General features: G+C 37.3%; 2 protein-coding genes across 4 annotated transcripts in view; one reads left to right on the plus strand and one right to left on the minus strand.

Annotated features, from left to right (window-relative positions):
* Window positions 1-4,245: 4,245 nt before the first annotated feature.
* Window positions 4,246-41,577, minus strand: mrvi1 (murine retrovirus integration site 1 homolog). Of its 3 annotated transcripts, none has more exons than XM_084405564.1 (24): window positions 41,534-41,577; window positions 35,190-35,286; window positions 34,624-34,747; window positions 33,063-33,540; window positions 27,781-27,999; window positions 24,041-24,147; window positions 23,787-23,851; window positions 22,919-23,092; window positions 20,602-20,679; window positions 20,468-20,514; window positions 20,314-20,370; window positions 19,197-19,688; window positions 18,940-19,018; window positions 15,713-15,827; window positions 15,606-15,636; window positions 13,935-14,075; window positions 13,702-13,833; window positions 11,334-11,487; window positions 11,187-11,236; window positions 8,909-9,028; window positions 8,674-8,741; window positions 7,087-7,206; window positions 5,136-5,264; window positions 4,246-5,054 (listed from the first exon to the last, which is right to left on the minus strand). In XM_084405564.1, exons 5-24 carry the CDS (start codon window positions 27,850-27,852, stop codon window positions 4,814-4,816), a joined length of 2,472 nt encoding a protein of 823 aa, XP_084261690.1. In that variant the 5' UTR covers window positions 27,853-27,999; window positions 33,063-33,540; window positions 34,624-34,747; window positions 35,190-35,286; window positions 41,534-41,577; the 3' UTR covers window positions 4,246-4,813. The 3 variants fall into 3 exon arrangements, with proteins under 3 accessions (XP_084261690.1, XP_084261691.1, XP_084261689.1); XM_084405565.1 differs by lacking the exon at window positions 41,534-41,577 and adding an exon at window positions 38,548-38,801; XM_084405563.1 differs by lacking the exon at window positions 41,534-41,577 and adding an exon at window positions 38,548-38,596 and having other exon boundaries at window positions 7,087-7,203.
* Window positions 41,578-62,314: 20,737 nt separating this feature from the next.
* Window positions 62,315-72,089, plus strand: part of ctr9 (CTR9 homolog, Paf1/RNA polymerase II complex component) — a 20,477-nt gene continuing 10,702 nt past the window's right edge. Inside the window, exons 1-13 of the mRNA XM_084403996.1 lie at window positions 62,315-62,506; window positions 63,956-64,054; window positions 64,134-64,373; window positions 64,476-64,593; window positions 65,776-65,865; window positions 66,752-67,008; window positions 67,086-67,193; window positions 68,346-68,582; window positions 68,661-68,750; window positions 68,837-68,965; window positions 71,021-71,204; window positions 71,289-71,377; window positions 71,901-72,086. Coding sequence (XP_084260122.1) covers window positions 62,462-62,506; window positions 63,956-64,054; window positions 64,134-64,373; window positions 64,476-64,593; window positions 65,776-65,865; window positions 66,752-67,008; window positions 67,086-67,193; window positions 68,346-68,582; window positions 68,661-68,750; window positions 68,837-68,965; window positions 71,021-71,204; window positions 71,289-71,377; window positions 71,901-72,086 — 1,872 coding nt within the window. The 5' untranslated portion in view covers window positions 62,315-62,461. The remainder of the gene's footprint in view (window positions 62,507-63,955; window positions 64,055-64,133; window positions 64,374-64,475; window positions 64,594-65,775; window positions 65,866-66,751; window positions 67,009-67,085; window positions 67,194-68,345; window positions 68,583-68,660; window positions 68,751-68,836; window positions 68,966-71,020; window positions 71,205-71,288; window positions 71,378-71,900; window positions 72,087-72,089) is intronic.

Genomic DNA, 72,089 nt, shown 5'->3' on the forward strand with positions numbered 1-72,089 from the left:
TAATTGCTATAAAAGTCATAATTATGATCACCAATGAAGCCTATCTACACACAAGAAAAACATTATGCTTTGGTAAATCATTATGACAAACAAAACTATGAGATCAAAAAGCCATAATTATGAGATAAACAAATTTAAATTATGAGATAAAAATACGTAATTATGTTTTAATGTAAAATAATAAGTCAGAATTCTGACTTTATAAAAGTTTACAATTATGAGTTAAAATTTTTTATTATGACAAAATCTAAATCATGACAAAAAAGTAAAAAACTTTTCAGACTTTTATCTCATAATATGACTTATCTCACAATTTTTACTTTTTATTTTAGAATTATGATTTATCAAAGTATTTTTCTTTTTTTTATGTTGCAGAAATAGGCATTTTGAAATCTCAGATTGTTTGGCATATCATGGCAAAGTGTGAGACATTTCTTCTAAAACACTAGCGATCTATGTGAAATTACTTGGGTAAAAGTCTCCATTTAGCAACCTATGAAGAAAACATGAGATTAAAGAGATGTTACTGTTCATTTGACTATTCATCTGACAGTTCATTTATCTACATGAAAAAAACGTTATCTGTATTCTGTTTTTATTTTTATTGGTGTCACCTAATAGAGACGTGTTCAGTGATAGTGCAACATTTCTTTGAAGTAAAATTTTTAGGTTGAGTGATAAAACTATTTTATAGTCTCTTGTATTTTCAGTGACTCTTAATATGTGTGACATTTATCAATTTGAAGAAGAGCGTAGCAGCTCTGAATTGATTCTCTGTTGTTTATGAAGACGGCTCAGATAGATGATGTGCTTAGATCTCTGTGACCTCTTGAGTTGTTTGTTCGGCTTTGGTCTCTCAAATGGACAATTTCCTCTTGTTCCCTTGTGCTTGCTTATTAACGGGCTGATCCAACTTCCTGTGATATAACGCAGACACAGCTCTATCCCACTTCCGGCAAAACATCTCTCCAACACACACACACTTACAATCATACAACATCATCATCTCACTGCCAGGAAGTGACTTGGAAAAAATGAGCAAATAATTTCTCTGGAAAGAACCTGACAAGAATATTTTGCCCGTATAAACAGAAAATATATATATTTTAAAGAATTTTCAATATTTTGGACAAAGAAAATAACACAATTTTGTTGCACTGTAAAATTTAAATTGTATTTATTGACATATTTAAATTATGTAGATGATATTTAATTACCATTAGTATAATGTGAAAACAAGTCATTTTCATTTCTGAGAAAAGGTATTATTATTATTATTTTTAATAATTATATTATTTAAATATACATACTACATCTCGGTTCCATTTGTTGTACTTATTACAGAAATGAAAATTTTAATTTGCAGGGAAAATGCACTTGAAAGTCATGAAAACAATAGTACAATGCCAAAAAAAAAAAAAAAAATCGTGGGGGTTTTTTGGGGGTGAAATATGACCCGTTTATTTTTAATTCACCTATTTACTGTACTGTGAAACTTTCCCTCCTGGTTTCACAGACAAAGCTTAAGCTGACTAAAATGCATGTTTGAGCTGTTTTAACCGAAAGCAACTTACACTGATATATCATAAAATATAGCCTACAGAATTTCACACAATTATTTGCACCCCTAGAATTTTTTATGAGTAGAAGTATATTCCCATTAATATGAAATTGTTTTAGCACACCAGGGTGACTAGGAGCATGAAGTTGTCTAGCTATGACTTCTTGTTTCACAGGAGTTTAAATATGAGGAAACGCAAAGGCCAAATTCCCTTAAAGGGTTAGTTCACCCAAAAATGAAAATTCTGTCAGTAATTACTCACCCTCATGTTGCTCCAACCCCGTAAGACCTTCGTTCATCTTCGGAACACAAATTAAGATATTTTTGATTAAATCTGAGTGCTGTCTCACTCCTCCATAGGCTTCTAAGACATTATAACTTGCTGGCCCAGAAAATGTATTAAAGACATCGTTAATATAGTCCAAGTGACTCCAGTGGCTCAATCTTAAGTTTATAAAGCGACGAGAATACTTTTTCGTCAAAGACTCTCCAAGGATCACAGATGGAGAATTGCAGAGATTACTTAAGTCCTGGACATTTTGTTCAGATACATGGTGTCATGGGTTCTTTTTTTTGTATTTATTTGTGTTTTGGACCATGTGTGTCCTTAATAAAGCTTTGATTGACTGACTGATTGATTGATTGATTGTAATGGGCCGTGGTTGGATCTTCCATCAGGACAACAATCCAAAACAAACATCAAAATCAACACAAAAATGGGTAACTGAGCACAAAATGAAGCTTCTGCCATGACCGTCCCAGTCCCTGACCTGAACCCTGTAGAAAATGGTGGACTGAAGAGAAGAAGCACCAACATGAACTTTTGAATCTGAAGGATCTGGAGAGATCCTGTATGGAGGAATGTCTATGATATCTTGTCAGTTGTTCTCCAAACTCATCAGGAATTATAGAAGAAAACTCAGAGCTGTTATCTTAGCAAAAGGAGGTTTGAAACAACTCTTTAATAAAATGTGTTTGGGAGAAAAGTATTTATTTCATAATGTGATTTACCCCCCACTTTCAATTCTTTTACTTCAATTAAAGGTTAGATTTTTGTGATTTTTTTTTAATGAAAGATCAAAAGGATAAACAATGCAAATTTATTTTTACAGCCATCTTTGATCATATTTACCAGGGGTGCCAATACTTCTGACCACAACTGTAATTATTTGGTTACACTTTTTTAAGGTGACGTAGTTACATTGTACTTACTCAAATAAGCACTGAATAATATGAATGAACTACATATACTTACAATACAGTTACGGTTAGTAACTTGTAACTGGTACACACACTGTAAACCCGAATAAGTTGGCAAAACTCAAATAATTTGAGGTAATCAGTTACATCACATTTTTTAAGTTAAGAAATTTAAAACATTCAGCATAACAGAAACTCTTTTAAACTAGCATAACAAAACATTAAACACTGTAACACTTTATTTCTATAATCCACTTGAGACATTCTACTAACTATAAGTAATTTTGCAACTACGCGTTAACTAACTCTCATTAGAGTATTAGTAGACTGTCTGCTTAATATCTGCTAACACTTTATTTTGATGGTTCCCAAACAGACATTCTAATGAGAGCTAATTGACATGTAGTTGCAAAGTTACTTATAGTTAGTAGAATGTCTAAAGTGGACTATCGAAATAAAGTGGAACCTTAAACACTAAATCTCCCACTTAACATTAATCTGGCACAAAAAACAAACATTTTATAACACTTAATTTTAGCATTTACTCTCCATTTTAAGTGTCATGGCAAAGCATGCTGGGAAATAGACATCCCAGCCCATGTTTGTCTAAATTAAAAGAAACAAGTTCATAGAAATTAAAACAATGAAACAATTCAACATACTTAAAATGTGTCAGTTTTGTGAACTCAAAAAAAAAGAAAAGAAATTGTACAGTAAATATTTTAAGTTGGCCCTACTCAAACCAATTAATTATTTTGAACGTTAGGGTTTACAGTGGGTGTGCATTAGTTTTCAATTATTCCACTTATACTACGGTTACCACACCTCAAAACAATGTTCAGATGATGTATTTAAAGACATTTTTCTCCTTAAAATAGTCCTGTGTGTAGGACTAATTTCTTATGTATCTCATCCAAAGCATCCATTGCTAATTCCAAAACGTAATTTTAGAGCTAGCAACAGAGGCTTGAGCCACTGATAGCAGACTAATGCAGTGCAGTTATAAAGAGAGAGAGAGAGAGATTAAGCGTATGTGAATTACCTGTGTACCAAAATTAATTTTGTGGCAAAAAACATGGAAATAATTTGTCAGTGTTGTTGTTGGTTTTGGTTCTTTTGCTGTTTTAGGCTGTAAGGACATGTGAAATAACTGAAATAATTTGGCGAAGTGATATGGACATGTAACGCGGTCAAGACCTGCCTGGATCTACTTTAGCCGTGCGTTTCCATGAAAATAATTGCACACCTTAGAATGTTTGTCAACCAATCAGATCCAAGCATTCAGCAGTCCCGTAGTATAAGCATAATTTACCGTTATTACATAGCAACGTGTAACTTCGTCACCTTAAAATAAATTGTTATCAGTAATTTCGTTTTTCTTTTGAAATAGGATCAATAAAATTTGTTTGGTAAAATTCCCCTATTTACTATATTGTGAAAACCTGGAGCAATAAATATCGCATGCACTCCAGAAACAAACAGGCCTGATTTTCAAACACCTTTATTACAAGGTGAAGTGGCACAACAGTAAACACAAGCACACATGTGCAAATATGAATTCTTTCATGCTAGTTAAAAGTGCTCTTCAAAGTTGTGAAAAATTCTGTACTATTAAAATCAGTGCTCTGAAGGCACAAGCCCACACACAACCGTCAACTACCAGCTGCAAAATATTGCACTTCAGGATCTACCTTGGAATGTCAATTCAAATAAACAACATAGACAATTGCAAAGAATTGAAAACATACTGTACCAAATTCTGTATTAAATATTGTAGTTAATATTTCAAATATATATATTTCACAAAACCTGAGAAGTTTAATCATAAGGTTTGAGTGGTATAATCATATATCATCTGTGACATGAGTCGCATAAAACCTTTCTCTGCAGTAACTTTCCCAACCTCAAGTAATATAACTTATCAATGCAAATCTGATTCCTCATCTAAGCACACTTGGTCCCTAAACAATAACAGGTAGTTCTGCTATTCACTAAATGCAGTGTGAAAGACTCGTAGAAACAATATGAGCTGTGTTTGACGAGGGAATAATGTCATTCAGGGGCGGGAGTCTTCGACCCTACATTCAGTCCAAAAAACTTCTTCTTGCCTGGAATGGCGGACTTCTCTGCAGACGTGTCTCCGCTGTCACTGTAGCGGCTACTGAAGAAGTTTATGACGTTGACCAATACGAACGAAGCAAAGAACAGAGTGAGGACAATCCAAAGCACCCGATTCCGTCGGAAGAATTTGGGGCATATCCGGTCAATGACCTCTAATGCCTCCTCAAACCTGCTGAAATAAAGCACAAAGGCAACGTGACTAGAGATTTATTGAAAATGATGTGACAGCCAAACACTCTGAAGTCAGGCTTACCTATTAGACTTCCTGTCTTTATCGGGATTTCCTCTAGTTTCTTCTTCAGACTCCTGCTTCTCTTCTGCTTTCTCTTCCTCCTCGTTCAGCTCCTGAAGTTCTTTAGATCTCTTAAGTCCTTCTTGGTATCTGCAGTGACGATATTTATAATACAGTAGACTAATTAATGTACAGTAGAAGCTTATTTTGATTTGTAAAGCTTAAAAGAATGCGTTTATGCAGTGTGCTGTGCTATTTAGCTTTTATTGAAATCAAAATATCATGCTTTTGTGGTCTATGTAGTCTAATGTCTTTGTTCAATTCTGATATATTGTCACATTTACCCCTTTTAAAACTTCTTTTTTTTTTTTTTTTCATTTAAAAGAATCATAAAAAACAAGTACATTTCTCTAAGTTTTAATTACGGACTTTTAATAAAGAAATTTATAGTTTTATTTAGCAAGGTTTAAAGTATATTAAAATAGAAAACAGTTCTTTTAAATTGTAATCCTATTTCACAAAATGACTGTTTTTACTGTATCAAATAAATGCAGCCTTTACAATACGGTCTCATTTGTTAACATTAGTTAATGTATTAACGAATATGAGCAATTACTAATATTAACAAATACAACATATGATTTGAATAATGAGTACATGTTGAAATTAGCATTAACTTTTTAAGATTAAAAAATGCTGTAGAGGTGCAGTTCATTATTAGTTCATGCTAACTAAAGTAGTTAACTAATGTTAACTAATGAAACCTTACTGTAAAGTGTTATCGTGACTTCTTTTAAAAACATTACAAAATCTGACCAACCCCAAACTTTAGAACGCTAGTGAACAGTATATTTGCCTCATCAAGCTCAATAGTTCAACTGTCATATAGAAAAAATATGGAATTTACTTTCTTTTTTTTTACAGAAAAATGATTATTCTTGGCATAAAGCACAAGAATGACTGTTAATAATGCGATGCGGTGCAATATTTGCTTGCTGTCTAATAAAGCTGACCTTTTTTTGCATCTTCAAATCATACAAATTTTAAGTAGCCTACGGTTTATGAATTCCAAACTTAATGAAACAGGGTTGAAATAATGTAGTGCTACAATAAAGCGCTAACAACATATTTAGGACTAAGGATATGGTTTAAAAAAAAAAAAAACATATTTGTTGACTACTAATCTCATGAGATTTTAATGAGATATTGCCAAACTCACAATTAAATAACATTTTAATTCAGCAACAAAATCTGACATGAACCGTCCCATAAAGGTGGTTTCAGTTGCACTTTATTTTACAGTGTACTTACATTAAAAAGTTCAGGTTGAAGTAAAGTAAATGCATGGGTTAAGGTTAGGTTTAGGGGTTGGTTCAGGGTTAGTACCTAGTTATTGTAATTGCAGGACTGTAAAATAAAGTGCTACCGTTGTTTCATCTGCTAAAATAGCATTACATTTTTTTTTTTTTAGGCTAGACCAGCCAATGCGCATGTGCAGTCCTAAGCACGAGTCTCAGGTTTCTATGTGAACCGGAGCTTCTAAAGGCAGCTGAAGTGATGTAATGACTTTATCAATCAGTGATTGGCTCTTTTACTTAGAAGGCGGGACTTATTCTGCCATATTGTGCGTTGCAGTTTCTACTGTTCATAAGTAATAGGACTGAACAGTCTTTCTATATCTATAGTCTTTTCTAATACTCTAATGAGCGTTAGTTGACATGTAGTTGCAAAGTTACTTATAGTTAGCAGAATGTCTAAATTCGACCATCGAAATAAAGTTTAACCCACGTATTTGTTGACAACCAATCAATATTGAGGAGGAAGCATCCTACTATGGTGGTCCCCAACCTTGGTTTTCAAAAGAAGTGATAAAAATGGCACTGTTTCTAGAGAATGTTTTACAATTATGCAACTGCATGATCTGTAACTAGTCACTGTGCATCCACACAGATTAAAACACCAAGCGCGTTACCCTTTGTTATACGCTTCTTCTTCAATCTTGGCTTTGATCTCTTCCGTAATCTTCTCTGGACTGCAGACAACTTTGGTTGGCGTTGCTTCACTTTCCTGCTCCGTCAGAGGGTTTCCACTGCTTTGTTTCACATAGGAAAGGAAAGATGGGGATGGCGCAATAAAAAAAATTGCCATTACGCAGATGTGTGTGAACAACAGAACTGGCTCTCTCAGTTCATAACCACAGGTAATAACAAAAATAACCTCTGACCTAAAGGAGATTCTTAAATGCCACATGGCACACATACCACTGCAGCTCTGACAAAGGTGTGACATGAAATGTTTAAACGTCCTTTGGGAGGTCTTTAAACATCACTCGGTTTAGAATAGCACGCATCTTACCAGATTGTTATTGTCTTTCTGTCTTTGAGTTAAAACCCGGCATTTGGAGATGACAGTACGGTGACAAGCTCTTTACCTTTTCTTATTAAAACAATATGGTCGGACACTGATGACTGCTTTTTGTCAAACGTTCCTGTCCAAATGTTTAGATTTAATCACAAAATAGGATGTAAAACTGACTGCAGATGGGACTTTTGTGGGACTTCTTGTGTGCTATTTTAAGCACATAGAAAAAAACGAGAAGGTTGGGTAAGTTATAATCTTTCATTTGCTATGCAAATAAAGGTTCTTTATTGGCATCTGTGGTTCCATGGAACATTCTGAAAAATAAAGGTTCCAAAAAGGGGGTTTTCACAGCAATGCCGTTGAACCGGCAAATGTGGTTCTCCAAATAACCTTTCTGTGACCACTTATAACCACTTGTTTCCCTATGTGTGGAGATCTTGAACTTTATCTTGAACTTTAATCTGAAGAACTTTTTTCCACTATAAAGGACCTTTTGTGCAATGGAAAGGTTCTATGGATATTAAAGGTTCTTCATGGAACCACTGATGCTAATAAAGGTTCTTTATAGTGGAAAAAGGTTCTTCAGATTATTAAGTTCTTCACATAAAATTATTCTTTTAAGAACTATTCACTTAAAGGGATAGTTCACCCAAAAAAGAAGATTCTGTCATTAATTACATGTCGTTCCAAACCCGTAAGACTTTGGTTCATCTTCGGAACACAAATTAAGATCTTTTTGATGAAATTGAGAGATTTCTGTCCCTCCATTGACAGCTACGCAACTTCCACTTTGATGCTTCAAAAAGTTCATAAAGAGATCGTAAAACTAATCCATGTTCTGAAGAGACACGATTGCTTTATGTGACGAACAGATTGAATTTAGGCTTTAATTCACATATTCACAAGGTTCTCTGGAGAACCCGAAAACTCCCTTCCCCCCTTAGGAACCTTTATTTTTAAGAGTGTAGGTGAATAAGCTTCTTTAGATGGGCTTCCTATCCAACATGTAACCATGCAACATTTTCCTGACGCGAATACTTTGATAAGGCTCAAACTGAGGCATAGTTTTAAGGAAACTGAGGTTACCTAGGCTGTCTAGGAATACAGTACAGTTCCAAAGCATAACTTGATGAATGCGTGATCATGTGCACAGTTTATGGGGAATGTGACAGCAAAGTCGAGAAAGGCAGTGACTTACGGTCTGTCAGGCACATCTTGTTGTGTAGGGTCTGACGAACTGCCATTCTTAATGGTGTTTGCCTCACACTTAAAACAAAAGTAGAATACAATCAAGTATGAAGTCTCATTTTGATGAATGGCTTTGGCCTCAAATGTTCACCTTGATAATATGCCACATGTAGGGAACTTAAAGATAAGGCATCATTAATAACACGTGTCTGCTGACGAGGCAGTGTGCTTGAGATAGGACTCACCACCACAGGAAGGGCACCGGGTGCAATATTAGGGCCAGAGGGGACCGGCGTCTGTCCCGGGATGTTCAGCAGATTAAACTTGGGAACTACAGCTACACTGACTCTCCGTCTGGGCAAAGCCTTAGAGAGACAATTAGAGAGACAAAGACACACTCTCTGAAACTAAATACTTCACCATATGAACATGTTTACTCACGTTCTCTCCCTCTGTGATCTGATGTTATTGGTACATGATTAAAAATAAAGGATTTTCAATGGTTGTTTGCTGCACACAGAGATTTAAAAAGTGTTATATTACAGGTCCTTCAGATCAGTGTACTTGTTAACAGAAGTAAATCTCCACATTTTCTATGAACCATGGAACTTAAAGATCCCATGAAACCAAAACTGGACTTTTGTTGCTTCCAGGCTTCAAACTTATCTATATGCTAGTGTGCTCCTAAAGTTAACAAAATAACTTTCAGCAAATATACATTACTGTTTAACAGTTTGGGGTTAGCACGAATTTCTTTTTCTTTTTTTTTTATGAAAGAAATGTATTATTTTATTGAGCAAGGATGCATTAAATTGGTCAAAAGTGACAGTATAGACATTTATAATGTTACAAAAGATTTCTATTTCAAATACTGTAAACCATTTCTATTAATCTAAGAATCCTGAAAAAAATGACAAAAAGTATTAAGCAGCACAAGTGTTAGACATTGATGATAATAAGAAATGTTTGAGCAGCAAATTATCATATTAGGATGATTTCTGAAGGATCATGTGACACTGAAGACTGGAGTAATGATGCTGAAAAATTCAGGTTTGCATTACTGGAATAAATTACATTTTAACATATACCGATAAGCCAAAACAGTATGACCACCTGTCTAATATGCTGTTGGTCCTCCGGGTGCTGCCAAAACAGCGCCGACCCACCGAGGCCTGGACTCTACAAGAGCCCTGAAGATGTCCTGTGGTCTCTGACACCGAGACATCAGCAACAGATCCTTCATGTCCTGTATGCTGCGAGATGGATGCAATGTATGCAAACTTGTTGGTCCAGCATTTCCCACAGATGCTCAATTGGATTTAGATTTGGGGAAACTGAAGGCCAGGGCAACACCTTGAACTCTTCATCATGTTCCTCAAACCATTCCTGAACAATGAATGCAGTGTGGCAGGGTGCATTATCCTGCTGAAAGACTTCACTTCCTACAGGGAACATCATTGTCATGATGCAACAATGTTTAGATAGATGGCGTGTCACGTGTCAAATGTACGTCCAAATGAATGGCCGACCCAGGGTTTCCCAGCAGAACATTGACCAGAGCATCACACTCCCTCCACTGGCTTGTTGTCGTCCCACAGTGCATCCTGGTGCATCACTTCCCCAGGTAAACAGCGCACAACTACACAGCCATCCATGTGATGTAAAAGAAAATGGACCTGTAGGTGCTTTCGATGGTGGACAGGGTTTATCACAGGCACTCTGATTGGTCTACGCAGCAGTGTTGTGACACATTCCTGCCATTACCATCATTAAACTTTTGTGTGACTTTTATTTTGTGCCACAGTCGGGATAGCTGCATACCGCATACCGGGAGCAACACACAAGCCTTGTTTCAGAAATACTCTGAGTCTGACCCAGTTGCCTTGCCATAACAAAGTGTCCCTTGTCAAAGTTTCGCAGATCTTTATTCCTGCCCATTTCTCCTGCATCCAACACGTTGATTACGAGAACCGATAGTTTGCTTACCATCTAATCCACCCAGACCTTAATATATAGCCTTGTTAGGAGATGATCAACAATATTCGCTTCACCTGTGACTGGTCATAATGTTTTGGATCAGTGTATATTAAAATTTAGATCAATAAATGCAGACTTGTCGAGTCATCTTTTTAAAAAATTAGCCCAAACTTTTGAATGCCAGTGTACCGATTTAAAATGTAATGCGAGTCCTCCTACATGACTTACAGTCTCACCGTTTGTGTAAAACGGAATAAAACGATTACTATTACTATTACTATAACTAATACTATAATAAAACTATTAACAAGTCATCTTGTACTTTGAGGCATATCCACATTTGTATCAAATAAACGTCCTTTAGAATGAAAATGTTCTTCCTAATACTGTCTTGATCTGACTAGTAAGCACATCTACCGGTAATTGCAAACCAAAAGCTATTGACCATTAAAAAAACTTCCTGTTCAAGTTGGAAGAAACTTAGAAAGAAAAGTTTTCCTACGGCATCAGGCTTTTTGAATTCTTTAGGAACAGACTTCTGCCTACCTTTCCCATTTGCAGTGACATGGATCTTGATGTACGTGGAACACCATCATCTGTACGAAATGCATAAGTGAAATATGAAACATGAACAGGCATGTTTTTTGGGGCAAGACAACTGTGGTTTTGAAGCCCTGGATGATTTCCATTTACCTCCAGTGTCTATTGAACCCCCATAGCAGCGGTTGGAGTTTTGGTTGGCGAGTTTCTTGAACTCCATCAGCTCAGCGTGGTCCTTCTCATACGTCCTCTTCAGATTCTCCACGTACTGCATCATAACCTCAGTGGCCTTGTTCATTCTCTTCTCCTGCCACGGCCAAAGCAAAGGCACATTATCATATGCACAATCGACTGGGTGCTGTGCATCTCCAGAACTCTGGGATTTTTGGTCGAAAAATAAAAAAGGTAACTGTGACTTTATCTCGGAATTCAGATTTTTTTTTTTACAAGACAAACTCGCAAGTTAAAATTGCAAGATTTAAACTCGCAATTGCGAGAAAAAAGTCAGGATTGCGAGATTTAAACTTGCAATTGTAATTTAAAAAAAAAAACCGAATTATGAGGTAAAATGTTACAATTAGCTATTTTAATTTTTATTCTATGGAAGAAACAAGCTTCTATACAAGATGATATTCTTATAATAAAATGATTATCTCCCAAAAAAGGATATAGTAGTTGCTAGGTCTCTGACTAATGTTGTTGCTGGACGAACAAGGATGTTAATTCAGGGTCATGTCTTAAATGACGTTGAGCAAATTTTCAAATATTTAATCCTTGTCACACACTCATTTTCTACTATGTAAATCTACTATACAAAAGTAGACTTCAAATGCATTTGTTACAATAAATGTGACGGTATTTGAGGGTGTTAATAAGATGTTCATTCTATGATCATTCACCCTCAAAAATATTTGTATCATCAGTCACTACAAAGTTACGGGATGTAAGAGCAAGGCATTGTGAGTTGAGGTAATGATACTTGCAGTGAACCCATGCAGGGCATAATAGTGTCACCACTAGCAACGGACATACCGCTGAGCCCTTCTCTGTTAACTTGGTTTACTTTAGCTTGCACATTAACCTAAGGGCAAGCATGACACTTAACTAAATCTATCACAAACATCTCTTATCTGCCAGAAAATAAACATTCCCATCTAGTGCCTCCACCAAGACAAAGGATAGTTTTCTCATGAAAACATGAAGAGCACTTCAGCTGAGAGAGACTCTCAAGGAAAATTTCTCCAAAATCTCTTTTGCATAAAAAGCACAGCTCACACAGAAGTCCAGGCAGCTTTCTGTTGGTCAATGCAGTGAATTTGTGCATCCAACTTGAACATGAACTTTTTTGCCCTCATGCGAAACTCCCAGATGTGCAGATCCCTATTGGAATGAAAGAATTTTATCCACAAAATGTGACCACACCATCACACAATATTCCTGATCACGTAGATTCGGCGCAAAGAGGAGGCCTAAACGTTCCAGCGCAAACGTTCCCTGGTGCTATTTTGCAGGTTTAGAAAACAATTCCGCCACTGACCAGGAAAAACCTAGTCTAAAGTCAGTGGCGTGTTGCCCATGTTATTCAAATGCTATTTTAAGGGCGCAGGCTTGGCCATAATCAATGTAGCGTGTGCACAACGCGCATGCACTTTGATTCTCTCATCTACACAGATGCAGCAGTTTTCATTTTTAGAAAACCATACATTATTACAAGGAAAAATATTACTGTAACACACGAGGGAAATCATTGTTGTGTCCATGAAGATGTGAAAAAATAGGCATAAATCTAGCTTACACATTTACTCAAATTATTATACGCCTGTTTAACCGAAGCTAATTGGGGTGGGTTTCTCCCATCCCATACAATGTCACTTCTCTGTGTTTTACAGCCCTGACGAGAACGTCGGTCTCCTCGGCTGTGAACCGCTCCTGGTGCGCGCCTGGCAAATCCGCCGTTATAATAGCAATCCGCCATGGAACAAGCGCGCCTGCTCTTAAAGGGAATGTGAGATGACGCTCTGATTGGTTTATTTCACGTTACGCCCAAACCACACCTATGAATAATGTAGCTACTTCAGACCAACCCATTTTAGATTTGCGTCGGGCACAAGAGTCATTTATCCCGCCGGTATAATAGCAACAGCACCCAAGACCCACCCACAAAGTTACTTGCGTTTCGCGCTTGATAGTTTCAGATCGTTAAAATAGGGCCCAATATATCTATTTGCTATTGACAAAGGACCTGTTTTTGCATGCACAATTTAGCTAATGTGACCACATCTAAAAAAGTTCCCCACTCAGATTCCACATCGGGTTTAGTTGGTCACGTGAATTCGCTGCTTTGACCAACAAAATGCTGCTTGGCTTCAAAGTGACTTCTGTGTGAGCTGTGCATCATTCATCGCTACACTACTGACAATTGAGCTTTTTTGCCTCCAAAGTTTCACTGAAATTTGGTTCAAGTGACCGCAGCTTTAGAAGTTCACATGAAGTTATGACGCTGGAATGTTGAGCATCTCACCTGCCGCACGGCTCCCACCATTTCAGCCCTGCTGGAGAGGCGGTTTGTCAGGCGATGTAATAAGGCAATCGTTTCTAAGAGTTGCTGGTAAAACTCACGCTGCTCAACATTCTGCCACACTGACACAGTGCTCTGGAATGGCATGCAGACAAAAAAATTATAATAAATCAAGCTATTTTCCTGTTAATTCCCAACATGTGTGTTTATGTGGGCTGTTTGCATTGAGCTCTGACCTTGAGACTGCCTTTAAACTCTTCCAGTTCCTTCTCCGCGTTTTCCTCAGTCAGGTTGCGCTCCCTTTCCGCCTGTTTCAGCCGCGACTCCAGCGTGTAATTGTCATTGCGGAATGCCAGGGAGAGCTGCACAAAGGCGTTCTGCAGGGAGAAGACAGCAAACATGGCCATTAAAAGACAAAATACATCCATTCGCTGTGAAAGTATTTGTCACTGTGAGAACACAACTGATTTCACATGTTTATAAGTCAATAAGCCTCTGGCACAATGGAAAAGATAAATGCAGAAATCATACAGAAAAGTAGTTTACATATGTATCATTCTCAGGAAGTGCTATGTGTCATATATTTTACAGGATATTGACTTTAGTCACATTAATGAACTCATTTGACTGTTCAGTTTGTAATCAGAAGTTTTTACCAGAAGATTTGAATGAACATTTGGTGAGCATTTTTAAAGACAAGTACAGAGAAAAATAATCTGAAATAATATATATTTTTTTTAATTACATTGAAAATGATATTTAAACACCATGTTTCCACTGTCTGTAGCTTTTCTTTAAATGTTAATATGTATGTATAGAATATATTTGTGGTTAATAATAATAATAATAATAAACACAATTCAGGTACAGATCATGACCTGAGAACAGATTATATAAAGAAATATGATCAAAGTTATTGTGAAAAATAAACTACTGTACAGTTTTTTTTGTATGTTTTGGAAAAAGTCTCACCAAGGCTGCATTTATTTGATAAAAAAATACAGTAAAAACAGTAATATTGTGATATATGGTTAAAATTTAAAATAACTATTTTCTATTTGAATATATTTTAAAATGTAATTTATTCCTGTGATGCAAAGCTGAATTTTCAGCATCATTATTCCAGTCTTCAGTGTCACATGATCCTTCATAAATCATTCTAATATGATAATTTGCTGCTAAAGAAACATTTCTGTTAAATTTCAAATTTTTTCATATTTTTGATGAAACTTTTGATTCATTTAATGAGGATTTAATTTAATTGAATGTCCTTCCTGAAAAGAATGATACTTTTCTTTCCTTCCTTCTTTCTTTCAAAAATAATTAAATACTGTACAGACCCTAAACTTTTTACATTTGATTTGTCGATTTAGTAGGATTTAATACACAGACTTCTCTAATACACATGGTAGATGAATAACTTGACTTTACAAGAGGTTGTGCTTTTGCGAACTGGAGCAGGACTAAGGAAAGCATTAATATCATGGGAACTTTACTGTCAGGATCAAAGAGAGCGGCAGGAGTACAGCCAGTATTGTCTGAATATTAGAGAGGAAAGTACGTCCAGCCCTTGACCCTCACTAGCGTCATCCTGGGAGCAGATTGTATTCACAAAGGCATGTTAGTTTCCTCACAGGGGACAGGAACTCACTAAAGCCCATCAAATTGCCATGTCCTAAGCCAGGCTCAGCCATGGCCTTCGCTTACATATCAAAACAGCCGCATTCTGCACAACACTGTACTGAACAAGTGTAGCTGTGATGCAGTTATGACAACATAATGATTCCCGCACCCCTGGACTGTATTTTCTTTTATTATATAGAGAGTCAAAAACTAACAATGGTATAAAAAAAATAAAAAATAATAATCTATATACAATTATATACGAAACTCAAGAATATACACACCTCAACTTCCTTCTCTGAGAGCGGAGGTGCACTGCAACAAAAAAAAAGTGGGATTATTAGTAGGTAATTAATATTTCTATGTTCAAATAATGGATTTATGAGCGTACCAGCCAGGTAAACCTCTGTGCAGTTTGAGCTTGCGCAGCATGACATCTGAAATGTTGGGCATGGCGTCAGGTTTCTCCTCTTCACTGAGAGAGCTTGTGAGTGGAGAGAGTGGACCTGAGAGATGAACCAATCACTAAGATTTAATGCATACATAATGAGTCTATCTTCCAAATCGTGTTTTTGTCTTATCCTGAATCACTACGGTACGCCTATAATAAGTGTTTATATTCTGAATATTTTATCCCTGGCGGGACGACAAACGCTGCAGAAAAGTCTCGACGTGACTCGTCATAGACATAAACAGAGAGAAGTAGCTCCGGCTACAGTGTTCTTCCGCTAAATGAATGCAGTTTTGTTTATTAACCTCTAGTCTGAGTGTCAAAAATTACATAGTGTACCTTTAAGAGAGCTGTAAAAGAAATTATTACAAGCATTACGTGTTGATTGTGACATACATGTGCCACCTAGTGGTTACATTTCAAATGTATTTCAAACAAGTAATATAAATCAGTGTAAAAACAGATCAGTGATACAATAAATCCCATAAAAGTGTGTGACATCTCCGCCCCATGTTCTGGGTTAAAAAAAAAACGTTAAATGGATAGTTCACCCCAAAATAAAAATCATCATTTACTCACCCTCAAGCTGTTCTAAACCTGTATGAGTTTCTTTATTCTGTTGAACACAAAAGAAGATATTTTGAAGAACGTCAGTAACCAAATCTATTGATTCCACAGTATTTGTTTCATAGTATGGAAGTCGGTGGGGTCCAGCTACTGTCTGATTACCATTCTTCAAAATATATTCTTTTGTGTTCAACAGAAACTCATACAGGTCTGGAACAACTTGAGTAACTGATGACAGAATTTTCATTTTTGGGTGAATTATCATTTTAAGCTCTACTGACAATAGCAGAGAAACAAACTGACAACTTGTGAAACAGCATAGAAAATAATGTTGAATAGTCCCTAATAGGCTCAAATGGTATAGTCAAGTGTTCTTCACATGAGACTTTGAGATAAAGGCCTGGCCAGTACTAAACCCTGTAACTTCTGCATGATACATTTGAGATGCCAGAAAGGGACAGTTTACATAGAACTGAATTTTTTGGGGATTAACACATAACCAGAATAATTAATCTGCCTAAAACAGAAGGGATAGTTCATCCAATTTTTTTTTAATTCATGCATGATTTACTCACCCTCATGTCCTTTCAGATATGCATAAGTTACTGGTTTCACTTTATTTTGATGGTCCCTTTAAAACATTCTGTTGACTATAAGTAACATTGCACCTACATGTCATTCTAACTCTCATTAGAGTGTTAGTAGAGTATTAGTAGACTGGTAGGGTTCGGGTTAGACTAACATGTATTTGCAAAGTTACTTATAGTCAGTAGAATGTCTGTTGGAGGATCATCACAATAAAGTGTTAGCAGATATTAAGCAAACAGTCTACTAATACTCTAATGAAAGTTAGTTGACATGTAGCAAAGTTACTTAGTCAACAGAATGTTCAAAAGGGACCATCGTAATAAAGTGTTGCCAAATTACTTTCTTTTGGGGAACACAAAAGATATTCTGAGAAAAAAAGTCTGAGTTTTATTTGTCCATACAATGAAATGTTGTCTGGGCCCCAAAGTTCTTCAAAATATCATATATTGTGTATTGCAAAGAAGAAGCAAGAAAGTCATACAGATCTAGAATGACATGTGGGCAAACATATTTTCATTTTTGGGTGTTCTATCCCTTTAAACCAACAATATATATAAATATAGCTGCAAGCAGCCATTAAGGGGCCAAGCAGAGAAGAAGGCACGATAAGTAATGCCAGAATGGCTTCAACATCAGACCAACTGCAACAATGAGCAGTTAAAGACATATTAAGATGATTTTAAGCAAAATAGCTAAAAAATCATAAATACAGTCACTATTAATATCATTTAATGGATTATCACTTTCAACCAATAGGTGGTGCTGTGACCAAATTGATGTGTTGTGGTCAGAGTGAGGTGACATTGACACATGCAAACTTTGGTGTCAATATGCCAAAGCATTGCAGACATACAACCTCAGAGTGTTTTGGCATTATGCCTCAACTTTGTTGATGCGGTAGACAAATAAGTTTTGTCTATCAACGCGAAATACATAACTTTTTGTCGGCCTGGTCTGAAGATGATACGATTCAATGTTGGTGAAAATCAGACCAACGGTTTAGAAGGAGTTCGAAAAAAGTAGGTTTCAAAATGGCGGACAGGACGTTCGGCCGACTATGGCAAAATTGGTATCTATGTTCTCGTCATGACCCAAGGAATCTATTAAGCTGACTGCACCAAACCTGTGCAGGCACTCTCAGGTCTTGGTTGTCATAACACACACCAAGTTTGGTCAGAATACGCTACTGCGTTGAGGAGTTATAGCCTCAAGTTCAATTTGGCATGCTCTTCCTCAGTTATTCGAGAACAGTACAACGAATCAACTTGAATTTCATAACTTTTTGTCGGCCTGGTCTGAAGATGATACGATTAAATTTTGGTGAAAATCCGACCAACGGTCTAGGAGGAATTCGAAAAAAGTAGGTTTCAAAATGGCGGACAGGACATTCGGCGACTATGGCAAAATTGGTATCTATGTTCTCGTCATGACCCAAGGAATCTATTAAGCTGACTGCACCAAAACTGTGCAGGCACTCTCAGGTCATGGTTGTCATAACACACACCAAGTTTGGTCAGAATACACTACTGCGTTGAGGAGTTATTGCCTCACGTTCATGTTGGCGTGCTCTTCCTCTAATCCGCTCGCAAGTTATTCGAGAACAGTTTAACGAATCAACTTGAATTTCATTACTTTTTGTCGGCATGGTCTAAAGATGATCTGGTTTAATTTTCATCAAAATTGGATTTTCATAACAGAAAATGACGTTATAGGGTGCAATCAGGGGGTCTTGAGCCAAGGAATCAGAGGAAAAAATAATTTCTTGCCCGTACGGTTCAAAAGATAGTAGCATAAAGGTGAGTGAAACTTTGGACAGCTGGTGGCACTAGAGGGATTGAGTTAGAGACTCCAAATTTGGTATGGTGACAGACTGTCCTCTATCTGTTTGCCAAATCTAAATAATAAAAATAGGAACACTAACGATTACAATAGGTGCTTATGAACCTTTGGCACTTGGCTCCTAAAATAAGCTGCAATAAATGTATGCACAGACTGACACAAGATGATCGCACCTCGTTCCTGCTCGGCTGTTTCACTCAGGTCAGGAAGCTTTGAGCTGTAGATGCTCTGGTTACGCACCAGCTTGTGCTCCTAGAAGAGGAATGAAAACCATAAACCAACTTTCAAAAAGTGATTCCACTAAATCAGGGACATAACATTCCCTTTATTCTGCCAACTGGGCTTAAATCTCAGAGAAAGCCATAAAAAGGAACATTAAACTATTGAAAAAGCATGGTTATGGGGTTGGCCAAAGACAACAAAGGATTACCTCACGCAAACTGGACAGTTTTTTAACGGTCCCAGGTGGCACAGGGAAGTCCTTGTACCCAGATGACTTATAAAGAGACTCCCTTGATTTGTCAGGGAAGGACAGACTCTCCTCGCCTTTGGGAGCAGCATTCCTCATGTTCATGGAGCCCACCGTGTCCCAGGAGACGGCTCTCATTAGAGGTGGGAAGGCCCCTATTGTTTTGATTTCGGCCGTGCATGGGGCTTGCTGTGTGGGGGGTCGGGGCACGGGTTTGGCGACCCCTGTGGCTGGAGGTTGACTGACACCACGGCCAGGAGTCTCCTCCTTTTTCTGGGCTGTGTGTTCAGAGTTCGTCCCCTTGTCCATTGCTCCATGATGGTCTGGCTTCTCCTTCTGAACCACGGCGGGATCTCTGGCTGGTATGGTGGTGGCATAACGCGGGGTTAAAGTTCCAGAGGACACCTTTTTTTTCTTGTCGCTAGGCATCCACTCTACTAGCCTCATGAAGGTCTGAAGCAAAAGAACAAAAGAGTGAGTTTAATGATTACGGAAAGAACAAGTGCATGAAGTGCATGCTACAGATGTGTGGGTAATTATGTTGTTTTTCTTTTGTGTTCATGTGCTGAAAAGTGTCTGCAACACGTTTTGCTTTCAGTTTTGAATTTTATTTTGTCATTAAAATTCATGTTAAAGATTAGCTGGTTCCCACTTCTTTCTTCCCCGTACTACCAACTGTTTCAATTACATTCAGATCACACTTAAGCATATTATTTCATAATAAGTTACTCTCGTTAGCATAAAATATGCTAAAGTGTACTTTAATTTCAGTCGAAAAGTCAGTTTGAACTGTTTGTGCAATACATTTCAACTCAATGTAATGCAGATTTTGTGAGTAAATGCAGTAAAACATTGTTGTTACTCATTTCACATGTACTATATTAGACTGCATTAGAAAGGAAAAGGTCATGATGAACTAAATTGGCACTTGACTAACATTATATGTTACAATAAAAGGAAAAAAAGGAGGAAAAGAGGAAAAAATTCAAACATGTTTGCTAATAGTCTTATACCTGAAACACTGAAGGAGGAAGATTAAAGTGAGAAGAGCAGAAGGAATAGCATTAGTTACACAAACCTCCTGCTCCGGCTTACTCGTGTCCTCTTGGTCATGGGTAGATGGTACCTCCAGATGCTGACCAGATACACAAACAAAAACAACGAAACATTTATCATCACCAAGGGGACACAATATCAACGCTATATAGAAGGGGATTAGAAGTGAGTCTCACCTGAATTATGGAGGGACTTGCTGGAGGAGTTGCGAAGACCTCAGGACCTGGTGGAGCAAACGAAACCATTTAGCTTAGATCAACCATGGAAAGGGACTCTGCAGGCAAATGTGAAAGAAAGCACAGCATGGTACCTAGTTGTGAGGGTGCGGAGAGGGAACTGCTTCTGGATAGTCTGGGGGAGGAGCATGGCGTTGGGTTCGGGGAGAGAGCTGTAACCCAAAGACACCGTTAGCCATTTTTGGACAAAGTTTGGATATTACTTCGCTTTATCTCTTATCGACCTGTGAATATGCTCAAGTCGGTATGCTGTGGCTGGTGTGCAGGATAAAGGAGGAATTTTGGCTGGTGCTCAAGACATTTGAGGACATGCGGACATGATGTTAAAGTCTGATAAGCAAGGAAATCACAAAAGCTGAAAATAAACAAGCTGCTTCTGAAATAAACATTTCAAGATTGCAACAAAAACATTCACCACTTGGAAGAAGTGTTCTTCATTTTTACTATCAATGGGAAATGATTTTATATAACCAAGCAATTGTCCAGTTGCTCGGTTGAAAACTTGACAGGCTGTCAGTTACCACAGGAAATAGTGTTTACAGTGCTGCATTTTTCAATGGAAGTCTATGGGACGTGACTGAGATAAAACGATAATATACACAGTTCTCAAGAGATAGAAACAAGACTTAAACATTGTACATGAGACAATCTCTAAATTCCTGTTAAGAAAGACCATGTAAAGCCTAAACATTGTAACTTTTACATGATATGCGCAACTGCCTAGAAAACCACTGCATGACTGAAACTGGAACATTACTGTTGAAGGAAATCTTTCGTTAAAGGTCCACTGAAGTGCCTTGAAACGCACAGCATTATTCAATGTGTTGATGTACAGTAATTTCCACTAAAACATGAAGACAGACATTTTCTAAATAAAGGTGCAGTAAGTGAATTCTGAGTAACACTGTTGAAAGTGGATCGAACTGAGCACCAAAACACACTTGTAGCCAATCAGCAGTAAGGGGCATGTCCACTCATAAGGGGGAGGTGCCTGCATTGCATAGCATGTTTGTGATTTGTGGGCAGGGCTATCAAGATAGGGGTGTGATGCTTTTGGGTAGGAGCGTGTTTGTTTTGGTGATTTTAAATATCAACAGTGTTTCTCAGAAATCTTACTGCACCTTTGCATTGTAACTTTTTTCACGATCAAATTGCTGCAATTAAAACTCGCCAAACCCCATTTTTGGCTCTTTGTCCTTACACTCTTTATTGAAAAGAGTGTGTAATGGCAGTTATATCCACTGTTGGCAATGCTGTTAAAATATATTGTTGTTGCTGAGAAGCTGAAAAAAAAACCCCGGACGTGTATTGACGTGACGCCTCTCTTCAAACACTGGCTGAAATTGAAGCTAAAAGTTGAGACAATTTTTTAAAAGCGGATTTCATGTTCTAGACATACTAACAGTATATTGTCTTGAATGGCAGCAATGTGATTATCCAATTTTTCTATGTGTTACCGCAGAAAAAATGTGTGACCGCTCGGTCGAGTTGCCCAGTTAGGGTAAACTGAACTGGATGCTAGCTAGCTCAGCAACACGACCATAACTAAATACATATACAGCCTTGCAAAGGGGGGACCAACAAATATCAATGTCTATTTATTTAGAATAAATTCCCTTTTGGTAAAATGGTCGGGTGTCTAAATACTTTTGTCCATATAGTGTATGTGTTTGATATTCTATTCTAATTTATTCGTTTGTACATTGAATGTGAAATATAATCCAAACATTAAAATGCATCTATTCTAAGGATGAGAAGTTGTTCCTTTGTTTGAACAACAAAAACCAATGCTTTGTTACCAAAACCATGTCATATCAATAATTTGTTTTATTATATTTCTATTATATACCATTGACTATTTGTCTTTTACCTTAAATTCTATACAGATTGTCACTAGATCTATTATGTTTATTATTTGTAATATAATTTAATAATTATTTATTATCATTATATATTTTGTTTTGTTGTACTTGTTTATTTACTTTAAGATTTTATGAGATTTGTATTATATTACGTTGACTGTTGCACTTTGTGTTATAATAAAAACATGTTTTTTAATAATTGTTTTACTAATTCATGGATAATGTTAAAGTTTTTATATGAAGAAACTTCAACTTCATTTGCACAAATGAAAAATTCCATTAATGCTTAATACTTGTCAGTTCATGCCGAAAATTACCCTAAATGGGCAAGTCAACCGTCTGGTTGACTTATGTGTCCGCTTAGTGAATTAGTCATCTGAAAAGAAAAAAAAAACCTGAAAAGTTGCTAAATGAGGTGTCAAGAACACAATTTTAGCAATAAATAATTTTTTTGCAAAAATGTGACTGTTAAAGGGTTAAATGAAGTTTAAATTTAAAGTCCCTCTAACTGGGGTTGTGATCTTGTTACCTGTGGGGGAGTCAGAAAGGCTACAGGTGGAGCGTCGGCCCCTGCGCTGCAGGAAGCGATCGCTGGCTTTCTTGGCCTGATCGAGCAGCTCCAGATTCTTCTGACGGTCCTCTTCAGACAACTTCAGCTCAGGAAGAGGATCCTTCACCAGGTCTATCACGTGTCCATCATCATCTCAAACACAAATGAGCACACACAACCTAAGCACAGCTGTACAACACACCACCCCGCTAACTCATCTCAGGGGAGAAACAAAGTAAACAGAAATCTAAGTGGAAGCATTTCCGTTATTTTGTACGATTCCTTCTATCACAACCATCCCTGATGTATAATATAAGAATTAATCAAATTTACATAGGGCCAGGTTTACTAACAGCTTGCACCAGCGCAAACCCTTTTTTGCCGTTAAAACTACTGTCAGGATTTACTAAAGACACGCAGTTAAAAATTTGCACTGAAAGGCATGGACACAGTTATTTTTGCAGCTGACCTTATTGCATATGCTTTTGTAGGAATTTCCCTTTCAGATGCAAAATTTATGGGAGGAGAGTATTTAAATGAATCACGCAAAATGATTTACTAAGGTTTGCGTTAGACAATTTACTGGTTTTACTGTCCAAAAAGCATATCTTAAACCAGACGCTAATTTGCACTGCTCTTGGTAGATTGAATTTGCGAGCCGTCAGTAGATCTAGAGCAGAACCTTCCACTTTCATTGGCGCTTTTTGCCCTGTTTAGTAAATCCGGCCCATTGAGTTACTTCACATGACTATTTTTACATTGCATATTGTGCCATATGAAAACATAATTATCTCTAAATACTACAAAATATCTAAAACAGTACGTTTACATGTATAGTTGAACATACCCACTGTGGTGATGGGACACGATGATGCAGAGTTTCGGGAGAGACGAGGCCTAGGGCTGTGTGATCTGACACACACACAGATTAAAATCACATTATACCAACACTGAAGAAGTTCACATTCAGCACAAGTACAAACAGTGACTTATTTTAGCAGCTTTTTACAATGATTGAATTACTAAAACTGCTGTTTAAAGGCTAATAAATCAAAAGAGATTTTTTTTAGGAATCCTGTAATGGGTCTACGACATCAATACCTGGCTTTCTCCAAAGGACAGGAGTCCTGCTGGCTGACTTGACTTGGAAGCACTATAGCTGGTGGAGTCATGGTTACATTTACTATCTTGCTTTCAACTGGAGCGTACTGCAAAAGAAACACAAGGTTGCTTCACAGCATCTCTCGGATATGGTGACAACAATTTCTGTAGCGTTTTGTAGTGGAAAAGGGAAAGAAATCAAGAGCAAAGTGTGATTCAGTCCTGAGGAAGTATGGAAACTATTCCAACTGTACTGTGCAGCTTTACTTTTTTTAGCCTCTGCAAAGAAAATCTCTCACATACCAACTCAAAATACTTAGCTTTATCCCATGGGAAAAACAACATGCTCTGATAACATTCCCTTTGAGAGAGGAAGTAAAATATTAGTCTTTGCAATCATCCAATCACATTGTTTTTCTTTTTTCCAATATTGTGTGATTCTATTGTCTTGATCTACAATTGATCTGTGAAGACTTTTGATCTATTTTTAAAATCCATTTCTGTATTTAAATATACAGTATATATAGTTTATGTAAAAATACTTTCACTGCAGGACTGCAATCTGTTCATAGTTTCATGAAAAAGTTTCATTCTCTGTGTGCAACAAACCCTCTTCAATTAGCATCAGAAGCGTTCACTGACTGAGATTTACAACATCAAGTGCTATCATACTTTCATACACAAGAACTATAATGCAGCGCTTAAGTCCTTGCTGTCGTTCGGTACAGAGTGGAAGCTTTATTTGTTTGGCCTTTATTCTGGGATTAGATAACTGAAGTGTAATATGATTTTAAAGAGTGGTCTTATCTGAGTCCCAACCTTTTAAGACTCACTGCATGAGTGGATTGAACTCACTCAAGAATAACACAATGAAACAACAACCCCTGACAGGCTTTAATGTTCAAACAGTCTGTGGTCTCCAAAAGAAAAACAGAACAGTAAATCCTGCTCGAGTCCTGAAGCTTGTCTTCAGTGGAGCAATAGTTCTTCTCACTCACAGGCCGTGACCGAGACATTTGTAACTGCTTAACGTGACATTAGGATTTCAAATACCCATTCTGGCATTAGGGTACTGATAATATCTGAATCCTAATTGAGAGTGTTGTGTTTGCTTTCAGGAAAAGATTAGTGTTTACAGTACTGCATTTTCAATGGAAGTCTAAAGAAAAGATTACACTCATTTTCTTTCTCCTCTGCTGATCCAGGGATCGTATGTCAGAGGTGAGGTGGTTAGTGCACGTGTTTGAAGGAGGAAAGACAGGGCACATTTTATATGTGGTGTCTTTAACCTCTACGTATTTACATAAAAAAATAATTTGTTTGGTAGATGTGTTCATGTTGTATTGCAAAACACTTTGGTAATACTTTATTTTACAGTGTCCTTGTTGCGTTACATGTACTTACCATAGTAATAACAACTAACAACTAACCCTCAACCAAATCCTAACCCTATAGTAAGTGCATATAGTTAATAGTTAGTTCATATTACTATACTTAACTATATAATTACACTTTTGCTGGATACGGGTAAGGTTAGGGACAGGTTTGGTGTGGGTAGGTTTAAGGGTAAGTTAAGGTGTAAGGGTCGGGACAGTGCAATTATAGATGTACAATGTAAAAAACATGTATGTATGCAATAAGTGCATTGTATCAAATTATTTATTTTAAAGGTTAGTGCATAGTAGTTGAAAGACACTTAATATAAAGTGGGACAAGTCATTTTTGTGGCACAGTATTATATGGTAAGGGGGGGATGGGGAAATAAAATGGCCTCTTTTTTCTTTTTTATTACTGAACAAACTATGGTTCTGATTTAAAAAAAAAAAAAAATCTGTCTATGCAACACACTCTTCGTACTGCAGTTTATGGTGCTGTTGTAAATGGAGGAATAGGTTTAAAGTGCTTTCACTTTTGAATGTTACATATATTTTAGCAAAATGTATATTTTAGTCAGAATTATTGCACTCTGTCTGTTTGACGTGCATGCGTGTGTCGGCGCTCTTTCAGTGAAGTCTGTGAAGTTGGATGAGCCTTTTTGTAAAATGGAAATACTTTCTAACATTTACAGATAAGGTACGGTTTTATGTTCTCATGATCAAAACTTGGATTGTGCGCTTTTCCCGCAGCAGCTCACTGTTCTCCATTATTTTATGTTCATGACATAAAAAAATATTGATATAAATATTATGTCAGCGTTTCAAATTATGTATTATAAGTTCAGCACATGCGGTGGTAAAAACAATGCTGCATTCATTCGGTACGAATGTGAGCAGAACTAAAAGATCCGTACCGTAAATCTTTGGTACAAAAACATGTACCGTTACACCCCATTGAGGTCAGATTGGGTCTGTTATATCTCAACTACTGACATGAGTTTGAGATGGGATTGTTTGACCAACCAGTCAGACATAGGACAAGAAACAATGGGGGATTGAGAGTTGAGAGAATAAAAAATGACCCACAACTTTACTGGAAACTCAGGCTTAAGGCCTGTTCACACCAAGACAAATATTCAGTATGAAAATGTGGTGTGATAAACAACTTATATTGGTCTGTTCAGACCAAAATGAATATTTGCATGCCATAAATCCTAAAAAAATGTTTTACAGAGAGGTGTCCTGATCTTTTTTCATCGCACTGTGAACAAAGCTGGCCAACTAATAAAGGCTGTGGTATATAAATAATGAAATAATGAAAGCTGACTGTGTTGTCGCTTCGCGTCATCTGTGCCTCGACCGGAAAATTGCGCTTGAACAATGCAAAGACTAAAGACAATAGCCAACTAGCAGGAAATAACAGGTGGCAGCAGTCTATATCCGTCATTCAAAAAAGAAAACCGAAACTAGGGCCTTGTTTACACCTGGTATTAAGATGCGTTTGGGTCGATCGGATCACAAGTAGACGAGGAAGACACATTCCCGTTTACACTTGGTGTTTTAATCCGACTCTTTTGTCCACTTTCAACCACTTCTGTCCTGATTTCTTCGAGGGGAGGGTCTATGGACGGGTAAATTAATGTGTTTTTTCAGATCTTTCGATCTAATGGACAAAATAAGCTCACGCAATTTACATATGAACACGCCGGGACGACAGGAAAACATACGGAGGGCATCAGCTTTCATTTCTGCTCTGACAGCCGCGAGACCGAGCCAAACGTGGTTAGTGCATGTTAGAAATCAGGAATGGTGAAAGAACAACACACCACAAAAACTGATCTGACAGATGCTAAAGAAAGGCCAGACTATGGCCGGCTTGGTGTGTCATGGCCTTAAGATTGACACTTGCCCAGAGACACAGCTGTTATATAAAACTACGACTTGGTGGCATTAACGATTTTGCTAAGCTACAGTGAATAGCACAGGAAGTATCTGGTACCAGCTTTCTTGTCTCTTGATCAACATAGCAAGTGCAAAAATCTGAACACCTGTCTGAAACACATGCAAATACTGTTTGACTTCCTTTCTTCTCCATGACAAGTGGATGTCAGAAAGTTGTAAACCGCTGCCCAGCTGGTTTTCCCGCATTGATCTGAATAGACTGAATGTTGGTGTGAAGATACCTTTTAAATGGAAGCAACATAATGTGCCCACACAATATATCAGAACCCATGCATCTATCCTCCCAGAAGTGCCATTACTACATATCTTTAGACTTGAAACTACATTGAAAAGCCTGATCTGGATCTGAGATGAAATGAAAAGGCGTCACGGCTGTGATGTGAAAAATATAGTTAGACTCACTGTGGAGGGCGAGCTGGATGTACTGTCGAGCTCCTCTGGGGAGTCTTCCTCTTCCTCGGGCAGGGTGGGCATGGCAGGGGTGAGAGGGGGTCGAGAGCGTGTGTGGGGGAAGATAAAAGGGGTGGCAGACTCTGTCCCGAAACTATGAGCTCTCTTTAGTGGAGTTTGCTCACCCTGTGAGCGTGTGAACTGACATACAGCAGATGGGTCCTCTTGGTCCTGTACAGACACACAACATAACACATAAAAAAAAACTATCTTATACAGTCTCTTACAAAACAGAACTGTTTGTGGCAGTGCCGTGGTACATTGATGGTAATCTGCTACTGAATGATTGCCATATTCGGTAGCACTTTATTTTACAGTCCTGTTGCCCATGTGCATACTATGTACTCATTATAGTAATTGCAATAACTGGGTTATAACTAGGTATTAACCCTGAACCTACACCTAAACCTAACCTTACCCCATGTAGTTACCTTATATTACTAGTACTTTCTTAGGTAAGTACACTGTAAGTACAAGTAAGTGCACATACTGTAAAATAAAGTGCAACCTGATATTCATATATACACTACTAAACTCCAAGGTACCTCAATGAAAACAATCACATAGCAAAAGGCAGCTTAGCCTGATTAAACGAATGACGCTTTTTTAATGGAAAAGTTCCTATTTCTGTTGAATTTTTGATGTGATAACTGTATTAAAAAACACAGAAAATGAGTGTTCATTTCATGCCTCTCATTTGCTGTGTTTAAAATGTATTATGTATATTTTGGCATTATATACTATCGGCCAACATGCTCACTAAATCAGTGGTTCTCAGAAGGGCTGACAAACTTCAACGGGGTCTTAAAATTAATTAAAAAAAGACAAAACAAGCATTAAAGGTGCCCTTGCGCCATGGATTATTTTATTATTTTAGAATGTTTCCTGGGGTGCCCTTATAATGTTAGTATGTTTTTTAGATCAAAATTTGTTATAATTTAGAAATAAAAGGCATATTTCCTAGCCTGATTTTTGAACACTCTGGCTGAAGGGGCGTGTCTGTTGTGAGGCTTCAGTAAACGCCCACTGCTGTGATTGGCTGCTGTGAGACTTTAGTGTAAGCTCGTTGATCAAGTGAATGAAGATCTTATCATTGCAATGCAGTTTCTGCACTCTCACTAATGATTTCACCAATGCAAACATGATGTACGTACAGTAAGAGCTTCGTTGTGCAGTGTAACAGCGTCATTGATTTCATAACGAGTTTTGGCAAGTGTCCAGATAAACTCGCGCTGTGTGATTGACAGCTTGGGCGACTGGAAAGGGATTGTTCTTTGATCGCTATCTGTATATTAATCACAGTTTAAGTGCGATTATTTTCATCCTACTAAGAGAAACGACGTGAAGTTGATTGTTTAGTCACAGGCTTGATTTACTGATGCATAAACAGTATTGAACGACTTTGAGAGAAAGATTATCTGTCTGAACTTGAACAATTACACATCAGACATTCACATAACCCACTGGTTCTTCAGAGGCTCGGATGAAGGAACTAAAAAAATACTTTTGTGTTCATTTGTACATCCAAACACTGAGCAACTGCCATGCTTCGCTCGTTTGCAAGCCATGATGTCTCTCGAAGAAAAATTATTCGGACGATGATTCGGCTGGCATATGCAAATTTTTGGAGGCGTACATATTAATGATCCCGACTGTTGCGTCACACACAATCGGTGTTATGTGGAGATTCGCCTATTTTTCAGGGTTTTTTTTCAAAAACGAGATTTAAATAAGGAGAAAACAATGCTGTTTGAGACTCACTGTATGTCAAGTCCATGTACTGAACTCTTGTTATTTAACTATGCCAAGATAAATTCAATTTCAAATTCTAGGGCACCTTTAAAAAAAATCCTTCTTATTTTAATTCCACCCCTTCAACAACTCATATTGGTGAATACCTGTGACACCAAGAGAACACCAAATAATAACAGTAGTATAACTACATCAATGTGTTTTTGTTTTTTTTACATTATAAAAATAATATATTTGGTTATTTGTAAAGGAACCTCTTCATGGCAAAATGTATGCATGTTTCCCCCTCTGTCTGGCATTTGTCCTATCACAAAGCCCAATCTTTTGTTCCTGCCTCCCTAATAGGTTCAAGAGGAAATGTTTCCCTTAAGCAAAGTAACAGTTACTGATGGCATCTTATACAGAGTACAAAACTACTCCTACAGTGATTAGGACTAGTGCCAAAAGGGTCAACATCAAGGGACGAAGAAAATCTTCTTTGCAGAATAAATGTGTGACCAACATCAACAGTGAAGCACTTGCCTATTTTACCTCTAACATCTTATCTCTACCATAAACACACGTCTAAAAATATCCATGAGTCATTAATGCAGCAAATCACAATGGGGCTTGCAGTTTCAATTGTGTAAAGCCATTTGTCTCTCGAGTTGTTGTATAAACACAGCTTGGTCACAAGATACAGATCGAGGAGAAAGGAGACTCCTTCATTCTCCCAAAGGAATGCATTCCATATTCGTTTAAATCCATTCTCATCTCATCTAAACGCTACCAAAGCTATCTTTGGCTTCCTGTACACCCAAACAAAATAGGAGACAATTTCAGAGACAAATGCTATTTTAGTGAATGTCTTATAAGGGAAGAGAAACTGTACAGTGTTTACATGTTGTGAAAGGCAGAGAGGACTCCTTAATAAGCACAAATAAAACCTGCATCACTCATCCCACACATCTCCATAACATTGAAATCCTATTAATGACTAATGAAATGGTGTTTTGAGTAAGTTGATGTGTTGTTGCTATGATGTTGGTTACTTTCTGGATCAAGTCGAGTCGAAATGGACAGGTTTCCACCAAGTTTGTGCATTTTATTTATAGGAACAATTAGAATTCTGAAAAAGCCATTTCTGATAAAACAGTGTTTCCATCCAGTGGGTTGAAGAGAACAACACAGTCATTTCTAGAGAGATTGATGCAGAATATAAAGGCAAATGGAAGTAAAAGATTCTGTGGCTTATTTGTTCAATATAATAAACTATTTGCAGCTTGGAGTTTGCACAGAAAAAGTTCCCATGAACCTTCTGTTTGTTCGCAAGCAATCTGCAGTATCTCCATACTCTTTGAATACTCCAAGGTCTTTGAATTGAGAAACAACCAGAGGAATATTTCAGATGCCATGCAAAGATGTTGGTCAGTTTCATTAGCCGCTTTCACACATACAGACTTTACTGGTAAATTACCGTTAAGAGATCATGTGTGAACAGGACCTTTTCAAAAATACCAGTATCGGTTCTGGCAATTTACCGGTATGAGAAGTTGTAATATTACCAATAAATTACAGGCAAGATGGTGTGTGTGTGTGAAACTAAGGCGCTTCTCCTCATGCGGGTGAATGAAGACTTATAACAGCGCAGCGTTTAAAGATCATTTCCGATGACTGACATCACAGAATTTACCACTATTTTGGTGATGATGTGGGAATGGGTCTCTTAACGTAAAAAAAAAAAAGTCAAAACGCCGTTGCTTATGTGAACAGCATCTTTTTTTTATTGACCGGTAAAATCATTATGGTAATTTTACGGTAATTTACTGGGATTACTGTGTGAAAGGGGCTAACCTTCTCTAAACACATGAAGGTTTGGTTCTGCATTAAGGAATTTATTCCATAAATGTGCTTCCATCCTAGGTTCTGCATGTCTTATTACCGAAATAGTTTTTTATCTGCCTCAACTGAGCGTGTGCTTTTATTAAATTGCATCTAGCTGTGTTCATTCAGCATTTTCTGTGCAATATCCCAAAACACGCATTAAAATGGCGATAGAAATGGCTGATTCTGGTCTTTGAAAATAGTTTAGGGTCTTTTTTCAATTGTTGTCGAATGTTTAATTGCCTGCCAGGTGATCGTAAGTCAGGACTCTCAAAATGGGATCAATGGGAGAGCAAGGCAGATTGAGATGTTTCTTTAGGGATATCCCTTTGGTGAAGCCTTTAATCCGGGCGCACAGTGCGATTTTTGCTGTCATATGAGCTCACAAGTTTTTTTTTTTTTTTTTTGTATTGTCGCGGTTTGCAGTGTGTGAGAGAAATTACGTTACAAGCACCTCCCGACCTATGGATAATTTTTAAACATGTTTTTATTTTCACCAGTGAACAGGCTGTCCTCTATTCCCAAATCCTACACAACCAAGTCACATTGGCTAGATCTATGAATATTATTAAGCTATAGCCCAGAGGCTGCAACAACCACAGCATGTGCATACACTGACACTCTCTCGCTCTCTCTCTCTCTAATTTGCACATTTGAGAACCTGGACCACAAAACGAGTCACATGGGTCAATTTTTCGAAATTGAGATTATACATCACATGGAAATTTATACATCACATCTGAGGATACAAAAAAAATTTAAACATTGAGAAAATGGCCTTTAAAGTTGTCCATTTCTGTTCGCGATTGTGCCGCATTCACTCACAAAAATAAATGTTTTATATATTTACAGTAGGAAATTTACAAAATATCTTCATGGAACATGATCTTTACTTAATAGCCTAATGATTTTTGGCATAAAAGATAAAGCGATAATTTTGACCCATACAATGTATTGTTGGCTATTGCCACAAATATACCCGTGCGACTTGTGACTGGTTTTGTGATCCAGGGTCACATTTATCTTTTTTTTTTCTATCTTTCTTTTTTCTATCCGAAGCTATAGCAGCAACATTGAAAGCTTCGGTCTCCGTGTTTAGCGTGAAAGATGTTTTGCAATTGCCTCCCGAGTGTCTGAACTCACACAGTGTACGCCCGCCTTTACTGGCACTTGTTCCTAGATTACAGGTGTCTAATCCTGCTCCTGGAGGGCCAATGTCCTGCAAAGTTTAGCTCCAACCCTCCCTAACACACCTGCTAAACTCTGCAGGAAGGTGGCCCTCCAGGAACAGGATTGGACACCCCTGTCTTAGATCATACAAAAACACTCACACCCCTCTCTTAATTAGCAGAATATGAGAACCAAAACACTGGAAAGGATGCATTCCTTAAATGGGAAAAACATTCTTGAGTTCAGGTTAAAAGCAGGAAGGAGAATCACAAGTTTTTGCCAATTGATTCCAAAGGTGTAATGGACATTAAATGAAGGAATTTTCAGTAAACAATGTGTTTTTATCCGTAAATATATCCAAGGTGCACAGCTCTTTGTGGACACTGAATCAGTACCAGATAAAATGATATGGTTCAACAATGTGTTTGATAATAATGGATATAACTCACCCCTGGAGTGTCAGTGAGATCAGCAGATTGGACACTCTTAGATGTGTCTGAGTCACTTGTTTTGGGTTCCTCTTGAGTCTCACTGTTCCCTGTCCTTGCTTGACTCTTTCCACTATACTCAGATTCCTCTTGACTCCTCCCAATGCAATCTGACTCCTCAGCTTCCTCTTGACACCTCCCGGGATCCTCTACTTGGTTCTCCCCTGGTGAACTGAATCCTTGGTTATCCCAACCGTCCGCTGACTTGGAAGACTGTCCTTGTCTCAAAAGTTTTAAGGCCTCTGTTCTACCACTACAGTCTGATTTTTGGCACCTCCCAGAACTCTCTGTTTGTCCTCTGCTGTTTTGTAGCTCAGGTCCTTGACATCCAGCCTCTTCTTTATCCGGACTCCTGCACTTTTCCTTGTTTGAGGCTGAGGTGCTCCCACTGGCCTCTGACTCTGGGAAGAAGCTGTCACTGCTTGCTGGCCGGTCTAAACTATAGGAAAACAATAAAGAAAAGTCACTAGTCACTATATGACCTATTCAATCCAGAACAACACAACATCATAATATACTACTTATGAATGAAAATGTGAGTGGTATCTGCCCATACCAAACCCAGGCGTTTGCAGGACGTTGCCAGGGTGTTGCTATGCAGTTGTTTTGGGGTACTGTGAGATGCTTGTTAACTAGGATGTTTAGTGGTTACTAGGGTGTCCTATTGGTTGCTTGTTAGTTATTATGTTGTCCTGAGAGGTTGCTTGGTGGTGTTTTAAAGTCTGCAAAATGAGCATTGAGGGGTTCTGGTGACAATGCTGGGTAGTAACTAATTATATGTAATTTGGATTACGTAATCAGATAAAAAAAAAAAAAAAAATGCTTTTAATCATATTAAATTACATTTTAAAATACTCAAAATCAGACTACAGTTACATTTTTATTGATTCATATTCACAAAATGATTTTTTTTCTTCTTTTAAATTTTCCTTTCTAAAACTAAAACTTCTTATTGCTCATGTAAGTTCGTAAAGGATATAATTACATGGAAAAGTGAGAGGCCACAAAACATTACTAAATAAAATATTTAATCATATACTTAAAATATTTAATTAATTAAAGTTTTATTTTCTTATAAAATAATTTTTTTAAATAAATACAAAACTATTTATTGTAGTTCCTCCACCAAAACCCTGACGTAATGTAATGTTTAATGCACTTCATGTTGTTGCCATAATTTTTTCAACATATTTTTTTCTTCTTTTTCTTTGTAGTTTTATACCAACATGGTGCAAGATTAACTTATTCATATACTGTCCATTTATTCTGGTCCCTAAATATTTGTGCATATACAGCAAAATAATAGTGGATGGAGACATTTCCTATCGCATTACCCAAGAAGAGTGTGTCCTTGGGGTTTTTGGTCAACGCTAAAAGTAATTTATTGGGGCCACTGTGGGTGACAGTATAAACTCTGGTTCCTGCACAGTCTCACCTCACCCTGGATCATCTTTGTGTGAGGATTTTACATAAACACACACAAGCCTTGTCCTGTAAGAGGTAGAGGAATGTAAACACTGACCCAGCTACATTCTCCTGTCTGTTGTGTGGCGTGGGCTCTTCACAAGCTGACGGTTCCGGCAAGGAGCTCTTAGTACAGAGTAAAGCAGGACTCTTCAGGCTTATCGCTCCCACAGATGGAAGACCTGACGGAGAGGAACCAGTGAGACAGAGATGTCTCAAATACCTCAATTACCCCCATTACACTTATTTTTCCTAGAGAGCAATCAAATTGAATTGAGACTCTTGCAATCTTCTCTACTGTGAAGAAGATATGTGTTGCCTCTAGAATTTACAAGAAATATCCGCTACGTCTCAAACTGTGGTAAAATTTGCAAAGACACCAAATTCTGCAATCAAAAGTCAGATATTTCAATATGAACTCAAACATCAGATTCTTCCAGACCAAAGAGCTCTCTACTCTTAATGTATGCCAATAGTTACGTTCATTATTTTAGATAAAACATCTGAGGCAAAATTACTTCTTTGAGTCATAACTGAGAACACCTGAGCCATGAAAGAGCAACCTCTGTGCAACACAGCCAAACACAGTTAGGACAGAACATTGTAATGGCTTTCAGATATTACCTGTAGACACGGGCTCAGAAGAAACACTGACAGTGCGTTTCAGCCAAAGCTCAGATGGTGAACCAGAGTCCTGAACTAGTCCTGGGTTTTTGCTGACCTTAACAAAAAACAAACAATATACACATATTCAATGATGATTTTATGCCAGATGAAGTTCAAGAATCTTTCCTCTGTTCTGCTGTACTCTGTGTTTTATTATCTTATCAGAAAAGGCCATTCAAAATATCATTGACATTTGAAAAGTGATGAAATCAAAAAGGATTTCCTTAACACTTTGACTAAAATTAGAGAATGTTCCTTCGTTCTGAGAGGAAGAGATAGCGGTTTTAAATGCACACTATAAGAACAATCTTTTCCACAATCTACACAGGACTGATGATTTATATTGGCTTGATTTTTATGGGAATGAATCGTGTTTTGCGATGAAACTTGACAAGAGAGTTTCACAGTTTCAAAAGCACACAGTCATCTTTTCCTATTCACAGGAAAAGAGAAATCCCAAATGAGGTCTCAAATGTTTCTTTAAGATAGCAGTGAGATTGAATGGAGACTTTTTCTTAAATTCCGGCTCTTGAGTTTTTTTTTCTCCTGAAAAAATATATCCCAGTAATCTTACATGTGTCTCCTGTAGCGTTTCAGCAAAGATCTCAATAATGCCTCAAACGTGCTCAGATTTGCCAATATTTCTAAGTCTGCAACAAAAACTCAATGATTTAAATGTAAACTGATACATTTCCAATAAATTCTTGAGCCATTCACAATCATCAAGTCTATACCCTTACTGCAAAAATGTACGAATTACCCGTACTGCTAACACATAGGAAAATAAAAAAACTACATTATGTCTCCTTCTATGAAATAGCAAACTCTGAGCAATAAAATCAGACCCAGACAGCAACATAGTGTCGGCCCAGATGGAATCCACGTGTACCAGATGTGGGCCGGATCTGGGCCGACGTTATGTTGCTGTCTGGGGCATCATTCTCCAGACATGTTGAGCTCTGGTGGTCATGTGGATTATGAAGGTTCAAGTCCAGCCTGCAACAACTACTTTTCACTCTCCACTATCTATTTTTACCCAACCATTCAAAAGTTTGGGGTCAGTATGATGATTGAAAGAAAGAAATTAATACTTTTATTCAGCAAAGATGCATTACATTGATCAAAAGTTACAGCAAAGACATGCATTGTTAAAAAAAAAAAACGTAACTTCTCTATCCATCAATGAATCCTAAAGAATATTTATCACGGTTTCCACAAAAATTTTGCAGCACCACAACATTGATAATAAGAAATGTGTATGAAGGATCACGTGACACTGAAGACTGGACTAATGGCTGCTGCAAATTCAGCTTTGCATCACAGGCATAAAAATTACATTTTAAAATGTTAGTTTAAATTGTAAAAATATTTCACAATATTACTGTTTGATCAAATATATGCAGCCTTGGTGAGCATTAGAGGCTTCTTTTAAAAACACCCCAAACTTTTCAGGGTCAGGTTCAATGTCAGCCTTGCTTTCACCTCTTTAACAATATCATAATAACCAAGACTATCACAAGAATATGGTAAATCTGAGATGGCAGGGCACTCTAAATGATTTCAGCGATCATCAGTCGTACAGGGAGGCCAGACAGCAGGAGTCCAGGAGCCGTTCCCCTGCCGAGCATGACACGCAGATTAATATTGCAGTGTAATCGAATCACCCTGATTATTTCCTGCTGGCCATGAGTCTATTTGTGAGCTTTCTCTCTCTCTCTGTGGTCAGTGAAGGCTCTCTTCTCACTGACCGGTTCTATTTTTAAATGACCTTTGACTGTCACCGCTAAGAGCTCAACTCTTATACATTTTGGGGAGGATGGAAGGCCATCTCGGTGGCAAGTCTCTCCAGGGCCCTGATGACCTCGGCGTTACCTCACGGCAAAAGCTCTGACGCGGCTGCATGAGAAAAGTGCATGTTCTGCCCCGCTCCCTTCACCGGTTATGTAACACAGAGACAGTGAGCCAGATTTGCTGAAAGTTTGGTTGCGTGAAAGAGGAAGTGGTTGCTATACAGTCACTGTAAAAGATTTGAGAAAGAGGCAATTCTGGTGAGCATCACCAAAACCCTGCCAAGAACAGCAACGACCTGGGGAAACTGGATTTCGTAATTCTTTTGGTGCACAAAAGAAAAGCGTGGACTGATAAAGGCCATTTTCTGAATTTCACCTTTACAACATCTTTTGAGAGAGATGGTGAAGAATTCAATGGGGCGAAAAGTATGGGACCACTAGTGGAAATGCATTTTGGATTAAGTTTTTTAATTGAATATACACTTTCAGCATAACAATTTAAGTAAAAAGTTGAATCAGAAAATTGTCACGAATTCTAGAATATTGTACACTGAGGAGAATATTGAATAAAAACCAATATTTTACATCAAAGAATGAACCTAAGGGGGTGATATGACACTATTTTCAACTAAAAAAGGTAAACTTTTTATGCGTTTTAGCCATTAATTTACACGACAACGGCTTTTTGGGGGCATGAAAATGCAAAGCGTAAGTTTTTTGAAAACTATACTGTTATCGTCTCCGTGTAAACTAAAAAACTTTTGTAAATTGTAAAAACGGTGACGTCATGCGCATGTGTATTATGTGTTAAGTCTATAGGTGTGTAGTGTTTCTTTACACAACGACAATAGTGTCGTCAGTATGAACGAAGGAAATACTTTTACATTTTTTTTAGTACATCGTTGTCTTGTAAACGTACCCTAAATACACCGGGTTAAATCAACAAAACTAAATGTAATGGTTAGATCAGGAATAAATTAAGGTTAACACTTTTTCAGTGTACTATTTGGTTTATTTTTTAGCTTTAAGCATGCAATATGACATAAAGTTTGTGTAAAATCTGATGATCATGTTGTCCAGCATGATTTAAGCATCATCCAAAGAGCAGCTTGAGCTTCAGTGGAAACAAGAACATCTGACCGTCTGGAGTCACATGATCAATGTCACAAATACACAAATATGCATATTTAATCAGTGACCTAGAAATTGTGCAGAATCTAAAACTTAGTTTATGTCCATGTTTAAATTAAGTCAAGTCAAGTATTAGACTTAGATGATGATTGAATGGCAGATTTTAAATGTGGTCTCAGACTTTTGTATACATGACAAAAATGTGTCAATTTGTACATCATAAAAGTGCATTTCAGGCCATCAGATTCCACATTTTAATACACAAAATATTGTCACACCTCCCAGGAAACCATGTTGTGTACTTTAAAGTGCTTCTCTCTGGAAGTGTCCGCCGCAAGCTCTTGTCTCAAGAGAACAAATCAATCCATGCAAAGAAAAACTTGCTGAAACTCTACCTGATTGGCCAACAGTGATGAAAGATGCTCTCTCAACAGCACACTATTTCCTTCAAAGCCCTCTTTGTATTTGTGCTGTTGATATTTTTCCTCAAAGCTCCACAATCGTCAGCGTCCTCTCTCTTTTCCTCTCCCTGACTTTTTTCCCTGCACCAGCCTTCCTGTGACTCCTGGGAGCTTTGACCATTTAAGGAGAAGCCTTCTCATGCTTCTCCGGGCTGCTACTGCAGTGTGTATGTGTATGTGTGTGTGTGTGTGCGCCGGTTCGCCTGATGCTCCAATGAGCTGCAGCTGAAGAATGAGCCTGTCCTTCTCAGCCTGTGTGTTTTGGACGTCTGCCTCTTTCTGATTTAGATTTATTTCCTTAAATTTTATGAGGATGAGTAGGAAACTGCTTTGTCTTCGGCACCGTTAATTACAGTAATCTACATTCTTTCCACTAATGAACACACACACAAGTTTAACAAGAAGCATCTGAACTTTAGCAAAAACATGACACTTCAGAGGAAGTGAATATGCAAATATCGTGTGACATCTACCTGCATTAAACCAGCTGCTTTACAGAACATAGACTCAGCTACAGAAAATATGAATAAATTATAAAGTAAAGGTAAAGTCTTCAAACGTTCAACATTTTTACGCTTTCTAAAGAAAACGTGGGATTGGCGTCATGCTGTAATGTTGTGGATGACTGCCTGTGTGTTGTTATGTGGTTGCTAAAATACTCATGCTGGTTTAGAGGGTGTTCGAGTGGTTTCTAAGTGGTTGCTTATCGGCCCAAGGCACAAATCTTCATATTCCGGTCCCTAGATACGACTCAGGTTCCTCCTTCAATGCAAGTCTTGAATTTTATCTACCAGAGAATTAATATTAGAGTCCTACTTTTATTAGTCCATGATTATAAGACAGAAAATTCACATTAGTAACAAGAAAAGATGAACTATTTACTTTTTTATGAAGCCAGTTTGCTAAAAGGAGCCGGGACCAACTAGGGGGTCTCAGAAAAGATCCAAGGTGGCATCAAGATCACTTTAAATCATGTTTTGTCTCATTTTAAATGAATTAATGGCACAGTATGTAAGTTTCGCCACTAGAGGTATCTTATTCAAACCAATAACACAGGTGCAGCTTGATGATGCAGTGAATGAGCGTGGAATCATGGGAGTTGTTGTCTTCACCTCCACAGCCGACGGGAGTCATGGGCAGAAATCATGTTCATGGATGAGCTCATATATTAAAGTTTTATTAACATTACTGTGGTATGAAGCAGGGTGGGGCCGAGAGCCGTGGGACATTTTACGTTTTATTATGCTTGTATGCCGCATTCGGCTGCTGCCGATCCTTTCGTTTCATTAAACGTTGCTTGTTCATTTAACGATTAAAGTTATGTATAATCTCCACCTCCTTCTTCCCTGAACTTTGTTACAGTTACGTTTAATCACTTAAATGCACATCATTTTATTTCATTCTAATGAAACAGCCACGAGTGCTGAAGTAATACTCATACATGTTACTTTATTTGACAAATAAAAATTGCTAAATGTCAAGCAATTAATTTTAAAATATACTGTATGGCCCCTTGAGAGCCACCAGAGGGCACTCTATTGTCATTCCCTCACAAACTACATCTCCCATAATTATCTGCCTGGACTCATTAGCACTCATTGTTTTCACCTGTGTCTCATCTTCTTGTTTGCTCACCCTATATAAGCCTGTTTCTTTCTGTCATTCCCTGCGAAGTCTTGTTTAGAGTTACACTGCAATTCCATGCATTCTCCTGGTTTTCTTTATCTTGGTTTTTGATCTTCTGTCCGGTTTTCTTGGTTTCCTCTGTTTTCGTCTGTGCCCCTTTGACCCTGTTATTGTTTGGACTGATTACCCGGTGTTTATGGCCTTTGCTACTTTGTTCTCGGGGTAAATCAAGAAAACAAGAGATTCAAACAATAAGACTAATGTGTTGAGCTATATAACAATTAGTTTTCTGTCGATAAAGGTATTCAAACAGTTGCTCACCTGCCTAATAAAACAAATAATATTTCAAATCAGTGTTTCCATAGTAAAACCGGAATCGAGGCTAACGTGACGTCATTGACATGCAACGCAATGACATGGGCCGCTACACTGGTTAAATAGCTGATTTCTCTGGATTTAAACATTGTTGGACACAAGTCAACAAAATATATAACATTGTTTCAGTGGTTTTTGGATGTTTTAATAATAATAAACAAAAAAAACTTACATATTGTGCCTTTAAAACAAACTAAAACAGCTATCTGGCATCATATTTATTATTTTAACTTGTTCCTTCAAAAACTGACATTTTTATTTGTTTTGTATTTTATTTGATTTATATCAGGGGTTCTACAATTTTGGAAAACCTATGCAGGAATTTTAAAAGTGTGGTTTCTAGACCTGGAAAAGTCATTGTGGATGAATATACATGTTTCTAGTTATTCTCAAGCTATTTTTATTTTAAAAATTCCCCATAATTCCCAAAAAAAACTAAAATTCAAGTGAACAAGTGATTCAATGGCGATAAAAGTTTAAACCGTAAAGAACATTCAGTCATTCACAGCAATGCTTTAAGGTTACTATGGATTTCTGGGTGTTTGCTAATTGGTCGAAATCGGTCAAAATAGGCCTGCATTATATTTTGGTCTCTAGTCTAGATATGGCTCGGACACTTCGTTCAATATCTCTGGGTGGCAAAAAAATTATAATAAAAATCTATCTTCAATGATCAGCATGATTTTAGGTATCATTTTGGTATCACTTATCCATAGTTTAACAAACAACCCCTGAACCAGTACGTATTCCCCATGGTAACAGTGAGGTTTGCCTTAGCAAGCACAACAAAAGACACAAAAACACAAGTAATCTGCTGTGGAGATACTTGAAGATTTAGCGTAAAACACCACAGTCAAAACTGAAAAGACAATAATGAAAAACATTATAATAAAAATAAAGAGCTTTTTTTTCCTTTTACCTCGTCGCTGTGGTCCTCTGCTCGCGTGTATAGGAGCCATCCACCTGTTTGAAGAGATCCAGGCTTATTTGCAAGTCACGGGTCTGTCATGCAAATGCACAAGTGTTAAAATGCACATTCAATAGTCGTCCATCTGACAGCATGACGCACTAAAGGAGGCGTAGCGCTTGATTGACAGCAGAGTTTTCAATACTTCTTTCAGCCTCCCTCGCTCCCTCCCTCCCTGCCTCCATATCTAAGGGCAACAATATCCTGGCAACCATTTACAAGAGGAGCTTGATCCTCTGACTGAAAGCACTTGGCAAGGCACAGACTCATTGTTTCACTTCCTTTAGACGCGTGCATCAGTTGGACAGCAGTCTTGCAGTCGTAAACGGTTCAGTGATGCTCTAGAAATAACAATCATTTATGCTCACAAACGAGTTTTTCAGCTTAAAACATCTAATCAGTCAATGAAATAACCGAGTGTATAATGCATTGCCTGGGTTAAAACGAGCCCCTCCACTTCCATTCAGCAATTATCACGGAAATCTCCACTTTTAGTGCTTCAGGAGAAGAAAACAAGCTGAAGGACTTCCAGCAGCTGTTATTTATTCAGAGTGGTGTTGTGAGGAGAGGATGATGAATACTGAATACATCAATGTGCAATTCTTTAATACCTGACCAAGAAACTAAAACTAAAAAGAGGAACTTCATTAAAGATCACAGAACTTTTTTAACCATACCACAACAGCTAAACACCAAATGCAAATGTCCTCTCCCAGAGGAACAGGCTTTTCTGTACGGTGAAATAATCTAGTAAATGCTTTGCATTGCGCCGCTCAGCTATAAACTTCTCTAGAATAGTCTTCAGTTCTGTGTACGTGCTTTATAGCATGCTGAAACATTTGCAAGTTATAAAACCAAACAAACATCCTATGATTACCTTTAATAGATAATCAAGCATTTACTTACCCTCATGTTGTTCCAAACCTGTTTTACTTTGTACAAAATGACTTATCTAGAAACATTTCTAGTCACACAGGTTTATTGAGATTCCATGCATGGGTCGGTCTGAGGTGACTACAGTTAAAAAAACAAAACAAAAATCTGCATTAAATTGACCAGAAATGACAGCAAAAACCTTTATATTGTTACAAAACATTTCTATTACAAATAAATGCTGTTCTTATGAATCTTCACTAAAGAATACAGGAAACCTGTATTACGGTTTTCAACATTATTTAATAATAAGAAATGTTTCTTGATACATAAGAATGATTTCTGAAGGATCATGTGACACTGAAGACTGGAGTGATTCTGAAAATTCAGCTTTGCATAACCGGAATAAATTACATTTTAAAAAACAGGTTTGTTTCAAATTGTAATGATATTTCACAATATTATTGCTTTTACTGTATTTTTGATCAAACCACTGCAGAAGAGACCAACCAACCCCAAAACCTTTGGAACGGTAGTGTATATTTTTAATGTCGAACCACTGTTTACAATAACTCTTGTCTTTAAAGTTAGGTTTATCGAAACAATTTTATGCAGAAGATTTTATGTAATTGTGCTCTTCTGCTGAGAGAGTGTGATTGTTTTTGAAACACACTGGCATGCAATGTTATCTCCGTGAAACAGTCGACATCAGCCATAAAACACAAAGCATATGCGAGACGGTCAGCCGTATTATATCGTGCATATTTCACTTCACTTCGCACTACTCATTTGATAAGCAAATGCAACACTTTTCATCATCCAGAGGGAAAAGGCTTGTGAAGACAGTGTTTGTCTCAGATATACACACACTTACACAGACATCTGCTTTTGTTTAGTGAGCAAACAAGCACAGCAACTTGCCATTCAACAAACAGTCTACACTTATCGCATGTGTGAACTGAGAATCTGTATTTCCTTCAACTCGAAACAGCATCTGCACTTGGGCCAAAGCCACAGAGCTCCCTACAGACACAGCAGGAAGGAGGTTACACCATGAGAGAACACACACACAAATACCGCACATAAAGAAAAACTCATTGAGTTATGGTAAAAAAGCAGATGCCATAGTGTACATAGTGTAGGGTTTATGATTTATTTCTGTTGATCTGTTGTGTTGCTTGTTCTCTGTTTTTAGACACTCCATCTCATTTTTCCAAGGAAAACATGGGATTAATAATTCATAAAGCACTTGAAGAGGTGATAATGGTGTCACTTCTATGTGAGAATCCTTTCTGTTTTAAAAAAAAGATATATATATATATATATTTTAGTTTTATTTTTGTATGAATATTTTTCATTTTAGTTTATGCTTTAGTAATTCTATGTGCTTGTCAACTTTATTAGTTTTTATTTTTCTATTTAGCTAATAATTATATTTTATTTCACCTTTATTTCAGTGATTTTATTTTTAGTTGACAACAACGTTTCCAAACAATGGATAACAAGATTGCGTTATCATCATTATCATTATTCTAGCACTTCCGTTTGCTGCCAGTCAGTGTTCATCATGAATCGAATAATCTGTGATACTGCTTTTATTCAGCAGTTAAATAAAAAACTTGATATTGAGCAGCTTAAATTTTAAACACAATCTTGCCAGTTACTGTATGTATTTTTGCTATGTCAACTATTTGGAAAAATATTTCCAAAGAAAGACTCTAAACAACATACAGAAGAGGCTGAATCAATAAACTCGGTTGAGTGAAAGATTCAACGACTCACTCATAAAAAACGTGTTAATTCCTGAATGAATTAGTGTTTTTAAAAGATATGAGTGATTAAATAATTCAGTGTTTCACTCATAAGGACCATTTTTCGCAACTGGCATCATGATGTAACCAGCAGAGTCCTACTGAAAAATCCTTTTACACAGGCTGAATTAAAAGTGGAACACAACTAATATAAATATATGTGTAAAAGTAGTGCATTTGCTTACATTTTTTGTTAAATTTGTGGTTAAGACAAAAAAAGCTTAGTGTTAAGCCATTTTGGGCTTGTCCCATTTTTTATGCCCTTGAGTGTCCAGTTTACTTTCTGTGTTTAACAGTTCTATCTAATATCATATTACATAGGACTGTTAAACATTAGAAACTAATGAAGACGGAGAATGGGAGCACTGTGTGCTCAGGCTCTGGCGTTCTCAGTGCCGTCAAAATAAAAGTCCCTCACAACAACCAGAGCGGCAGGACGTAAGTGACCAGAAAAATGGCCCTAGGGGGGACATTTTGTTCTCAGGGGACGGCCCGGGTTGCTAGTCCCTACAACTGCCCATGTGAAAATCTAAAATCCTAAAATCGTTCCCAGTTCCTGCGGTGCGAACACACCACAAAGCGGGTACTTCTGCCAATAGTTACAGGAACTGTGAAAATGTTCCTCCGGTGCGAAAGCCCCTTTAGAAATTGTTTCTATTTCTGCAATGTCACAACTGGAACAACAACATACAAAGTATGACAAGGATATCTTCAGAGTCAATACCGTTTTTGGATGAAAATGGAGTGAGGGCGCTTTCCTGAGTGAGAGGCTGTGGTGCGGAAAAGGATGGGATGTCAGCTGAGCTACAATCCAGGACGCCAGTAGCCACAGATTGAGACATACATAACGACTAGAACAAAACAAAGAACATGTTAGATCAATTATAGCCATAGTATGCAAACTTCATATAAATCACCATTCAAAAGTTTGGAATATCTCTTCTGCTCACCGAGGCTGCATTTATTTGATCAAAAATACAGTAAAAACTTTAATATTGTGAAATATTATTACAATTAAAAATAACTGTTTTCTGTTTGAACGTATTTTATAATGTAATTTATTCCTGTGATGCAAAGCTGAATTTTCAGCATCATTACTCCAGTCTTCAGTGTCACATGATCCTTCAGAAATCATTCTAATATGCTGATCTGATGCTCATTAAAGATGTCTTATGATCAATGTTTTTGCTGACTAATATTTTTGTGTAAACTGTCATACATTAAAAGTTTGGGGGTAAGAAAGATTGAATGTGTGTGTGTGCATATATATACAGTGAGGAAAATAAGTATTTGAACACCCTGGTATTTTGCAAGTTCTCCCACTTAGAAATCATGGAGGGGTCTGAAATTGTCATCGTAGGTGCATGTCCACTGTGAGAGACATAATCTAAAAAAAAAAAATCCAGAAATCACAATGTATGATTTTTTAACTATTTATAAGTATGATACAGCTGCAAATAAGTATTTGAACACCTGAGAAAATCAATGTTAATATTTGGTACAGTAGCCTTTGTTTGCAATTACAGAGGTCAAACGTTTCCTTTAGTTTTTCACCAGGTTTGCACACACTGCAGGAGGGATTTTGGCCCACTCCTCCACACAGATCTTCTCTAGATCAGTCAGGTTTCTGGGCTGTCGCTGAGAAACACGGAGTTTGAGCTCCCTCCAAAGATTCTCTATTGGGTTTAGGTCTGGAGACTGGCTAGGCCACGCCAGAACCTTGATATGCTTAGAGCCACTCCTTGGTTATCCTGGCTGTGTGCTTCGGGTCATTGTCATGTTGGAAGACCCAGCCTCGACCCATCTTCAATGCTCTAACTGAGGGAAGGAGGTTGTTCCCCAAAATCTCACAATACATGGCCCCGGTCATCCTCTCCTTAATACAGTGCAGTCGCCCTGTCCCATGTGCAGAAAAACACCCCCAAAGCATGATGCTACCACCCCCATGCTTCACAGTAGGGATGGTGTTCTTGGGATGGTACTCATCATTCTTCTTCCTCCAAACACGTTTAGTGGAATTATGACCAAAAAGTTCTATTTTGGTCTCATCTGACCACATGACTTTCTCCCATGACTCCTCTGGATCATCCAAATGGTCATTGGCAAACTTAAGACAGGCCTTGACATGCGCTGGTTTAAGCAGGGGAACCTTCCGTGCCATGCATGATTTCAAACCATGACGTCTTAGTGTATTACCAACAGTAACCTTGGAAACGGTGGTCCCAGCTCTTTTCAGGTCATTGACCAGCTCCTCCCGTGTAGTTCTGGGCTGATTTCTCACCTTTCTTAGGATCATTGAGACCCCACGAGGTGAGATCTTGCATGGAGCCCCAGTCCGAGGGAGATTGACAGTCATGTTTAGCTTCTTCCATTTTCTAATGATTGCTCCAACAGTGGACCTTTTTTCACCAAGCTGCTTGGCAATTTCCCCGTAGCCCTTTCCAGCCTTGTGGAGGTGTACAATTTTGTCTCTAGCATCTTTGGACAGCTCTTTGGTCTTGGCCATGTTAGTAGTTGGATTATTACTGATTGTATGGGGTGGACAGGTGTCTTTATGCAGCTAACGACCTCAAACAGGTGCATCTAATTTAGGATAATAAATGGAGTGGAGGTGGACATTTTAAAGGCAGACTAACAGGTCTTTGAGGGTCAGAATTCTAGCTGATAGACAGGTGTTCAAATACTTATTTGCAGCTGTATCATACAAATAAATAGTTAAAAAATCATACATTGTGATTTCTGGATTTTTTTTTTAGATTATGTCTCTCACAGTGGACATGCACCTATGATGACAATTTCAGACCCCTCCATGATTTCCAAGTGGGAGAACTTGCAAAAAAGCAGGGTGTTCAAATACTTATTTTCCTCACTGTATATACACACACACACACACTATTATTCAGCAACATTAATCTGATCAAAGGTGGCAGTAAAGACATTTATATGTATGATGCAAAAGATTTCTATTTCAAATAAATGCTGTTTTTCTATATTCATCAAAGAATCCTGAAAAATGTATGAAAGTTTCCACAAAAACATTAAGCGGTAAAAGGAAATTCAACATTGATAATAATACGATTTTTTCTTAATAATGAAGCACCAAAAATAACCAAATCAGCACATGATTTCCGAAGGATCATGTGACACTGAAGACTGGAGTAATGATGCGGAAAATATAGCTTTGCATCACAGGAATTAATAACATTTTAAAAAATATTAAAACAGAAAACAGGTACTTTAAATAATATTTCAGAATATTACTATTTTTACTGTAATTTCAATCAAATAAATGCAGCCTTTTCAAAAATCTGAATTATTCTAAACTTTTGCCAGGCAGTGTAAATGCATTTGGTAATTCCAGTAATTGTGTCAGCCCACACCTGTGTGTTCGCAGAGACCTGTGTGTCCTCCAGGGCATTGAGCTGACTCTCAGTGGTTTCAGCTCTGCTTAACGCTCTCTCCACCCTCATGCTGACGGCCTCTATCCTCTCCTTCATCCTCTTCTCACTGCCCATGTGCTTCACCGTGTCCTTCACTTTCCTCAGGGACTTCAGCAGGTCTTCTTCCACTGATGAATCCGTGATCACAGCCACATCTCTGAACTGAATCTGAGCATCTTCCCGTGTGCTGGTTCCCTGGTCTTTGAGAAGCTCCCTCACGCCACGCTTCGTCTCTTCCACCTGGGCTTTCGTGCGATCAACCTCCAGGCTTTGGATCTGTTTCTGCATGTGTGCCACAGCCTCTTGTGGATCTCGGGCAGTCTGACCCCTCCACCAGGTGATGGCAGCCGCTATGTGAGCCTCCTGTGTCTGACGCTTGGCCTTGTGCTGTCCTCGCGCTGCCAGCGGAGCTTCAAGAAGCTCCAGCTCTTTTAGACTGGAAAGCATGATGGACAACATGTTCATCAATGTCATGCAACATTAAAAGATGCCAGAGGATAATGGAAATGATGTATTACAGTGTCACCAGCTGATGCCTAGAACTTCCATGCTGTTGTTGGTCCTGCAGAGAGAGTCTCTGTAACTTCTCACTCGCACTGTTGCCAACTTTGTCCTGAAGAGCAGAAAATACAAAGAAAGAAAGTACTGCATGTTTGGAACAACAGTTCATTTTAAGGGTCATTACAGTGTTCTTCTAGTATTTTTGAGATAACATTGTAGGTTTTATTAATATTATTACTTTTTTTTCAGTCATTTGGTTGTGTGTAGGCTATATGTCGTTTTATTCGGGGGGTTTTTATGGCTATTATTTTCATATATTATTATTATTATTTTTTTTTTTTTAGTTTTAGCTATTTTAATACATTAAGTTAAATTAAATAAAAAAGAGAAATGTTTCCTTGGTAACTGGGTGAAATAAAATAAGTAATTTCTTTGGTGTATTTTATTTTATTTCATTTCAAGAAACAATTTTTTTATGGTTTTAGTTTTAGTTAAAGTCCCTGTAAAGGCAATTCTGAAAAGAAAAATCTAAACACATTATAAATGTTAGAAATGTATTGCTAAAACACATTACAAAGACTGTGAACTGTTAAGTACTGAATTGTGGAGTTAGACCGTTAAACAGTTTTTCACCATTGCTCTGTTCAGGATGTTTTGGGGCGGGGCTAAAACGGGGGCTCGATGACGCACTGGAGCCCCTGAGCTCCTGGCCCCGCCCCTACTGTCGATGACGCACTGGAGCCCCTGAGCTCCTGGCCCCGCCCCTACTGTCGATGACGCACTGAAGCCACTGAGCTCCTGGCCCCGCCCCTACTGTCGATGACGCACTGGAGCCCCTGAGCTCCTGGCCCCGCCCCTACTGTCGATGACGCACTGGAGCCCCTGAGCTCCTGGCCCCGCCCTGAGCTCCTGGCCCCGCCCCTACTGTCGATGACGCCCCTGAGCTCCTGGCCCCGCCCCTACTGTCGATGACGCACTGAAGCCACTGAGCTCCTGGCCCCGCCCCTACTGTCGATGACGCACTGGAGCCCCTGAGCTCCTGGCCCCGCCCCTACTGTCGATGACGCCCCTGAGCTCCTGGCCCCGCCCCTACTGTCGATGACGCACTGAAGCCACTGAGCTCCTGGCCCCGCCCCTACTGTTGATGACGCACTGGAGCCCCTGAGCTCCTGGCCCCGCCCCTACTGTCGATGACGCCCCTGAGCTCCTGGCCCCGCCCCTACTGTCGATGACGCACTGAAGCCACTGAGCTCCTGGCTCCGCCCCTACTGTCGATGACGCACTGGAGCCCCTGAGCTCCTGGCCCCGCCCCTACTGTCGATGACGCACTGGAGCCCCTGAGCTCCTGGCCCCGCCCCTACTGTCGATGACGCCCCTGAGCTCCTGGACATGTCCCTACCTGATGACGCACTGGAGCCACTGAGCTGCCCCCTCCCCTATCAGTTCGCCGCTCAATCGCGAGTTACTGTCAGTATTATTTATTACGGCCTACAGTTTGCTAGCTAGCTATGCCTTCGTCACGGAAATGCGTATTACCTGGATGCGATCACTTACAAAACAGATCGGTTTCCGATCATATCAAGAAGAGGTGCATTCATTTTGTGAAGAGCCACCTTGATGGAGAGCTGAGGATCACCACCAACACCCTGTAGTGATCATTTTACACAGGATAGTTTTATAAACTTTCGTCGGAGACAGCTGGGATTCACTGATAATCCGCTGTTACTGGTGAATGGGGCCGAGCCGACTATCTCCCGCCTCGGCCTTCATCTTCCTCTCATCCCGCCGACAACTGGTGCCATCATCGGCAGTGCGTGCCCGCGAGTCAACTTTCCCGTGAGTGGGCGTGGTTTCAGCGCAGCCAGCGGACACGCCCCCAGCGTTCATTTTTTCAAGATTTTGAGAGCTTATTTTATTTACTTGATGGCTTTTATTTTTTTCATTCAAATTTGGCTAGGTGGCTAATAACACATTTTTCTGTGGTGTGACAAACTCAGAAAAAATACTAAATATTGACTTTACAGGGACTTTAACACATATATTGTCAATCACGTTTGTTTGGACTCTTGTGTTTCATCATCGTCTGCCTTAATCATACATTTGTCATCACAGTCACAGACACTTATTATGTTCAGCTGTGCACTCATCAATCACCATCACCATCACACATGTATGTGTGTTCGGTTCTCTATCCGTTTAGTGTCGTCTTTAGTGGATGTGTTGTATGTTGCTCTGTTCCTGTTTGGATTACTCATTGAATTGATTAAATCTTGCCTATTTGCCATCATCTTCGTGTGTGTTTACACAACCACCCCCGTGACATACTGTATATATACACACATAATTCAGTCCCTCCAGGATTTTGCAATCACAAAATTAGCACAAAATCAAGCAAACTCTGCATTATTCATAGAGCTTGTATTTTTGTCATTTTTCCACAATTTTTTTTAACATTGACCACCTCCTTTATATTTATATGTAAAGCATGTGGGATGAAATTAAAGCTTCTAGAGGTTTAATGATACTATCTATCTATCTATCTATCTATATATACTAATATACATGATATTCAGTATTTTTTATATATATATATATATATATATATATATAATATTGAATATCATGTAGCCTATATTAGTCCTCATAATGCCTGATTTCACCAGTAGATTATATTAAAAAATATATATTTTACTGTGTGTGCACTTTTTAATATATCAAATAAATGCAATCACTGATAATACTATTGTAAAAATAATATTCAATTTAAAATAAATGCAAAAATAATATTACAAGAATGGACAATTATATAATTTTGAAAATGACAATTATAATTAATAAATTGTAAAAGCATATTTAAAATGTAAAGTATAACCAGTGTCACAGATTATATTCTGTACAGGATCACAATTTCAGTAATTATGCACAAAAATGACAGGTGATTATACTCTTAATGTGACTAACTGACTGTACTGACGCTGTTGTATGAGAACTGAACTGAGCTGGACGATGACTTTATATTTTTGCAGGACTGTTTTATGGCTGAAACCATAAAATGTATTACCTAACCGTAATTTAATAATTGATGATCTTTACAACAGATCTGAATCAACACTGAACTGACTTCAGCTGAACAACAGCCGAAAACACACTATTTTATCACCTGTTATCACTGTTAAGCAGCTTTGAAACAATCTTTATTATATAAAGTGCTATAAATAAAGGTGACTTGACTTGACTTGACCAACAAGTCCCAAAATAAGAAAAAGTCAAATTCTGGTATGATTGAATAACAATATTAATAAACTGTACAATATCTTTCATTCTCTGTTATTACTCTAGTAATTTGAGAGAAAACCCCAGCAGTATATGATGTCGGTGTTGGTGTTGGTGTGTGTGTGTGTGTGTGTGTGTGTGTGTGCGTGTGTGTGCGTGTGTGTGTGTGTGTGTGTGTGTGTGTGTTTCTCACAGTCTCTGAGAGTTGTGCGTGCAGGATACGGGACATCTCTACAGGCTTGATCTTTTGGAGGTTCTGAATGTCTCCTCTCTCGGGGACGGTGGGTAAGATCTGGCTGAGAGAACCGCAAATCAACTCCATGGCCACATTCTGGGACTGAAAGAAAAGTAGAAGGGGACATAAACAGCTAGCACATCCATTTTACTTCCACATGTAAAACTGTTTAAAACCAAATGGCTTTTTTTTTTTTTACAGATTCTGCATGGAAACCACCATGGACGATTCTGTTTGAAAGTTCAATATGTCCGACTAGATAATCAGACCAACACCACGATTATGGGTGTGATATATATCGGAGCAATGGCACTGTGGGCAGACCCGAGTTCGAATCCCGCTCCAAGGTCAGGGCTTTCTCAAGCCAACATCAAAGTTTGTCTGAGACAGTCGTGGCCTAATGGTTAGAGAGTCAGACTGGTAACCTGAAGTTTGCAGGTTTGATTCTCAATACCTGCAGGAAATGACTGAGGTCTAACCACCAATCACTCCTCGGGCGCCACAGCAAAAATGGCTTCCCACTGCTCCAGGGGAGTGTGTCCACGGTTTGCTGTGTGTGTGTGTGTTCACTACTCACTACTCCTAATGTATGTGCACTAACTTGGATGGGTTAAATGCAGAGTATGGTTACCATACTTCACGTCACATTTCACTTATATTGCTTTTAAACAACAGTTCAATACACAATAAGTCAAGTATCTTACATTTTAAAGACATATTCCTAGTTCCTTCTATTTCTGGTCTATTTTTGGGCCACCAACAAGAACCGTTCGAAGCTGAGACAAAGCAGAATCTATTCAGTTGCTTCGTTTCTGAATGGATTAGTCCCTTTTGAACAGATTATATAACAGGGGGTATGATCATAAAGGCAGTCACATATCGCCACCTACTGGCAAAAATATGTAACGCAGATAGAGAGACAAGCAGATTGAAACTCATTGCAGCCTTCCCTTGTGAAAAAGAAGTACACTTTAATATAGGTTACTTTTTAAAAGAGTAATTATTAGATCAACAATATACTTTACAAGAATACTTATGTGTGAACAATGTAATGTTTCACTAAATTGCAAAGTAATTATAGGTAATTATAAGTTATATTAATTAGCTGAAAACATTTGGCCCACTCAAGTACATCTTTATTTGTAATTTTCATAATTACTTAAGTGTACATAAGTGTGTTAAGAAATATTAATGCAAGTGTAGGCTACTCTCTCTTTACATTGCCTTTTATTTCATTATTAATTACATTATTATTATATTATTTGCAAGTACATGTAGTTAAAAAAAAAAATATATATATATATATATATATATATTCTTGAGATTTCAAGTAGCCTATATGCACCTTTTAAGCACACTTATTTTTCACAAGGGTTTCTTCTTCAGTCTTTTAAACAGCTCAACAACTAACAGAATCTGGAAAATCATAGTATGTTATTTAAAATATTTTAAAACAATTGTTGTACTTTAGTTGTGTTAGAGATACTTTATAATATATAACGATAAATGCAAGTTGTCCACTAGAGTGAACAGATGAGTTACTTTAAAGATACATCATTTAAAAGAGGAATGTAATAATTCATGCATCAGAGGGTTAACGTACTGTAAGCAGTTTACTGTATGTGAATGAACTAATGTATTACTATTAATGTAACTAATGTATATATGTATTACCGGTTGAGCATCCTGGATCTCACGGTGAAGAGACTGATGGTTCGTCACACCTGTCCTCTGTCGACCACCAGAGCTGAAGTGGTATTTATTTAACCTGCCAAAAATTATTAACATTTAAACAAAGCCATGAAACAAAACTATGTATACACATGTTATGTAAGAGGATTTTGTTAATTTTTTATCACACAATTAAATGTTCAATACTCTATTGACTATTATCACAGGGAAAAATGACTAGTAAAATTATGTAAAAATATGGAGGCTTCCAGGGGGTACTGTAACATGCGGTTTGGGATTAATGTATTAATTTATTAATAAATAAATGTATTCATTTGTTTATTTATTTCATTTTTATTTATTCTAATCCAATTGAATCTACTTAATATGTGACTTTTAATTTTAATCACATATTATATTTATTTTGTTTATTTTTAATCTTATTATTTTTTTACAGTTTTTCTCTAGACTTTTCCAGACACCAGTTTGAAAACCCCTGATTTAGAGCACAAACAATGGTTAATTTTTGCTGCTTTTCACAAGTACCAACTGCATTTTCCTGCAAATGAAACAACAGACCGACGAAGAGCTGCGTCCCTGGAGTTTACCTGAAGAGTGCTTGCTGCGAGTGCTCTTGTAGCCTCATCAACTCTGACTGCAGGCCCTTCAGATGCATTAGCAGACAACAGAACGCCATCACTGAATAGTCAAACCATTATTTCACATGTTCAAAATGGACTCGACATTGGAATACCTCGATCATTTTGTGACTTTCATAGTGAGTGTCCTTCAGCTTTTCCAGCAGGATGTTTTTCTATGTGAAATAAACAACAAATGCCATAAAGAAAGACACAAATGTACTCAACACTAAAATCAATCGTCACCAAGTTTAATATCACCTTTGTAAGGTCCCTGTTTTTCGCAGCCAGTTCCATATGAGATTCCTCTAATTTTCCCTGTAAACATCATCAGACAGTGTTAATATTGCTCCCCCTGTGGCCAGTAAAGCAACTGCACACTTGAGGATTCTCTCACCCTTAAGTCAGAGTTTTCTCTTCTGAGTTTGTTCACTCGATCTTCAGCAAGGTTCTTCTCAAGGGTTAATTTTTCACTCTGTGGAAGTTATTGCGACTAAATAAATAACAGAACTATTCGTGAATGAATCTCTTATATAGCCCATTTCCACCTCATCAGAAATCATCATTTTAGTTGAAAAGTCCAAATGATGACATAGTTAGTCATATTTAAGAGATGAAAAGTCAAAATGATGACATAGTTAGTCATATTTAAGAGATGAAAAGTCAAAATTATGACTTAAAAAGTAAAAACTATGACATAAAAAGTAATCTCAAGTCATATCATAATTTAGATTTTTTTAGCTCATAATTTCAACTTTTTATATCATAATTTGACTTAATATGTCATACTTATGACTTTGTGAATTTCGCCTTTTATCTCATATTTTCACAATCTTAATTGTGACTTTTTTTTAGACATTACAACTTTTTATCATAATGTTATGACTTAATAATTTCCTAATTTGTTATTACATTTTTTCAGAACTTTTTATGCCATTAAGATTTACCAAAGTACGATTTTTTCTCCCTTATGTGGCGGAAATGGGTTTCCATACACACTTTTTTTAACCTAATCGTTAAATAAACGTGTTTGCAAAAAGTTTTCAGTTTGATTAATTCGGACCGTTTCGTATGCAACTATTTCTCAAACTGGGTAAAGGGATATTTTATAAGAAAGAAAACCAAAATAGTGCAGGATGAGGTAAAAAAAAAAAAAAACAGTTTCACCAGTACTGGTGAAATAGAAACGTTTATCAAAGACAAAGTCAATACCTTTTCTTCAGTTATTTGGATTAGAGCTTTCAAGCGTTCACTTCCCTTTATCTAAAAGACAAATGTCAAGTTATTGCGTAAGTCATTGCATAATAGTCATTTATAAAACCAAAATCATTATTATTAAGTTCATGAGCATGAATGATTCATACTAATACACAGTTGCTGGCCTGTGCTCTTGCGGCCTCGTCCTGGCTCTCCCTCAGCGCACACTGGGTTTCATCAAGCTCCTCTGAAAGGGACCGTGCTCGCGCCACATACAGCTGCGCACTGGTGACATTAACCAAGACAAAAGAATACATTTTTATTATATTATATTGATGACATTGTTTACTATTGATTGATTGAGTACAATGTAGACTATGTTGACTATATATATATATATGTGTGTGTGTGTGTGTGTGTGTGTGTGTGTGTGTGTGTGTGTGTGTGTGTGTGTGTGTGTGTGTGTGTGTGTGACCCTGGACCACAAAAAACAGTTGCACGGGTATATTTGTGGCAATAGCCAACAATACATTGTATGGGTCAAAATGATCAATTTTTCTTTATGTCAAAAATCATTAGGACATTAGTCTAAGTAAAGATCATGTTCCATGAAGATATTTTTTTTAAATTCTTATCGTAAATATATAAAAAATGTATTTTTGTGAGTAGATGCAGCAAAATCGCGAACACAAATGGAGAACTTTAAAGGCGATTTTCTCAAAGTTTAGATTTTTTTTGCACCCTCAGATTCCAGATGTTCAAATAGTTGTATCTCAGCCATAAATCCATTTCCATTGACGTATGGTTTGTTATGATAGGACAATATTTGGCCGAGATACAACTATTGAAATCTGGAAATCTGGAATCTGAGGGTGCAAAAATCGCGATTTTGCTGCATTCACTCACAAAAATAAATGTTTTATATATTTACGGTAGGAAATTTACAAAATATCTTCATGGGACATGATCTTTATAGCCTAATGATTTTTGGCATAAAAGAAAAATCGATAATTTTGACCCATACAATGTATTGTTGGCTATTGCCACAAATATACCCGTGCCACTTATGACTGGTTTCGTGATCCAGGGTCACATATATCTAACATGCATATGCTGAGATCTAGTGGTCTCTGCTTTGTGGTGCATGTTGGAGTGAATATACCTGGCCAGTTTGGTGTGCAGCTCTGACACCTCGAGACTGAGCTGTAGGATGGTGTCCTCACACTGAGAAACACTCCTCAGCAGACTGAAGTTCTGCTCACTCAACCTGTGCTGTGTGTGTGTGAGCTCAGACACTAAAGCTGACAGATCTCCAGACTCACTGAAATCAGACAGAATCAGAGACTGGTGATGAAATGGCAGATGCTCGTGAAGACCCAATCAAATCAAAATGTGGTAAAAGACAGATGCAATGAAAGGACTGAACTAACCAATGACATTCAGCTCCATCTGTGAACGTGGCCTCGTTTAAAGGAAGATGATAGTCAGTCCCTGAGGAACAGTATGAGTTTAAAATGTCAGTTACAAATGTTACATATTAACACATCAGTAAAGACATCTATAATATCACAAAAGATTTCAATTTTTTAATAAATGCTGTTCTTTCGAACCTTCTATTCAGCAAAGAAAAGTTTCCACAAGCATGTTTTCAACATTTTCAGGATTCTTTGCTGAAAAGAAAGTTCAAAAGAACATTATTTATTCAAAATAGTATCTTTTGCAATAATATAGGTGTCCTTACTGTCAATTAACAAATCAATTGAATGCTTGCTCAATAAAAGTATTTATTTCTTTAAAGGGGTGGTTGATTATGATTTTTACTTTTGTAACTTAAGTTAGTGTGTAATGTTTCTGTTTGAGCATAAACAACATCTGAAAAGTTACAACGCTCAAAGTTCAAAGCAAAGGGAGATATTTTCTTTTAAAGAAATCGCTTTTTAAGGACTACAACAAACGGCTGGTAGAGACTACACGACATTCCTCCGAGGTTAGTGACATCACCAACCCTAAAATTTACATAAACCCCGCCCCCGGAACGTGATTTATAGATTATCATGACAGAATATGCTAATCAATGACTAGAAGATAACGACACATAAGCTACATAAATTCATCAACTAACCATTCAGAAATGTCCTGTTGCATTCTACATGTTGTCACTTCTTCTTGAGTCTCTCCATCATTGTCTGACTCTTTGTCTGATTTGTTTGAACATAAAAGGCTAAAAGTTTTTGAAATTTTCAGTGCATGTCCGTGTGAGGTAAAAGGACATGAGCTGTTGTGGCTCCGCCCCCTGTGCCGGGAGCAGCAGCTCATTTGCATTTAAAGGGACAGACACAAAAACGGTGCGTTTTTGCTCACCCTCAAAAAGTGACAATTTTAACATGCTGTATAAAAATATCTGTGGGGTATTTTGAGCTAAAACGTCACATACACACTCTGGGGACATCGGAGATTTATTTTACATCTTGTGAAAAGGGCATTATACCACCCCTTTAAACAAAAATCTATTGAATGCAGTGTATCATGGGTACCACAAAAATATCAAGCAGCAAAAACTGCAAAAATATTTCAACAAGTTGTTTCTGAAGGATCGTGTGACACTGAAGACTGGAGTAATGATGCTGAATATTCAGCTTTGCATCACAGGAATAAATTACATTTTAAAATATATTCAAACAGAAAACAGTTCTTTAAAAATGTCATAATATTTTACAATATTACTGTTTTTAGTGATCAAATAAACGCAGCACATAATAAGACTTCACATAAAAAAAAAGAATATATATATATTTTTTAATGGTAGTTATTCACTTACTAGATAATTTTCTTAAGGCTGATCCTGTTGCCTGGTTTTTATCCTCAGGAGTTCTGTACATGAAATTCAATGTTTATACACTTAAAGTTAGCAATGTCACATTATATATAGTCACAACCCTGGCATCGTGTTTGCCCGTAACCCTCACAGACACCGTGATTTTGCCAAGTAAGACATATTTTGTTGATCCTGCAATAACATTCCTGTCCCAAAATGTAGTCCTTACCCTATCCCATAACTTTTCCCAGAGGGAAATGACAGGTGAATAACACTGATGTCGAAGCACCTCACCCTGGTTCTAAGCCTAAACTTGACATAAACTGTAAACTTGTCCCTCAGATCTGATTGGTTGATTGCAGAGTTGTTCCAGGATCAACAAAGATGTTGATCCAGGAACATGTGGTACTTGGTGAGATCACGTTCACCCATCTCTCACCCGTCTCGGCAGCACTGGCTGATCCACTCTCTCATGGTGGCATGAAACACATCTCTGCTAACAGGCTGGTCCTGGCTCTCTGGGTCCAACATATGTCGTAAATGGGTCAGCTTGTCCTGACCGGAGCTTTGGAGAGTCATGGCCTGGAGATACTGCACCACGGTGGAGGCCTGAACCTCTCCTGTAGGCAACAGAGAATAACTGTTTAAAATTTGTTTATGTATTCCTGTGACCAAAGCTGTATTTTCAGCATCATTACTCCAGTCTTCAGTGTCACATGATCCTAATCACCCTAATCAATCTAATATGCGGATTTACTGCTCAAGAAACATTTCTTATTAGTATTGTTGAAAACAATATTTTTGTGTAAATCATGATACTTTTTTTCAGGAATATTTGATTTATAGAAAGTTCAAAAGAAAAGCATTTATTTAAAACATTATGTAAATGTCTTTCCTTTCACTTTGTCAGTGTTGGGGAAAATTACTTAAAAAATCATGTAATTTCAGTAAGTAATTTGTTACAATATTTCATTACTCGCTAAAAGGTAACTAATTACATGACCTAATTACTTTTAATGGAAAGTAATGTGACACGATACTTTTGTGTTACTTTGAATAAAAACAGTTAAATGCAAGCTCGGAATATTACACAAACCTGCAATAGGCTACTTAAATATGTTAAATAACGCAAATATACTTTATGTATTTAATCTCACTTTATCAACCACAGTCTTTGCAGCTGACCTTTGATGATGCAATTCAGCCATACAAATGAGAAAATTTTGTTTAATTCTTTTCATTTTTATTGCTGAAGTATTAGTGTTGAACTTTCTTCCCCTGCGACCCAGAATGACGACAGCACAGAGCCGCGCCCTCTACTGGACTTCTTCTTCTTTTAGTTTTATGGTGGATTGCATCCATGACTTATCAGGTGCATACCGCCACCTACTGTACCGGAGCATGCAATAAGGGTAACGATTCAATGATCTACTTATACAAAAAAAAATAACAAATACAAAAAAAAAAAACACCTTTCCTATATAACCATTTTCTTATTAAATATATATGTAAATCCCTAGATCTTATAATATACCCCTGTACTCTAGATATCCCACACCATCATTCTGTGTATCCTCTACCCCTTCTCCTGTTGTTCCCAATACACCCTCAATATTCCATTTTCTTCCTGCCTCTGACTTATCTTTTGTTTTAATTTAATCATCTCTTCTCTATATGTCATTAAATGTGTTTTAGCTGCTGCTATACACAAAGCATTCATAATCTATTGTTGACCTCATCAGAGCCCTATAAACATTAGTGATTGTTTCCCACACTGTACAGGTGTGAATTTGCTTCTTCTGCAGTCTGAGGCTTATTCATTTCACTTTTGTTGTAAAATGGCCTTTACATTTGCCAACAATAGAACTTTTTTTGTTTTTGTTTTGTTTTTTGTTATTAATGCATTACTTTCCATAAAAAGTAACTAAGTAATGCAATTAGTAGTGAAATAGTGTAACTCATTACTTTTAAAAGTATTTTTCCTCATACACTGCTTTTGATCAATGCGCCCTTGCCAAATAAAAAAATATATATTTTTAAGTAACACCGAGCCCAAACTTTTGAACAGTAGTGTATACGATTTTGTAGTGTAACAAGCTAGACTATAGCACTGCTGAAAGAGAAGGTCTCACCTTTGCCAGTAGTGTCACATGCTTCAAAAGTAATGTTCAGGAGTTCTTCCTCTGAAAAGCCATTTGTTTCAGCACAATCACACAGAGCGCTCTCTGATGGAAAGTAATGAGAAGTCACAGGTAAGATGACTGTAGTTATCGCTGCACACTAAGAAAAGACTTAACGAAATGCTAGTAAAGCATCAGATCACCTTCACAGCTCTCGAGCATATGGCAGCGCTCCAGTGAGTATGTCCCGGAGTCAACGGAAAGGCTTGGGACGCTGGATGCATGACTCTGTGACACGGGCCTGAAAGAGGAGAGACGGGACACGTCTTCTTCTAAAGACCCCTGTTGTCCATTCGGCTTCTCCGAGGCCATAGCCTCTGACAACCAGAGAAAAGACACTCTTCTGATACTGTTACACAAATCATATCTGCAATACCAAGACACATGCATTTTCCAGAACTAGTCAATATTAACTCATGCGTTCTTCCATAGTTCTACTGAAATATATACAGACAACAACTGAGACATCAGAAATAACAGAATGATGAATATCATATAATGCACTGGAAAATGACATACCTTTTTAGCTGAACGTAATCCTTTTAGAACACACAAGAATGACATTTTCAAAACAGCATGGCTGATCTGTGTACAGTCAAACATACAGTAACACTGCTGTGTGTGTGTGAAACATCCGTGTTGCTTGTAAATCTCAAAGCAACAGCTGATCTTTAGAGAGCCTTGGCCTCTTTTCATCATAGACACACACTGACACACATCAAAACCAGATGACATGCTATACCTCCCCCAAACACCCTCCATTCACCGCCCGTGCGCCTCTAGCAGGACTGAACAATGTTGTAGTGGACCATTTCATTAACATTCGGCAGTTTTCCATATCAAATGATTCAAGGCCAGCACTCATCACTATCAGCACCACCCACTCATTGTCCTGGTCCATTTCTTCAAACATATATTCACAGTATTATTTAGGGTATAAGGTAATACCTAAATGTTTATGCTGCTGTATTCTTGGTTGTATTTATTGATGATGTTGGTTTTGTCTGTGGTTTGTTATCTGTTTAATCCTGCTATCTGACCCTGTCTTGACTAGGTCTCACTTGTAAAAGAGGTTTTAACCTCAATGTGACTTTCCTAGTTAAATAAAGGTTAAAAAAAAATAAAATAAAAAAAATAAAAAAAAATATCCAACCTCCAACGCATCTCTCAGTCAGAAAATATAATTTCTAAATATAATACTAATAACAACAACAACATTATTGTTTATCTATATAATATTATATTTTTAGATATCACTATTATCATATTTATGTATATTATCATTATTAGTAGCAGTAGTACTACTAGTAATATTACAATTTTAGATATAATTATATGATTATAATATTGTATATTTTGTTGTGGTTATTATTTTATCTATATAATATATTAATATTTATATGTACATTATCTTTTCAATGTATATTTGTTTGATTTATTTATCTATTTCATATTATATAATAATTTTAGATATAAGAATTTAATTGTATATTTATTATTAGTTTAGTAGCAGCAGCAGCAGTAATACTACTAGTAATATTATATATAATATTATAATTTTAGATATTATTATACTATTATATATTTTGTTTAATTTTTCTATATAAAATTATAATACAATTTATATATAATTATACATTATCATTTCATTGTATATTATTATTATTATTATTAGCAGTATGTCTACTAGTCATATTATATATATAATTATAATTTTAGATATAATATTTTGTTGTGGTTATTATTATTTATTTATCTATATAATATTATATAATAATTTAAGATGTAATTATATTATTATCACATCGCTGTATATTTGTTATTAGTATTATTATCATTATTATTATTATCTGTGTAGCATGCTATACTCAACTCAACTATTTTAAAAACTATTTTGAACAGCATTTACTTCCTTAACTTTGACTTTAATAATTTTTCACAGAGCAGGATGACAAAAAAAAGAAAAGAAAAAGAACTAGTAAAGACAGAAAAGTCACTAAAATGTTCAGTTTTTGTCGATTTAAAGATGGACGAGTCGAGCGCATGTATGAGGACTTTCTGAGGACTTTTAATTTGAAGCGTCTGACCGCTAACCCGGAAGTGTAGTGCATTTTGTTGTTCAGGTTCAGTTGGTGTGTGTGTGTGTGTGTGTGAGAGAGGTTGCTGTTGCATCTCTGATCACTGTTGGATACGAACAAGTACAAACCGAAACCTGCAATATTGGGTTTTAGACTCGAGTCGCAACTATGTCTCGGGGGTCTATTGAAATCCCTCTGCGGGACACAGATGAGGTTTGGACTCGTTTTATTACTGTGTGGTGCTGAGTGTATTTATATTACAGATCTATGAATAGCTATCATCTGCTAACATGCTATCATTTACGCGCTTTTGATAAGTTTACATAAATTAACAAAGGCGAATGACAGAAGTACTTCCGCGAGACTTGGGCTACTCAGTCATAATTATGCAATACTTATGCAATGATGTAAAATACTTTAGTTTATGGTTCTGCCAACAAACATTATCCAATCATATTTTAAGCCTTTACTATTGAAGTTTATGTCTATATGATATATTTTGTGCTATTTAATTTGTATTTATTTAGAACTAAGCAATATATATATATATATATATATATATATATATATATATATATATATATATATATATATATAGTACATATAATATAATCAAATATGCCAGGGGTATTTACAATAACAACAACAACATTTGTAATTGTACAACTGAACAACATAGTTCGTAAGTTGTTATGTTTATACACTGTTTCCAAATGCGTTTTAATGTAAAATTTAAAATCGTTCAAACATTGACATTTTTTTCCATTCCATTTGACTATAATAACGCACAATTATAATAATTAAATCAAATATAAATACTAGATTTACAATCTACATTACAATCTTCACTTCTTTTTGTAAATAAATGTTTTAATTCTCTCTAAAAAATTGTTCAATAGTAATAAGTAAGTGACTAATAGGCATTTTTACAAAAAAAATAATATATATTTATTATATTTTTATATGATCATTTAAGATAATAATTATATTATTGTCATATCATTGTATATTTGTCATCATTATTATTATTAATTTGTCATGCCGTGTAACATGTCTCAGGGGAATTTTTTTTTAACCAAAAACCATGATATTATTATATCATTTTTATTTATTTATTATTGTATTAGTTATTGCAGATATTTGAGCTCTATTGTCCGTTTCAGCCAAACTCACTGGTGGAATTTGATCCTATTTTCCCCAGTAACGGCTCGCACATAGGGATGCACTGAAATGAACATTTTGGCCGATACTGATAATTCTCTATATTTGAAAGCCAATAACCGATATATTGGCTGATAAATCCAAATTTTTATATCATTTTTGAGAGCCTGATTACAAAAACAAAAGTCTCACCATTAAAAGCAATGCCCTAAGCACACAATAATAATGTTCTCATTATAATTTTAAGTAGCTTATATGACGGACTCGTGCTGCACATGTTGCACTTAACTGTATTTTTCTTTTTTGAAATGATTTCAATCATATTTCAAGCAATTCAAAACCATTATGGCGAACAGTGCGCATCTGAAGGAAATAATCCAATATTTATCGGCTCTAATATATCGGCCAAATTTTCTTATCAGGCCGATAACATTAAAAATGAACGGCTGATGCCGATATGGTGGCCGATATATGAGTTCATATTTGTTTTTTCTTTCTCAGGTCATCGAGCTTGACTTCGACCAGCTTCCAGAAGGAGATGAAGTCATCAGTATCCTCAAACAGGAGCACACACAGCTCCACATATGGATTGCACTCGCTGTAAGTGACAAGCTTGTGTATGATGACTTCATTAGGGTTTTCTGGTGCGCAGAAGTCTCACGACTATTGCTTTTTTCAGTTGGAGTACTACAAACAAGGCAAGACGGAGGATTTTGTCAAGCTTCTGGAGGCGGCGCGCATTGATGGAAACCTCGATTACAGAGACCACGAGAAGGACCAGATGACGTGTTTGGACACACTCGCTGCTTATTATGTCCAACAGGCTCGAAAGGAGAAGAACAAGGATGCGAAGAAGGACCTCATCAACCAGTCCACTCTTCTGTACACCATGGCAGACAAGATCATCATGTACGATCAGGTAAATCAGGGTTCCAGTGTTCATAGTCATCTTGTAGAAATCGCTGTTATTTTTTTATTACTGTAAGGACGTTTAGCCTTATGATATTTCTCATTTCCACAGAGCCATCTGCTGGGAAGAGCTTGCTTTTGTCTCCTGGAAGGAGATAAGATGGATCAAGCAGACGCTCAGTTCCAGTTTGTTCTTAACCAGTCGACAAACAACATCCCTGCACTCCTGGGTAAAAGTCACATGATCATTACATACTTTAAAAGTCTGATTTAAAGCCAACATGACATCAAAATCCACCCTGCTTACCTTTAATATTTCTTAATTCCAGTTTGATTTGATTTAACGTTATAAATGATCATTTTAAGAGGTCTTAGATTATATGTTAAATGTGGGGACAATAAAATATGATATTAAACTTTATACTATATGAGCTCATTGAATTAAATAAATGTCAAAAAGTCAAAACACAGTGCTCTTGTAATAATAATTATTAAGTAATTGTGATAATTAAGATTTTTTGTAATGTATTTGAAAGAAGTCTCTTCTGCTCACCAAGGCTGCATTTTTTTAAATCAAAAATACAGTAAAAACAGTAATATTGTGAAATATCATTACAACTTAAAACAGAGACCTTAAGAAACATTTCTGCTTATTAATATTGAAAACATTTGGGCTGCTTAATGTGATTCATTTTTCTGGATACTTTGATGAATAGAAAGTTCAAAAGAAAGCCATTTATTTGAAATATATATTTTTTTGTAACATAAATGTCTTTACTGTCCCTTTTGATGAATTTGATGCAGCTTCGCTGAATAAAACTATCTTTTTATTTAATTAAATTTTTTTACTTACCCTAAAGTTTTAAATGAGGGTTTCCACAAAACTCTTACACAGCAAAAACTCTTTTAAACACTGATAATTATAAGAAATCAAATCAACATATTAGAATGATTTCTGAAGGATCATGTGACACTGAAGACTGGAGTAATGATGCTGAAAATACAGCTTTGCTTCACATTTCAAAATATATTAAAATGGAGAATAGTTATGTTAAATTGTAATACTATTTCACAATATTACAGTTTTTACTGTACTTTTGATTAAATATATGCAGTTTTGGTGAGAATAAGAGACCCAAACTTTTGACCGATAGTGTACATGATTTATTTTGAGATATTTTTAGGTTTGTTTTGTACAGATATACTGTATTAATTTGATTTGTGAAGGTCTTAAAACGTATGATATCCTGTAATACATGTTCCTGGTCTTTATGTGCAGTTATCAGTCCACATTAGTCACATTATTATGTAAGCGTAATAGGGAAGTTAAATTGGATGTGAATGCTGTTTCATGGTTATTGATAGATATTGTCTTGTTATGAATGATCATTTATGTTTATGTCCTTCAACAGGTAAGGCGTGTATCTCCTTCAACAAAAAGGATTACAGGGGAGCTCTAGCCTACTACAAGAAAGCTCTTCGCACTAACCCTGGCTGTCCAGGTGAGTCAGTAGCATGATCATGTTCTGTGATGCTAGCCAATGTGAGGAGACATAAGCTTAAAGGGTTATTTCACCCAAAAATGAAAATTCTGTCAGTGATCACTCTCCCTCATGTTGTTCCAACCCCGTAAGCCTTTTGTTCATCTTCGAAACACAAATTAAGATATTTTTGATGAAATCTGAGAGCTGGATCACTCCTCCATAGGCTTCTCTGTAATTGAAACTTGCCGGCCCAGAAAGATAGTAAAGACAATGTTTAAAATAGTCCAAGTGGTAGACTACAGTGGCTCAACCTTAAGTTTATCAAGCGACGAGAATACTTTTTGTGTGGGAAAAACAAACAAAAATAACGACTTTATTCAACTCTTCATTTTCTTCTGAGTGAGTTCACGTAGTGTAACAGCGCAGCGCTTCTGGGTTGTACGTCAGAACGTAGGCTCACTATCGGCCAGCATCACACACATGACCAGCATCAGCCAATAGTGAGCCTACGTCCTATGGTTGAGCCGGTGTAGTCACTTGGACTGTTTTAAACATTGTCTTTACAAACTTTCTGGGCCGGCAAGGTTCGATCCTATAGAAGCCTATGGAGTGAGACTGCTCTCAGATTTAATCAAAAATATCTTAATTTGTGTTCCGAAGATGAATGAAAGTCTTTCGGGGTTGGAATAACATGAGGGTAAGTAATTACTGACAGAATTTTCATTTTTGGGTGAACTAACCCTATAACTATTCAAATAATTTTTATTTTTGACAGCTCTATTAGCGACCGCACTATCGTATGTTTGTTTAAAAGTCTGTGTTCCAAAGTGCCGGTCAACGGGTTGACCTTTTATCTGGTCAAGACTGACAGAGAGCTCATTTGTGTGTGATTGTCTTATTGCAGCTGAGGTGAGACTAGGCATGGGCCACTGCTTTGTCAAGCTCAGCAAACTAGAGAAAGCTCGCTTGGCTTTTGGGCGAGCTCTGGAGCTCAACTCCAAATGTGTGGGAGCATTGGTGGGTTTGGCTGTGCTGGAGCTCAACAATAAAGAGGCCGACTCCATCAAGAACGGCGTGCAGCTGCTTTCCAGAGCCTACACCATTGACCCCAGCAACCCTATGGTGCTCAATCACCTCGCCAATCATTTCTTCTTCAAAAAGGTAAAGCTAGGTCCCTCTTGAGATCTACAGTGTAGGAGTGGAGATCTTGTACTTTATATGTTCTTTGTGGTTTTCAGGACTACAGCAAAGTGCAGCATCTGGCTCTTCATGCGTTTCACAACACAGAGGTGGAGGCTATGCAAGCTGAGAGCTGCTATCAGTTAGCTCGCTCCTTCCATGTCCAGGTAAGAAAGGGACTTATTTCATTTGAGAAATTGTAAATAACCAGTATGGGTATATATTTCGTATATGAAATATAACTAGTGGTCGACCGATATTGGTTTTTTGATGGCCGATATCTTAGAGAGCAGGGCAAAACAAATCTTTAAAATAAACATGCTGATACTTTAGATGGCAACTTCTTGAATCTGCAATCCTATTACAGTATTTTTCACAAATAAAGTAATTGTTAAAAAATATATGAATATGTTAATAAAAAGGAAGTAAACACTAACAGGGCACTCAGTAATCTGGTAATTTTGTGCAGACTGGTAATCATATTTTTTCAAATAAAGACAAGGTAAGGCTAATTTTACATACAGCGCTGTCAAAATAAAAGTCCCGCTTCCAACACATTGGCCAATCAGAAAAACTGATCGGCCGATGCCGAGATTTAAAAAATGGCGAATATTGCCCGATGTATCGGCCTTGGCGATATATCAGTCGACCACTAAATACAACGCATATTTTGAATTTGACTTTTTTTTTATTATAGTTTTAGTAATTTTGTTAATTGCTTTTGTTGATTTTATAAGGGTTTTATAGCTTTTAATTAATTTTTATCTCAATTGTAGTAATAGCAATACTTAAATTAATATTTGTCAAAGCAACATTTCTATTCAATTTTAATGCTTACATTTTTCATCTAATATTTCTATTTAATCTTATTTTATTTCAGCTCAATTTCAGTTTCCAAAACAGATTTGTAGTAGTTTGTTTTAGTTAACAATAACAACGCTGATGCCAAAAGGATGATCAGGAGTGTTGAGGTCTGGGATCACTTGTATTGAACGGTCATTATTTTGCACTATTAACTAACTGTATATTATCTCACCTATAACATGGCTATATAGCAAATAAATAGGCATGAAACGATAGATAGATAGATAGATAGATAGATAGATAGATAGATAGATAGATAGATAGATAAAGTTTTAGACAAACTTAAGTATCAAGTGTAATATTAATTTAAAATTTACTTTCAAATATTTGAAGACTGATAATGTGGACCGAGGCCAAACATGAATTGACCTGGGCTGCGTTTCCCAAAAGCATCGTAAGCCTAAGTTAATCATAGAGACCATTGGTAATAAACTTACACACATCTTTGCTTTTAGGAGGACTACGACCAAGCCTTCCAGTACTACTATCAGGCCACTCAGTTTGCTTCATCCACTTTTGTACTGCCCTTCTTTGGCCTGGGCCAGATGTATGTGTATCGCAGAGACAAGGAGAACGCTGCGCAGTGCTTTGAAAAGGTCCTGAAGGCGTATCCCAACAATTATGAAACCATGAAAATCCTTGGGTCACTATATGCCACATCGGATGACCAGGAGAAGAGAGACATTGCTAAAGTATGACATTACATATCAAAAACTGAATTACAAAAAAAATGCTTTTCTCAGAGATTATAAGTCTGTTTTTACTTGCAGGAACATCTGAAAAAAGTCACAGTACAATATTCCGATGATGTGGAAGCCTGGATTGAGCTCGCCCAAATTTTGGAACAAACAGACATTCAGGTCACAGTGCTATTTCTATATGCGCCTGTGTTTTGACTCGTGTAACATACACCTCTCTCACTGTGAATCGCCCATCTTTCCTGCAGGGTGCTCTATCCGCATATGGCACTGCCACTCGCATCCTTCAGGAGAAGGTCCAGGCTGATGTTCCCCCTGAGATCCTCAATAATTTGGGGGCTTTACACTTCAGATTGGGAAACCTCGGCGAGGCCAAGGTAAAAATACATTTTTGGCTCAAATTAAAGGTGAAGTATGTTGTGTCTGTGACACTAGTGGCACTTAGCAGAGTTACAAAAATAAAACACATTTTCCAGCAACCTTGCAAACCCCCCTTTCATGTGTCACGCCTCTCCATACTCAAAACATCACAAATAGCTTTTACTGGGTTTGTGAAGACATGTCTCAACAGGTAAAAGTAGGCTACTTTTAATGAACTGTCCAACACATAAAGGGCCCTATCTTACACCCGGCGCAATGCAGTTCCAAGCGCGACGCAAGTGTTTTTTGCTAGTTTCAGTCCGACGCAGTTATCATTTTCACGTCCTGCACCACGTTGTTTAAATAGCAAATGCATTTGCGCCCATTTGGCGCGTTGCTATTTTGAGGCAACAGAAATAGACTGCGTCATTGACCAACTGAAACCTGGTCTGAAGTCAATGGAGCAATATTTTTTTTTTGTTATTTGAAGAGTGCGTTAGTAATGTGCACCTATAGGAGGGTCCACAACACGCGTCTGCTTATTACACACACAGGGACGCACAGCAGCACACAAACATGCCGAATATTTAGAGTAAAAGGATTACAATGTAAAAGATTATTGTTGTTTACATAAAGATATGGTGGAATCCGGCTTGTCCCGTAGATGGTGTGCTTGCGCACTTTTACCTCACGCACGAGCAGATCCGTTTGCGCTCTGGAGATGGCTTCAGTCTTTCCTCTATCAAATTCCGTCATATAAATAGCGAATCCGCCCTTGCGCGAGCGTAACTGGCATTTAAAGGGAATGGGAGATGAGACTCTGATTGGTTTAACGCACGTAAATCCCAAAACACACCCTTTACTCATTATGAGAATAGGGACAACCCTTTTAGACCATGCGCCGGGAGCACCGACCATTTTTCCCCGTCGTTAAACTAGCAAAAGTGGATTCGGACACGCCCTAAGTGAACTTGCGCCCTGCGCTTTAGACCATGTGCTTAGATCGTTAAAATAGGGCCCTAGGAATACTTTTAGCTGTGTTGTACGGGTATAAGAAATCGTTTCCGAACAGTTAAAGTGACAAAAAAATGCATACTCCACATGACATGTTTAATTACACCATCAGGATGCTCAAAATTGGGTGAATGCACGTTTTAAACATCTTATTGTACACGCCGTTCTTGAACTAATGCTAACCAACTATAGCTCGCACATCCGCACGCAGAATCATTAGCGTCAACAATCATTGTCAACACTGTTCTGTGATTTATCAATAGAATAGCTTAGAAACTGAAAGGTTCGAGCATATATTTCTTAGTAACTAAAACCCACAGCTTCACTATTAGTAGAGAGACGCTGCCAGGAAGAACGAATTCACACGCAATCGCTCTCTCAATAATGCATTCATATAAATGTAATCTTTACGGTGCTACTTCCTGTATCTGATTTAGAATGAGCAGAAATCTGTTTCTGTCTACACTGGGCACATCAAAGTAAACATTATGAACTGTACAATTGTCTTTCTGAACGGGTGCATGATGATGATGTATGGTATTGAAGTGTCCATTGTAGCACGTTGTATCTCAATGCCCTGTTCACTTTGACCCGTCTGATCTTTGAAGGTCGAATTTTGTCTTGCATTCCTTTAACCGAAGCTAAAAAAAATTCCCATGTAACTCATCAGTCATGGTCCCTCATTAGCTAAACGCCCTCTGGCTCCGCCTGCTACAGTAGCCACGCCTCCAAACTCTTGCTATAGGTTGAGCTGGAAAGAGATTGTCCGCTCAGATCTGTCAATCTCAATGTTTTGATGGTGCCTGAGAGATAAACCTATAAATAGCATACTAATAGTAGTCAATGAACAATAAACTGAATTGAGGGAATGTATTTAACATCCTACGTACTTACCTTTAAATGAATGTTCTGGTTCTGCTGATAAATACCTCCGCAGTTACATTTGACTTGGAAATTATTGGAATGGAATGTCTTGGACAATTTGGTTGTGGAAAAAAAGCATCAGGAATGCGTTAAATAAGTCAATCACACCTCTCACACTCTCAATTTCTTTGTAGAAATACTTCCTGGCTTCTTTGGAGAGGGCGAAAGCTGAGGGCGAGCATGATGAGCACTACTACAACGCCATCTCTGTCACAACCTCCTATAACCTGGCCAGACTCTATGAAGCCATGTGCGAGTTTCACGAGGCTGAGAAACTCTACAAGAACATCTTGAGAGAGCATCCCAACTATGTGGACTGTATGCATCATCACAGAGTGTTGATTTTGTGTGGCTTTTGTCAGGAAACATTCCGCTCATTTGTCTTATTTGATTTTGTAACAGGTTACTTGCGTCTTGGAGCGATGGCACGTGACAAGGGAAATTTCTACGAAGCTTCTGACTGGTTTAAAGAAGCCCTTCAGATCAATCAGGTAGATAGTTCTTGCTCGCCATACATATGCCTACATATATCGTCATTCTTCTGGATCTGTGTTCATCTGAAAAGGCGAAAAGTTGCAAAAAAGGCCTGCAAGCAACAACAAAAAAGCAAATGTGAGAAAAACCACAGCTGTACTTAGGACCAGCAAACGTTTCAGTCACAACATGACCTTCAGTGCCTAATTACAATGCCAGGTGCAAGAAAAAAATCACATGGTTGCAAACGGCACATTAACGGCACCAAAAATCACATGGAAAAAACAATAATTAAGTCATCTTTCCTGGGAGTTTGAGATGAATTAGTCTAGTGTAACATTTGTATTCTCAGTTGAATATTATATTATTATAACTAATCATTATATATATCATTTATACATCTATATATCATATATATATACATTTATAAGCATTTGCTTTTTTGTTGTCTTTACGCACCTAGACCTTTTGTACTTTTTTAGGCGCTTTTTAGTTTTTGGTGATTTCTTCAGATCTGTATTAATAACATGTGTTTTGTAGGACCACCCTGACGCCTGGTCGCTGATTGGTAACCTGCACTTGGCCAAACAGGAGTGGGGACCCGGCCAGAAGAAGTTTGAACGCATCCTTAAACAGCCCTCAACTCAGAACGACACCTACTCTATGCTGGCGCTGGGAAACGTGTGGCTTCAGACGCTGCATCAGCCCACTAGAGACAGAGAAAAGGTG

This window comes from Rutilus rutilus (genome assembly GCF_951802725.1).
Source record: "Rutilus rutilus genome assembly, chromosome: 3".
Lineage (NCBI taxonomy): Eukaryota > Metazoa > Chordata > Actinopteri > Cypriniformes > Leuciscidae > Rutilus > Rutilus rutilus.

Bases quoted from the DNA above. Each gene is read 5' to 3' on its own strand.
- mrvi1 (XM_084405564.1), bottom strand. From the start codon at position 27,852: ATGCCCACCCTGCCCGAGGAAGAGGAAGACTCCCCAGAGGAGCTCGAC. The intron at 15,828-18,939 runs GTGCGATCATCT...TTCATCTCTCAG, and splicing joins AACAGCCGAGCAGGAACGAG to GTCCACTCTCTCCACTCACA. The intron at 11,488-13,701 runs GTGAGATGCTCA...TGGCCGTGGCAG, and splicing joins TGGTGGGAGCCGTGCGGCAG to GAGAAGAGAATGAACAAGGC.